The sequence below is a fragment of the Sciurus vulgaris genome, assembly GCF_902686455.1.
Source record: "Sciurus vulgaris genome assembly, chromosome: 11".
Lineage (NCBI taxonomy): Eukaryota > Metazoa > Chordata > Mammalia > Rodentia > Sciuridae > Sciurus > Sciurus vulgaris.
The window spans coordinates 25,887,161-25,959,249 of NC_136472.1; positions in this window are offsets into that span (position 1 = coordinate 25,887,161).

The following is a 72,089-nucleotide window of genomic DNA, read 5'->3' on the forward strand; positions in this document are numbered from 1 at the left end:
TAGTCTCGCTAAATTGCTGAAGCTGGCCTTGAACTTGCAATCCTCCTGCCTCAGCCTGCCAAGCCGCTAGATTACAGGCATGTGCCACCACACCCACCCACAGTACATTTTAGTTGCAGAAAACAAATGGTATAAGGTGAGCTGTACAAATCATCTATCAAGATTACTAAAGAGAAACATTAATCATCATCACAATGCATTACATCATCATCATCATCATCATCATCATCATCATTATCGAGTCAGGCAATAGGCTCCAGTCAGTACACTGCAGACACTGGTTCATTTAATTTTCTCAACCCAACTTTTAATCATTTTCTATCAAAAGTATGCATGCAGTTCCCCAGCGATACCATAATGTAAAATATGTTCAGGGTAGAAAAAAACAGATTTCAGGACGGGGGTTGTAACAGTGGTAGAGTGCTTGCCTAGCATGCGTGAGGCCCTGGGTTCAATCCTCAGCACCACATAATAATAAAATAAAGGTATTCTGTCCACCTACAACTAAAGATATGTATACATATATATTTTTTAAAATATCAATATCTTTAAAGAAAAAGACAGATTTCCACGTCGTTTCATGACTCGAAGTGGGGAAACACACGTGCAGTCTTTTTTCAAAGCACCATCACTCTGGGAAGAGCAGCAGGAAGTTGGAAAGGAGCAACTAAAATAAACACAGTGTCTTCTTGCAGACAAACTGGTCAGGTGGGAGAGGCAGGTGGCCTGAAGCCAACCACCTCAATTACCCAATAAACACTGGACAGGACCCCAGGTGAGGTCACTGCTGTCATCCTGAACTACAGGGTGAAGACAGAGCTTCAAGCCTGGGACCCAGGATGAATTTAACTGCCTCAGCTCCCTGAGAGCCCCATTAACCCTTCAGCAAGGTGCAGTGGTCCCCACCTCCAGAGGTCCTTCCTGCTCACGGGCCACCCTACTTCAGCATTAGCCTCACCTCTTCCCGGAAACCAGCTCTCACTGTTGCATTTCCCACAGATCCCTTCTGGAGGGTGAATGGTGCTAAGAGGTGGAGAAGGTTTCAGGAATCAAATATGAAAATGTCAGGGTTGGAGGAAAACCAATGCATTATCTTACCACACCAGCCCCAGGCCACTTGGGCCAATCTGTAAACACACAACACACCCAAGACACGCAGAGAGTACAACTCACCCAAACCTATAAAGCTAGAAATCAATCATTCAGACAGGCAGCTCCTGACATCGGAATGATGAACAATTACGAACCTGCTCGGTCACCTAGAAGAGACTCCTGAATGATCGACAAGATCACTTTGGTCCCTTTCACAGTCCACAAGGCTGTCTTGACCAGCACATCTTACACATTTTGGTTTCAGGGCCCCTTTATGCTTGTGAAATTTCAAGGACTCTGAAGATCTTCCATTTATATTAAACCTATCACTCATTAACATAAACAGCACTTTACGAAAAGTGATGATATTTCCCAATACAAACAAAAGTGAGAAGAGTGGAAATGTTATTTTAAATTTTTGCAAGTCTCTTTCATATTTGGCTGGAGAGACAGCCGGATCCTCATATCTGCCTCTACATTCAGTATGTTACAATTCGGTGTTTTAGGTGGTGAAGCGTATAAAGAAACCCTGGACTCACACCAGCATGCAGCTGGGAAAGGAGTAGACACTCACAGGCTTTTCGGTAAGTGTGGATATTTTCCTTGATGCTACACCAAAAGCGTACAAGTGGATGGCTGGCTGCAAAGTGGAATCTGAAACTGTCCATGAACTCTTCATGTGGGGTAAAAATCCACTGGTCTTTACATCCGTTATTACACTTTAGGGTTTTTTGATTATCATTCTCTTTTTAATTGACAAATAAAATTGTCCAGGCTTATAGGGTGTCCCCTGCACTCTGAATGGCTCTTTTTACCTGCATGGCTTTGTCATCAAGCATCGGTTACTTGAGAAAGATCCGTTCACAGAGATCAGCACATTAGAGAATAAGAGAGAGAAGGCAAGTAGCAGTTTACTATCATCGTGGAAACAGTTTGACCTTGCGGGCTCCCAAAGGGGTCTCGGGAACCCCCAAGTCACTCTTAGAGAAACACTCTTTCTGACTAAGGTCAAAAAATTTACCACCCACTGAATGTAAGTGCTCATTCATTCATTCATTCATTCATTCAGACAGACATCCCACAAATATTTACCAGGCACCCACTACAGGTCAGCAACTGCTACAGGAGATGGGAACTGAGAAGTCAGCAAAACGAAGCCCGGCCCCGTGCAGCTCACATTCTCTCAGGGAGGCGGACGACACACCAACAAGCCAATGCACACCCTAGCATTAGACAGCACAGAGTGCTGGTGGGAAGAGATGAAGCAGGGACTAGGGCTGTGGCTCAGCGGTAGCGTGCTCACCTAGCATTCCTGAAACCCTGGGTTCCATCCTCATCACATTAAAAATAAAGGTATTGTGTTCACCTTCAACTAAAATTAAAAAAAAAAAAAAAAAAAGAAACACTGTTTCACCAGACGTTTGCACATGGGGGATGTGGTTTGCCTGCAAAGCCTACTTCAACCAGCCTGAGATTTGCTATTTTAAGGGTTTCACAATAAAATATGGGTTTCTTTTTAATACCAAAATACTTGCAGACCTGGGGGTGGGGCAGGGCTGGGAGCCCATCCCTGAGGATTCCTTTCCAATTCCTAGGACGGGTGAACCTCAGAGGCTGCCGCCCTCGGGTGGGCTCAGCCGACCCCCTCTGCTCACATGCACCATCCCTCAGGCCTTTGCATGGCACAGTCACACACGCTGGCTGGCCTGAACTTCCAATGACTCCCAGACAGGGGAGGAGCAGGGTACTATTCATCTATTTACAGATCAGGAAACTGAGCCCAGGCGAAGTTAACAAGAAATACAGTTCAATCCACTACACGGATCTTTACTGTTTCCTTCACTGTGATATTCCTACGTGCAAAGAAGAGAAATTAAGAAGGGGCTGGGGGGCGGGGGCAAGGGGAGCAAGATGTTTAAAAAAACAATTTAAAAAGCGGCTGGGGACATGCTGCTCAGTGGTAGAGCACTTGCCTGCCACACACATGGCCCGCATTCCATCCCTAGCACTGCAAAACAAAAAGAGAGAGAGAGAGAGAGATTGAGAAAGAGAAATTAGATAAAACTAAAAGGTAAAAATCCCTCCTTCCAAAAATCCTGCTCCTCACAGTCCCTTCTCAAACAAGTCAAACCTATGAAGGCAAAAAAGGAGAGCAGCGGCCGGGCACAGTGGGGCACACCTGAAATCCCAGTGGCTTGGGAGGTTGAGGCAGGAGGATCGAGAGTTCAAAACCAGCCTCAGCAAAAGCAAGGCAGGTAGCAATTCAGTGAGACCCTGTCTCTCAATAAAATACACAAAAGGGCTGGGAATGTGGCTCAGTGGTCGAGTGCCCCTGAGTTCAATCCCTGGTACCCAAGAGAAAGAGAGAGAGAGCTGTGCTGGGGCGCACCGCTCAGGAGCACTAGTAGTCAGAACTCTGAGCTCTCTAGGTATTTATGGAGACCCAATACACAGGTCACAGCAGTGAGGACACAGAGATGAGTAGGAAAGACCAAGTCCCCATCCTCGTGGAGCTCGCGTCCACAGGACCTGCCATTCACACAGTACTGTGACACCATTCTCTGGGTGCTCCCTGAAAGGGTTAACTCTGAAGTGCAAGCTTCCTGAGACCTGTCAATAGCATGGGACCAACAACAGAGCCCTCTGTTCAATCTTGACACGGGCCTTGAAACATCCCTTTCAGGAGATGAAAGAAGCTTTATTGTTCTGCCCCTTTACCCCACCCATTTTACAGATGGAAAAGCAAGTGCAGGGCCCAGAATCCACGCCCTCTGAATCTTACAATGAGTCAGTACAGGGCAAAGCCTGCTCTCCTGCCTTCCTGTGAAGCCCTGGCCTCAGCCCTACCCAATTCTCTCCTTTCAACATCCCAGGAGGCCTCCCTGAACAACAGCCACACATTTGTGGTGACTGACCAACACGCAAGCCAGCCAGGGAAGTGACTATTTAGAGAGGAAAGAGGCATATATAGCAATGGCCTCGGTGGCCACCCAGAGTACAGCCAGCCCCATGCCTTCGGCCAGCCCCAAGCCCCACATCTAGCTTCCTCTCTTCCCTGTTTGCCTTGCCAACACGGTTCCCACCAAGGTTCAGAAAAGAAGTGGAAGTTCCCTTCTGCCTGACTGGCCGGCACATTCCACTGACTCAGACTGTTCTGGACACCACGGAGAAGACACTGTTCATTTTCCCTGGGCTGAAAACTGGCCCACATCCGGACCTGTCGCCAGCAGGAGGGGCCCTTGGCGGCTCAGCACAAGCACATGAATGGAGAGCTATTTTTAATGCTCAGTTCCTGTCTTTATTCCAGGAGGCTTGGCACCTGTACCAGGGTTGCTGCAAGTGTGGTTCACAGACCACCCGCATCAGAAACACCTGGGCAGCAATATGCAGCTTCTGGGGTCCAACTCAAAACCGGGCATCAGTCATGGTAGCAGGAATCAGGAGTCTGATTCTCCCCCAACCCACAGTACTGGCGATTGTACCCTGGGGCACTCTTATCACTGAGCTATATCCCCAGCCCTTTTTATTTTTTTTATTTCCAGACAGGTGCTAAATTGCCCAAGCTGGCCTTGAACTTGCAATCCTCCTGCCTCAGCCTCCTGAATAGATTATGTGCCACCAATTCCATCTCAATGAGTCTTTTGCCAAATATTTAAGGATCATGGGCTGTCCAAGTTTGTATGCGTTCACTCCTTCATTCATTTATCCAATGAATGATTTGCTAAGTATTCTCAATAGGCACCAAGATTATTAAGTAGAAATACAAAGATAAATGCACATACCCTCAGTTTCAGGGTCCAAAGGAGACTCAATGCAGCATGAAGTGCTAAAGAAAAAGCAGGAGGAGCTCAATTCTGTGAGAAGTCAATTCACCCAGAAGGTTAGGGCAGCTTTATGGAGGCAGGAACCTTGCAGCTGAGGCCAAGAATGGTCATTTCCTACTTCAGCGGGCCATTGGCATTCCCTTTGGCTTGGCTAAAGCCAAGCTGGTGTCCAGCCTGTCCCCACCTAAACCAGTGCCCTCCTAACTTCCCACAGGTATTCAGTCCACATTTGATGAACAAATAGAAAACCAGAATGGTCTGGGCATAGTGTGGGAACGGGAAGTCAGGAAGCCACTCCAGACTACTTTATCTGTACCTAGTGGTTAAGGACTTTGGCTCTGGTGGAAACTTAAAAAAAAAAAAAAAACCTGAAAGTAGAAAAGGGGGGACTACTGGGGAACTGGGAAGGAGGCCAAGATGGGGCATGAAGGAGAGGCTGGATGGACATGGTCAACACACAACATATGCATGTCGACGCACAACATATGCATATATGGAAATGTAGCAGCAAATCCCACTAATTTGCACAATTAACATGTTTAATAGTTATCACTTAAAACACATACACACACACACATGCACACAGGCTCTGAGGTCAGACTAGGGACCCATCACTATTTCCAGTTAGCCTTCCTCACCTGTGAAAGAGGAACAACAGCTACTTCCCAAGGTTGCAGTGAAAATTAACCCTGTGTGTAAAGTATCCAACACGCAGCCTGGCACACAATATGCACTTGAAAACGTTAAGGTTTTTTTTGTTTTGTTTTGTTTTTTTATCAGTAATAATAGTAAAAGGCTGAAAATTAAGTCCAAGTTCCAACATCAACTCGTTTTGATAAATCCATCTAACTTGGGCCTTGGGTTCCTCACCTACTAAACAAGAGGCTGAGGCCAGACCTGCTCCCAAATCTCTTCCAGCAATAAGACTCCATTTTTCTTGAGGAGTAAGAGTTGAATCCCCCAGGGTCTGTCCTGGACTAATGGGCACCGTCCCTGTGACTCACAGCATTGGTGACACCCACTCAGCACTCCTGACACTGGGAAAGTCATGCCTTTCCCCTCTGGGAACAGGCCTCAGGATGTTTCACTGTGGTCTTGGAACTCCCTTCTCACCCTGTGCTTCATCTCTGTACATTTCCACACTCAAAGAGCTTGGGGTGGCACTGACCCCCAGAAGCTGGCACATGACAATAGGGAAGTTGACCTCCCCGCCTCCTCCTCACTCAGGGCTAATGGATTCATTCCCAGAGGCAGGGAAGAAGTGTTACCCAGCCAGAAACAAAGACCTCCAACTCCTTAGGTCATGCAAACACACCCTGGAGGAGCCACAGCTGGATTGAAGCCTGCCTCGAAGAGCACCCCCTCAATCCCCTGACCCCTTCTCCTCTCTTCCTACCTTCTCTGAAGAACGCAGTGGCCCCCAAAGCCTCCATCAGTTGGGGGTGGACCTCCGGGCTTCACTTTCCATTCTCATCTCACTTTAGCAAACAGCAAGCTGCCCTTTGTCAATGCAGGAGACCAGCAGTGGACCTGGAGCCACCATGGCCGCCTCTTCCTCTAAACTGACCCTGATCCACACCACACACACACACACACACACCACACACACACCACACCCTACACCTACACACACCCCATACACCACATAACACACCACATACACACACCCCACACTGCACACACACACCCCACATCACATACACACACACACACACACACACACACAATCTCTTCCTCTCCCTTCACACTCTCACTCACCATGGCTGGTCTTCACCAGCATCAGCGACTGTTTTTGTACAAGACCAGAAGGGATATATTTTAGCTTTTGCAGGCCACTCGGTTGTGCTGCAACTGCTCAGCTGGCATGACGGTGTGAAAGCAGTCACAGCAACACGTAAACAAGGAGGACACCTGGCTGTGTTCCAACTCAATTTCACAGATGGACGCTGACATTGGAATTATATATAATGTTCACAGGTCACAACATATATTCGCATATTGATTTTTTCCAACCATTTAAAACATGTAAAAAGCCATTCTTAATCCACGGGCTATGCAGAAACAGGTGGCAAGCCACAGCATGCAGTCCCTGGTCTACCCATTACCTCCCTCCTAGATGGAGCAGCATCTCCTACCCAGCTTCCTCGACACCTCTCACACCCCCTTGAGTCCATCCTGCTCACTCAGGCAGATCTTCCTACAAATTCCACTTTAAACATCCTATTCCTTTTCTAAAAATGGCCAAATACCTTGGCTGGTATTTGAGGTCTCTATCTACAGGGCTACAGGACACCTTTCCACCCTTGTCTCCTGACAACCTGAACCGTCTAAGCTCATCCCTTTTAATTTTGTAAATAAACATATCCATCTGCATAGATATGACAAACCTTCCCTGACCGCTCAACCCCAACTAAGAATCAATTTATACAGCCCTTGCCAATGCCAATCATTTATCTACTGAAACTTCCAAGGGAAAAAAAGTAGAAACAGATAATTACAGTAGAATGAAATAATTCTAACATTGTTCACAGGTTACAAATATTCAGTTGCTATTTACAAAGCAACCAACTGAGGGAAAATTAGGGAAGGGATCCATCAAGGATTTAACTCTGCAACTGGAACTTGAATAAGGATTTGTCAATAAGAGGACAGGGTTTGGGAGTAAAGAAAGAAACATTCCAGGCCAGAAAGATTTGTGCAAGGGCATGGGATGAGGCAAAGGGTGTGTGCAGGGGCAGGTGGCAAGACATGAGCTCATGGGGCACACAGCAAGCTGGGTAAGGCTGGGGAGCAGAGGGGCCTGCCTGGGGCTGAGACTCGGTGCGATTTTGGGATTCAAACTGGGAGGGATCCACTTCTCATTCCTGATAGTCACTTACGCCAAGCCTCAAAAAAATCAACAAGCGAGCATCAAAGGGTCCCTGGAAAGAGACCACTGGTCTTTAATCTCCCACTCTTCTGTTCTATCCACACCCTCAGCTTGAAGAAGAGCGGCGAGAGGGCTCAGCAGGCCCAGCGCTCTTCCACTCAGTAACATGCAACCCCACGTGGCCATCTTGGGAAATGCTGCCCACAAGCTAGAGGTGACTCCACCCTGAGCTCCTGTAACTAGGGTAGAACAGCACAAGTAATTTTTTTAAGAAAATGACTTTTCTTTCCTACCAATTATAAAATCACTTTTTAATAAGGATATCTTAATTTTTTTTTTTTTGGAATTACACTGCCTTATATTTGATTTCTTTAAAGAAGCAGATGTTTCAGTCATCCCCCTCTCCCCTTCCCCATTAAAGGAATTATAAAAATAGAAGTTTGAAAAAACTCTTGAATGCAACCGCCACGGGGTCTTCCACTGGCGCCAACTCCTACAGGCTCCGCTGGCGAGTATTTCTGGGCCGAGGGGGCTTTGAAGTCAACTCTTTGAAGTGAGCCTGGTGCTCTCTCAGTATTAAAGGAAGTAAAAATGGAAGCTAAAAGATGAGGAGGAAGACAGAAGCAAGAATGAAAAAGGGGAAGAAGGCCCTTTTGAACACAAGCACTCTCTGATTTCATTCCTTTTCTAAAGTTAACTCCAGACCAACTTGATTCTATGGATCTCAGCAAAACACTTATTTATGTACAAAGCATTGTGCTAGACACTTCCGGAGAAACAAAGAAAAATCAGTGCCATCTTCCAGAAGATTATAATTTATTAAAAACAAAACAAAGACACAAACTCTAACAGCAGATATAACAAGTGTAAAAACCTCCATTAAGGAGATACCACGTTTAGAGAGGACCTGCTAAGGCCAGGCCCGGGTCAGGTCTCTAGCTGTGTCTTAGGAGTTAGGGATCCTCTGCCCCAGACTCTCAGAGCTGCCCCACCCATATCACTCCTCAGGTAAGCAAATGGGCAGGATTTGAACCCAAGTCAAGCTGCCTTATTCTCCCCACAGGGCAGCCCAATAAGAGAAAGGATAGCTGAAGAGGGGGAAGACCTTGAGAGGCTTCATGAATAAAGAGGCCTTTGAGCTGAAAAGTGGATGACCAGGACTTTAATAGCCATAGCTGGGAAGGGAAAATGTTCTGTGTGAAAGACTCAAACATCTGGCTTCAGAGAGAGGACAATGAGCAGGCCAGCTGAACTGGAGCCTGGGCAGTGTCTAGGGAAGGGAGGTCAGAAGAGGAGGCATGGCAGAGGGTGTAGAATACCAAGGCAGAAGGTGGCAGAAAGCAGCAGCCACCAAGGGCCTCGGAGCAGGTAAGGGACATGATCAGACATCAAAATATTCTTCTTGGGCATCTCTGGGAAGGATGCTAAGAGGTTAGAAGTTAGCAGCCAGTTGCAAACAAAGACCAAGAATCCTGGAGATTCAAGAGTTCTCAGCTACTCTTCATGTCTCATGTGACACACTCCCATCAGCCCCCCTTGTTTGCAAGGACTCCTAGACAAGGACTGACGGATATCACAGCTCCCCTCCCTGTGCCTCCCTGTGCTTAATGAACAAAATTTGCATAAAATATATAAAAAGTGAGACTCATGTGAGGAGCACCAACTCCTGGCCCTAATTTGGTGAAATCCCATATTCTCTTCAATTATTTTAGCAAGCACTTTGTGACTCTCAAAAATACCTAAAAACCATGACACACTGTACTTTAGAGAATATCAAGCAGAATGTTCAAAAATATCTTTGAAGCAGTGGCACAGGGCTAAGGTTCAAAGTCTTCATGACGGTCACATTGACACATGGTTTCACCCAAACTGCCCAGACATGAGAATTGACTTTTTTTTTTTTCCTGCACCTATTTTATTAACAACCCTCTCAGTTATAAGAAGAAAGAGTCAATTAATTTCAGACTAAGACTCAGAAAGGTAACATACCTTGCACAGGTTCACACAATTGGTGGGGAAGAACAATTTGCCACCACCTAATAATGGCAGTTTTTATAAAATACTATTGCATGGAATCTAAACAGTGTATATTAATTTGGGTCCCATCTGGGTGGTGACAAATTTGAGCATGATAAATGTGAGTTTTATCAAGCAAAATGCCCTAACTATACCCATGCACAAATAAGTCCACAACCAACATGCTAGCACTGAAAATGGCTGAAATCATTACCACTACAAAAATAAATTGGGAACCCAGACCCTATGAGGACACTTAAGGTCATCACATTTAAAGTGCCTTAAACACCTCTTTTTAAGTTTTTGAGATTTAGTTTTTCCCTCAATGGTTTGAAAAGGGCATAAACCATTTAATTTTGCCATGTAAAATATATATAAACTGCTATAAGCTATCTTAAATCTAACATCCTAAAGATTTACAAAGTGAATGGGTCAAATGACCACAAAGAAAATTTCAACACTTTCAGCTACATGGGTTCATTCTTACATCACATGTACATGAACTGCTTTTTAAATAATGACTAACCATCCCCCAGAAAAAAAGGAGAGGAGAGAACATGAACTTGAAAGTGAAAAGATATTAAATATCCCTTTTTTTTTTTTTTTGTCTTTTTCTAATTTGAAAGGAAAACTATTAAAGGGAATTGGGAAGAGGTTCTTTCACTGTGAAGACAGAAGTCCTAAATCTGGAAATTTTCAATTTACAGTTGATTCATTCATATTAAAGAAGTTATAATCAAAATCAATATGACTGGGCTGGGGTTGTGGCTCAGTGGTAGATTGCTTGCCTAGCATGTGTGAGGCACTGGGATCAGTTCTCAGCACCACATATAAATAAATAAATAAAGGTCCATCAACAACTAAAAAAAATATTTAAAAAAAAAACGATACGACCCATTAGGAGAGTGACTTGATAATAGCGATGATGGTCTGCGTACAGTAAACACCGCGCTTGCACTTCACGGAGTGTGTTCTCTCCAGAGTACGGATGAGGAAACTGAGGTGCTTGCTTCATAAGATCCAGCGGTAGACAACAGATGGGAGGCTGGACTGCCCCACAGTGACCATCAGCAGAGAGTAGCATTTCCAGAGATCCCAGAAGGGTCTGACTTCAGGTAGGAAAGAAGTAGGAAAGACCAAGGCCTGTGGGAACTGACAGAGATAGCTGGGGAGGTTTAACCTGGAGAGGAACACACCGAAAAGAACATGAGAAAGATGCAGGTTCCCTGCATGCAGCTCCAGAGGAGCCAAGCAGAACAAGTATGCAGAAGACGAAGGTGACCACCCCGTGGTAAGAACTCTGAGCGGGAGAGCCACCGTAACAATGGAGCAGTAACTGGAAACAAATGCCCCACTGAAGTTACTTCTGACGCTCAAGGACCACTATCATCATTTTACCATAGCCACAAACCATCTACACCATTATCTATTTTTTTTTAATTGACCCACCTGTTTTTTACTGAAATGAGTTTATCTTCCATTCTAAGCAGTACTACTCAAGAAGCCATGAGGTTCATTGCCTTAAGGTTTTTTCCTAAATACGTATTAAAATAGATGACTATTAAAATAAATATGCATCTAACATCTAAAATCATCTTCTACATCAATAGTGACATGATTAACACATTTAGAAACAGATCAGAAGAAGTCAAGAAAAACAGGTCACTGACTTTTGGATTAGACAGTTTTGTATTAAAACTATGCTGTGCATTTTCTCACCTGCAGATCAGTATGATATAGCGCTAACTCTATTAGGGTGGTTCTGAGATGGCTTAAAAAATACATCCTAGCATGCAGCACTGTAACAAGGACCTAGTAATTTGACACTTCTTACAACCCATCTCTTCAGGTGTTTAGACACTGTCAGAAGAGTTTCATCAATAGTCAATAGCTATTTCATCAGTTCAGAACCTCACAGAAAATTCCCTGCACTGGAAGGTGAAAGAAACAGGTGATGTCTACCCCTTTTTTAAACTTTTCTGCAGTTCTAGTGAATCCAGAGTTCACTAGATCCCAGAAAATCAAGTCCCTCCACTCCTTAAAACCCAGGTAACAACAAACTTCCTCAGTGACATTCAGACCAGCTAAAGTTCCCAGCATATAGCACTAAATTACCAGATTTCCCTCTACATTTGAAAACATCAAGGCCACTTCTTAACTGAAGAACACAAAACTAGTTCTGTCCTCCCAAACAATAATAATGAATGATATCTGCTGCTGTTGATAAACTGCCAAGGGATAAACAATAAAGTACACTTCAATAATGCCACTGAAGAAATTTTCCACACAGAACAAAAACTCTTAGCAATGGCATATTCATATTTAAAATCAGAGCATCGGCTATACCAAAAACAAAAAAGTACATGGTGGGGTCCTATCATGTAATCATATTTTTCAGGTGAATTAAACTATATCTGCTAAGGGGTGAAGGGTGTAAAAGAAAAACAACTTAGCCACAGCTGGTTGTTTCACCCACCCTCTTGAGTGAGCCTGAGTTGAGAGGTCTGAATCTGCCTTAGAGCCATCAAACTCCAATTCCCTGTGTCACTGTGCATCCACCTAATAGGATCTAACGTTTTAAGAATATGGATTTTCCATTCCACGTAGTCCTTAAGTGTAATAGTTTACCTGATGCTCAAACAATAAATGGCACCTTTTCCAACCTTGGAGAAATCACTGGCAGGAGTGGGGGCTTACTGAGAGATGGCACGTGTTCTCCAATATGGTGTATAAATCACTTTGCACACTCTATGGGGAGATGGTTCAGGGGATGATTTTTCACTTGTGATTTTGACTAAACCTCATTTGTGCCACCATTACGTAAAAATCTACTACAAATGAGACGCAATCTCACTACATTTGCTGTTTCCTTGAACACCAACTTGGCATCCTTCATGGCGACCTTGCTCCAAAAGCAAAGTATTATACAGTCAAGCTCCATTTGCCCACCACCATCAGGCAATAAGGCATTCCATGCCAAAACGAATAACTGCCAAAGCACTTTATCACAGTCAACGGGAATGGCCACGAGTTGAAAGTAGTGCACATCTCATTCTCAACTGGGGTTGCCTCCTTTGCACCTGCTACTGGTGACCACAGGGCTGGGTGCAAAGATTACTTCCTCTCCAAAGCTGACCTGGAATGCTCCCTGGGGCAGATGTAGAATGTGAAGGAGTATGAAAGTAAGAAAAGCAGCAGCTAACAAGACATGCCGCACTCTACAGGCTCTTTCCATGCATTTTCTTATTTAAGTTTTAGGAAAGATCTCAGAGGGTAAAACTTTCCTGATCTTTGATGCATACAGAAGCCAAGCGAGGATCAGAGCCAAGGGACTCAGCCAGCTCTTCTCGAGAAGGTGAACAGCAGGGCCAGGTTCAGGCAGGGCTGCTCCCTGCTCCGTGATCCTCTGCTCTGGCTCTCTCCCATCTCAGTGCAGATCACATGGATTCTCACTGAGCTGAAGTCCAAACTCCCTCAGGCAAGGTCTGTGTCTTTTCCTCTGCCTGTTCCCAGAACCTGAGCAGTTGCAGACCTACAGGTCCAGCAGATTAACAGCCCAGAGCAGATCATTCTTTCAATCAATAATCAATTAATCCAGCCACGGCTAACAGGCCCTTCTCAGTGCCACTAACTCTCCACATAAGGAGTTAAAAAAAAAAGATGGCTATCTGTATGTATCACACTGTCTTGTCTTCTTAAACAGACCACTCTGAGTTGAATACTATCACTCTGATCTTCAAGCAGACCACTCATATGAGCTGGATTAATATTTCCCAGGTCGACCAAGATATGGGCCTTCTGCACTCTCATTAGAAATGAAACGCCGCAAAGGTCCCCAGCGTGAAAGAGTTATTTGAGGGCTTGTGTCTCCTCTTTTCAGTTCCTCCTGTCCTATCTCCACCCAATCAATTCATTCGTATTCTGCAGACCTCTCCTACTCCTCCTGATTTCCTGCTGAACTGGACAGGAAACGGGAAGAACTACATTTGTTGGGCCCGTCTTTGAAGCATGAACGAAAAGACTCTCCCCGGAGGAAAACGTCACCTGTGCTTTGGGGGACTCTATCCTACCTGCCTGCTCAGGCCCTTTTCCCATGCAGTGGTTTGCATAATTGCTATTGCCTGGCCTGTGAGAGCAGCTTCCCAAGATAAGGTACCCTTCTCTTTCAGATTTCCCTATGAATTCGCAGACTTCAGGGCCCTTCCCGATGGTCTGAAACTTTCCTTCTTGGACAATAGGATGTGGAGAGTGAAAGCAAACCCCATCCGCACACACGTTGGCTGGGGGACTTGGCCAGTGGGGACTTTCAAAGCACAAGCCCAAAGCCTGCAATGAGGAAGTCATCGGCACCACGGGCCAACGCATTGCTTTCCCTTCCTTCCCCCCATTGTTTGTAGAATGGTGTCTCCTCCAAGCCAGTAAGGAAGGTTCCAGACTGAGGCTCTGTAACTGCTCTGGGCAGGGAAAGGGTCGGTTTTATCACAGGAAAGGGACTGCCTTCCAGGAGGCCTCCTAATCCCTTCTCTCTCCAGGAGAGAAAAAAGGGAGGAGAGGGAAAAAAAGACTAGTTCTACTTCCTTCTTTTCTATATCCCCACCACAAGTTTCAGATTTTTCTCAACTGAAACTGAAGATTTGCATTCTTCTGTCTTTGCCCAGAGTCAATTCCCTTTTTCACTGTGACCCTGGAAGGTGCCCACAACAACTCAAAGCCCCTCTGTCAACAACAAACGAGGGCATTCCCATAAAGAAGCACCTCCCCCACCACACACCCAGTTTCCCAGGAGGTAGTCAGGAGGCAGTGGAGAGGGGAAATCTGAATTCAAGTCCAGCCTCTCCCCCTGCACCTGTTCCTGGCCTCCGTCCCACCACCTGCAGGATGCCCATGGAGGCCTGCTAGTGTGGTCAGATGTTATGAAACTTAATGAATGAAACATGTAAGTACTCCAAATGGAGAGTCTGCCGGGGCATCCCCTGCGGTCCATCTCCGAGTAGTAGAGGAGGACTGAGGGCTTCTCACTTTCTGCTTTTATGCATCTAACCTTATCTAAGTATTTCTTGCAATGCATATTGTCTTTGAATTTTTTTTAAAAAAAGGTTTTCCTTTTTGAAAAATAAAGTAAGAGTGATAAGTCCTAATCCCACAAACATGAAGGCCAGGAAGGTGTAGCTGTTGAACACCAGGATTTTGGAGCTCAACCAACTGGGTACAACTCCCAGCCCTCCATTTGGCAAGTATGTGGTGTGGCCCAGGAGTGTCATTCAACCTCCCTCTACCTTAGTCCCACCTCTCCACATGGTGGGGACAAACAGCACTGTGTGGTTGTGAAGTTTAGTAAATTAGCAGGTATGAAGTTCTCTGAACAGAATCTGGCTCACAGCAATCCCTACACCCAAGCTCTGCTGTGGGTATTATTCAGAAGTCAGCTAGTACACAGAAATGCTCTGAAATCTATAATGTGCTATACAAATAACTCAAAGTCACACAGAAAGATACTAACTCTTTATGCTCTAAAATCTAACAGAAGATATACAGTTTACAAACAGGAAAAAGCTTCAGGTGTTTCCAGAACATGTAAGTGCAAATCTATGTGATAGGAGAAAGCTGATGGGTACACAGGGTGGGAGCAAGGACAAGAGGGACCTTGCTGGGGGGTAAGGGGAGTGGAGAGGACTAGATAACCAAGGCTGCCAGGGGAGGAAGGTCCAAGTTCCCCTTGAGGACTGGTGGCTCCTAGCAGAGTTGCTTCCTCACCCTGCTCCACAGGGACATTCTGAGGATCCTGGAGGAAGGGGGAAGGCTCAGGCAATGCCAGGAGACACCTGGGCAGGGGTGGCCAATTCTGCCCTCAACTGCCCAGGGCTGCTGCCCAGTTTGGGTCCAACCATTCGGCCTGACCACCCAAATGGATCCCACCCCTCTCACTTTCTGAACTAACCCAGACCTTGAGGGAAGAGAATTTCAGTTCCGCAGGGGAAGGGCCTGTGACCACGCCAGGGCACCCTGGGTCTCCACCGCCTCCCTGCAACCCCACAAAACTATCCCAGAGGAGAAAGAGCCTACAGGCCCCACAGTCACTAAAACCAGGGCTGGGATGGAGGAATGGACTTTGAGAGACCCTGTCCCACTTGCAAACTAAAAATACAAGGAAAAACAGTGGGAGGCAGCAAGTAGAGGGCCAAAGAAAATGGTTCCTAAGTCACCTCAAAAACTGAAACTGAATGTTGGGCACCCACTTACAAGCTGGCCTTCCAGGGAGCAGAAAATCAATGCACAGGCAGGGAAAAAAAAAAAAATCATCACTGGGAATCAAGACTAAAGCCAAAACATGAGCTCTTAACGCGTGCGCACGCACACACACACACACACACACACACACACACAAGCTGAGAACTTTCTCCAACAAATGCCAGATTTTCACTTGGGAGAAAAACAGAAGCCTTTGGGTAAAATAAACAGGAGGGGGGAGAGTTCCCCTCGCATAAACCAAGGGGAACCTCCTTCCTGCAGATCTGAGTTCTGACCTTTACGTGAACTTGAAATAACTAGCTCATGATTTCACAAAGCAAGAGGAATGGCAAGCATTTCGAATGATGCTAAAAAATCTTCATTTCTTCTCTGGGTTTTTGTTAGGCAGCCAAATGTATCAGTCAGAGCAAAAGTAGCTAAAAAATGTACACTTCCCTCGGTCAGGAAACTGGGAAGGTGATCAGTAACCAGCCACCCTCCTGGATACTGCCCCATAGGTGAAAACCAGAATTTTTAATGAGAACTGAAAACAGAGGCCAATTCCCTTTGTTCACTCCATCAACAAATACTTATTGACCACCTACTATGTATGTGCCAGTCACTATATTAGAGCAAAATAGTTAAAACCCCTCTGTTTGTGGGTCTTACTTTTTCAAGTTCTCATTTTACAACTAAATGGACATATAAAACATTCCCTGCCCTGTCCCCCATGCCCTTGTTGTATCCATATATCTGCTCTTACCTGGCCACTATTTCTACATAGCACACAGCCTGGAATAAATGCCAACTCCACTGCCCCTACATCCATCCAGGTATCAAGTGGAACAAGTCTCAGCCCCGGGCTGGAAGGAAACTCTCCAGAAATAAGCTGCTAGCAGTCATCAGGGAGCAGGTGATTACGTGGGAGAGTAGATGAGAAAGGGCTTCAGAAACAAAGCTGCCCAAGGGCACAACAGTCTATTATTCCAAGTCCATCCCTCTTCCAGGCTGCTCCTCTAGCACCATGCCAAGCCCTCAGGGGCTATTTGTGTCTCTGGGGGCATGGTACAGAGTAGGAGGTCAATAGTTGCTGCATCACCTGACCCTGTTGTTCATGGTGCTGCTGGGACAGTAACACCAGAGCAGTGCTTAGTTCTAAGGAACCAAGCCAGGATCCCGCTCTGCCACTCACTCCATGTGTGGTCCTGCATGGGTCCTTCACTCATTCTCAGCCTCGGCTTCCTCATCTTCCAATGGACCTATCCTACAGTAGGGTCACTATGAGCGTTGAACAAGTGAATAAAAGAGGCCCTGAAAAGGACATGCCACACGGATGCACCGTGTCCACTGGTATCGATTACCACCTGCTGTGGCAGGGCGCATCCAGCATGGCCTTCATGCTCCAGCCTTGCTGGAGTCTACCCCTGTGCAGTGCTTTCCCAGAAGCCTCACCCGAGATGACAACTTGCGACCACTTGCCAGGACAGGTCACATGGCCACCCCCATGTGTCAGTGACACACAGAAGCTTATGTCAGAAGGAGATGGGGAGACTAGGAATTGAGGAGGAAGCCTCAACAGTGGAGGCAGGAAGAAGACCCAGGCAGCTGACAGTACGCGTCTCCCAGAGGAGGGGTCCCAGGGGCAGACTGGGCAGTGAGCAGTCTCTGCCTCTGCTGAGGTGCCCTAAGAAGTCACTGGTCACACAGGACTCACAGGGTAGTTTTCCTCTCCGTCAAGGGGCTTTTCCATAATGTTGATATTTTTTCTAACAAATCTGTTGAGGTATTGGTTCTAACAAAAACATTAAACAGCCTCAGAGCTCATCCGGAGTTACTAAAATTAACAGGAGCCCTCCCCCCAAAAAAGAAAAAAACCTGGCATTACCTCACTGGCTTCCAACTTCTTGAATCCTGCATCTTTCCAAGTTTGTGGGTGGGTAAAGCAAATGTTTGTTCTTGGAACATACTGGTTTATTTTGTTGTTTGTGTGGCAACATGAGTTTAGATTTTTATTTTTAATTTAAAAAAAAGAAAACACAGCTTCTGCTTCTTTAAGTTATGCAAAAGTGGCAGCTCCCAGGAGCCGATCTTTGTTTACAGTACACCATACACACTCTGATGGAGAAGAGTCTTCCTGGAGCGTGCTTCCTGGCTTCAAAAAGAACGTCTCAAAATTGTCTTTCAAAAGATAAAACTGCATTCAAATATTTCGATAGCACACCTCTTGGATTCTCAGTTACCATAAGACTCAATCTTTTAAATTTTACAAATAGAAAAAATCTACTTCACAGACAGGAAAAAGACAGGTGTATCTTCCCAGGTGAAAACCTGATATATTGCACTTAACTCAAAAAGCAAGCTGAGAGGGCTGGTGCTGTGGCTCAGCGGTAGAGCACTTGCCTAGCACATGTGAGGCACTGGGTTCGATCCTTGGCATCACACAGAAAGAAGTAAAATAAAGGTCCATCAACAACTTTAAAAAAAAAAAAAAAAAAAAAAACAGCAAGTTGACTTGAGAGGTGATCATTCTGTTTACCAAGAGTCTTCCTTTAAAACAGCCCTTCCAGGGCAAGGTCTCCCAGCCCTCAGAGCACCCCCTTAACCACACACAAGGCTCATCAGTAGCCCCAACCAAAATGGGTTCTTCCAGTGAACTGGGTGTGGGTCAGTGGGGGCAGTAGGCATCGTGTAGACTCCTGGAGCTGGAGCTTGGTGGCATCAAACACCAGATGTGTAGACTGGGATTAATTAATTATCCTTTCTTTGCCTCACCTATAAAACGGAGGTGAAGAGAACGTCTACCTGTTGGGGCCTGGGAGGAAGCACTTGGTACCGTACCTGCCACAGTGCGAGCTATGCAAGTGTACGCTGTCCTCATCATCAGGGAGGCCACACCCTGCGAGGAGGGGACGATGTATGTACCTGGCCCCTGCGCTGCTCCTTCATGAGTACACTGAGCATAATCTCCAGTATCTGTCCAGGACCACATTCTCTACCAACTACCCGAGGGGCTGGAGATGTATCAACTGACAAAACAGATCAGCATCCCATGCATCTTCCCTGCTGACTTGGGGAGGGGGGGCACTATCATACACTAGAGATGGTAAGTGCTTTGAGTAATACACAGAGCAGGGTTAAGGGGAGAGAAGGAGTATGGGGGAGCTGCTGTAAGTGGGTGGCCAGGACTAAAGAAGTGAGGGAGGGCCCCACACACCACAGATGCTCCACAACTTAGGAAGGAGTTATGTCCAACACACCTATTGCAAGTTTAAAACAAGGTAAGTCGAAAATGCACTCACCACTCCTGACCCACCATGCCTCAGAGTTTGGCCTAGCCTACCCTGAACAAGCTCAGAACACAGTCAGGTGAAATCACCAAGCATAAGATGTATTTTATAATAAAGTGCTGCCTACCTTACCTCACATAGCTGACTGGGAGCTGTGGATCACTACTGCTGCCCAGCAATACAGGACAGTCTTGGACCGCATATTGCTAGCCCAGGGGGAAAGATCAAGATTCAAAGTTTCTACTCAATGTGTATCGCTTTTGCACTACCATATAAAATCATAAGTCAAACCACTTTAAGTCCTCCCTGCCCTCTACCCGCCCTGTGATTGGAGAGACTTCCACGCAGAAAAAACGAGGCTCTCTGAAGCCAGGCAGTATGAACCTGGTGTGGTCTAGGAACTGGTGGGGTTAATGGGGCCACGCACAAAGGACAGAACGCAGAAGAAAGAGAACAGGTCAGCAAGCTGAGGAGGAAGATCATTCTGGGCTCTGTGAGCACCTTGCCTTTTTCCCTGGGTGGGAATGGGGAACCAAGAACATGTTCCAACTTCAGTTTTCCAAGATCTTTCTGGCTACCTCACGGGATTTGACTGAATAGGGTCAAGAGCGATAGCGGGAGCCCAACAAGCAGACCCACACAACAGCCCAGGTGGGAGGCAACAGTGACTTGGACCGGCTGGGAGGTCGGAGACCTCGGATTCTGGCTCTGCTTTGAAGGTCAAACCCACAGACTGGCAGATGGACTGGCCAAGAGTTTACAAGAGAGGAGTCAAAGATGACTCAAAAGTTTGGGATGCATAGCACAAGAAATAAAAGCTAGAATCAACCACTGGGATAGATTCAAACTAAATAGCTTTCTCTCAGCAAAGGAAACTATCAGCAATGTGAAGAGAGAGCCTACAGAGTGGGAGAAAATCTTTGCCACTCATACTTCAGATAGAGCACTAATTTCCAGAATATATAAAGAACTCAAAAAACTCTACACCAAGAATACAAATGACCCAATCTACAAATAGGCTAAGGAAATGAGCAGACACTTCACAGAAGATCTACAAGCAATCAACAGATAAATGAAAAAATGTTCACCATCTTTAGTAATAAGAGAAATGCAAATCAAAACTACCCTAAGATTCCATCTCACCCCAATTAGAATGGTGATTATGAAGAATACATGCAACAATAGGTGTTGGTGAGGATGTGGGGAAAAAGGTACACTCATACATTGCTGGTGGGGCTGCAAATTAGTGCAGCCACTCTGGAAAGCAGTGTGGAGATTCCTTAGAAAACTTGGAATGGAACCACCATTTGACCCAGCTATCCCACTCCTTGGCCTATACCCAAAAGACTTAAAATCAGCATACTACAGAGATACGGCCACATCAATGTTCATAGCTGCTGAATTCACAATAGCCGGACTGTGGAATCAACTAGATGTCCTTCAATTGATGAATGGATAAAGAAACTGTGGTATATACATACAATGGAATATTACTCAGCTATAAAGAATATTAAAATTATGGCATTTGCAGGCAAATGGATGAAATTGGAGAATATCATGCTAAGTGAGATAAGCCAATCTCAAAAATCCAAAAGACGAATGATCTCACTGATAAGCGGATGATGACACATAATGGGGGGTGGGAGGGGGACAAGAATAGAGGAAGGAGGGACTGTATAGAGGGAAAAGAGGGGTAGGAGAGATGGGGGGGAAGGAAAAAATAACAGAATGAATCAAACATCATTACTCTATGTAAATTTATGAATATGCAAATGGCATGCTGTTACTCCATGTACAAACAGAAACAACATGTATCCCATTTGTTTACAATAAAAAAAAATTTTTTTAAATTACATAAATTAAAAAAAAAAAAAAAGTTTGGGATGTGAGCAACTGGAAGGACAAAGCAGCCATGAATGGGAGGGAAATGGCTGGAACCAATGGCGGAGTCACTTTGTTGCTTCTGGGCCATCACTGTGGCTATGTGTTTCTTCCCGACTTCTGGTTTCCAAAAAGGGCTTTTCACTCAATACTCCTGGCATCCATCCATCTGCCCCTCCACACAGCTCTCCCCCAGGAAGCAGAGTGATTTACCAATCCAGGTGGCCCACTCCTCCACCCACAAGCTGCACGCCATGGCCCCGTACCCAGGCAGGAAGGCACAGGGGGTCCAAGGCCGCCAGTGACAGTGACAGGTGGGAACATCCATCTAATTCAGGTTGCACCTGAGCCACACCCTCCAGCAAGCCTTTACCAGGAATAAAGGCGAGATTTCAACATTCTTTATGCTGTGCCTCTCATTAAGTGGTTCAGAAATGTGAAAAACAGGTGTGCTTTTTAAATCCTAACATTAAGCACCTTGGAGCATTTCAAATAATAACCAACTTTTACCTAGTTTCAATGGAAACTCATAATAACCCTTTCAGTTGGTTAATCAGCAAATGACTCCTAAGCACCTATTATTAAGCACTCCCACCTCAACACCATGTGAGGCAGTGAAGGGAAGGGTGGGCAGAAGGTCTATATCAGCAGTTCTACTTCACAGCAGAGAGGCAACTCAGAGTTAAGTGCGTTGCAGGAGGCCACATCCTGAGATGACAAGCAAGCATGCCATCCTGGTCTTCTGATTCTAAAGCCCAAGCTTTTTTTCACACTTATGAGCGGGATGATGATAGGCAAATTACTTGAACTCTCTGGACCTGCATTTCATCATCTGTAAGACAGACATCATGAGAGCATTTCCTTGGTTTACTGTGAAGATTAAGTAAGTTAACTGAGACAAAGTTCTTGGAGGAACAGCTGACACACAGTAAGTATGCAGTAAGTGTCATCCTCGTCATCATTAATTACCCTACTGAGACGCCTCTCTAATAGTTAGGATAAAAGCTACCATCACTAAATTGTTCTGTGGCAAAAAACTGTACACCATGTGCTTTACATGTAATAACTCACTGAAACCTTATAACAATCTGTGAGTTTTGTCTCCATTTTACACTCAGAAATCTGAAGCTCAGAGCAAAGTTGAATGTACTGGCTGGAGCTCACACAGCTAGCAAATGTTGAAGTCAGGAGCTGAACTCATGCCTTACAGATTATTTGGCAAAACTATATCTGCTGCATAAAATTAAGAAACATGTGAACCTCTAACTTGTATTCAAATGTTAAAAATACATTCAGAATTAAAGGCACCTCCCTGATACACAGAGCTCCTTTTGAGGAGCCTTAGCCCAAAAGTACAAAAGGAAAAAGAGGCTGCGAGGTCCCAGTTAACTTTATACACAGTGTGTAATACTAATTGCCCCAGACCACATCCTATACCCACCACAACCTGAAAACCCACTTCCTCCCCAGAACACATCCCAGAGAGTAAAAGTCAACATTCAGCTCTGGCTTCTCCGAGAACGCCTTGTGTGTTGACCTACACGTGCCAGCAAGTAACCAGGCTGGAAAAACACTCTCCCAGAGCCTGGAAAGGGATCAGAGTGCTTTGAATTGAAACACATCACATCTTCAACACTGCTTATTATTCCCAGTACCAGGAGGCTGAGCCGAGCAATCTTGCAGTGTCCTGCAAGACCTTGAGATCAGCATCTAAGATCAGCTGGGCCCAGTGGCCTGTTCTGGCCCTGACTTTAGGGATCTGTCTTCATCACCTGACCCTGATAACTTCAGATGGAATGGAACCCTCATGCCCCCAGGCCTGCATGTGAAATGGCAAAAGGGCATCTAGCAGCTTGCCTGAGAAGCTGGTCCACCCTGAAGCATGAAGCCTAGGGCCCTTCTAAGGATCTGGAGTAGTGGGTGGCACTGTTTTTGACATGTCAATCATGAGACCAGCTCTCAAGCCTCCCCAGACCAGAATTCATCAGAAACATTCTAGAGAGGAAGTGACTGTCACACTGGTGGAGGTGGAAAAAAACACTAAGAAAGAAGAGCAAAAGGCTGACCATGTGTTAACCTAGAGATGTGGCGGAAGATCTGGAGCCTCACAGATACCAAGAATTACTGTTGCATCAAAAGTTCCAAGCCTGTGGGCAATCGCCAGGAAGAAATGCAGTCTGTGCCACTGGAAGAAGGGATACACACAAATGTCAAGTCCTGAATACCTCAGAGAGGTGTCTTCTGAGCGCCCAGCATGTGCCAGCCCTGTGCTAGGGCTTCCCATTCCCTTCATTAGTCCTCCCCAAAACCCCGGGGAGACATGGGGACTGGCCCTATTTTATAGATGAGGAAACTCAACACTGAGAGGAGTTAGTTACTTGTGCTGATACAAAACAGACTCTATGGTAGTACAGAAATTAAACCTGCTCTGGCTCAGGGCTCAAGTTAACTTTTTCTCATAAAAAGGCATGATCTGGAGTGACGTCATGAGAGACCATGTAAACAGGGGCAGTGGGCAAGTCCAAAGAGAGGCAAAGGAGCAATCGCAAGAGACAACCCAGGAGTCAGAGGATGATGCATCTCTAGCTGAATTAACCACTTAACCTTTCCAGGTCTACCTCTCCACCTGAGATAAGGTGTCAACTTAAAATAAGGTGATACAGACAGAGCCTGTGGCACAGAAAACAGCCAAGATGTCATTTCTCTTCATGCAACTTCTTAGTGAAATAGCCAATGACCTCTCCTTCACAGGGTGAGAGTACAAGATGAGACAAAAGCCCTGCCCTCAGGCAGCTTCGACCCTTGGCCTTCATTCTTCACCATGGTCTTCATTACCATCTCCATCAAGGCTCAGACTCACTGAGTGCTCACAACCGGTCACACACTGCAAACTTCACTCCCAGTAGCACACTTAGGTACAACTGCTAGCTACCTACACAAGCCATTAAGAAAACAGAGGCCTGGCAAAGTTAAAGTGATTTGCTCAAGGTGCTGGAGAGAGTGAGGTTTCAAGACCAGGAAGCCTCACTCCAGAGACTATACTCAAGATGCCAAAGAAAAATGATTTCCCAATTTTCAGCCTCAAAAATTTTCTAAACTTTGTCCAAAATGATTAGACCAGAAAGAGGTCTCACGCCCTCCTGGCTGCCTCCCTAGAAGACAATGTTTTCTTCAAGTTCATCAATGCCAGCATTTTCTCCACCTCTGCACCACCAACATTCAGGCTACATAAGCTACTGTGGTGGGCCTTTTACCAGCATCCCTGGCCAGTAGCAACCTTAGAACTCCTTGCACCAAATCATAACAATTTGAAAGGTCTCCTGGCATTGCCAAATGTCCCATAGGGTGCAAAAGCATACCCAGTTGAGAACCACACAGTATGCCGAGAACACAGTTCAGAAACATATGGCAGAACAGGCATGAACTGACGGTGGGGCTCCTTGGACAAGAACCAGGCCTGAGTCCCAGCCCCACCCCATTGGGCACGTGACTCTGATCTTCCTCTGTACACAGGGAGGATCGTGGTATCTCCCTCACAGGGCTGATGTGAAGAAAGACTCGGATGGTTATGCAGAACACTTAGGTCAGTGGCTGCCTCTCCGCAAGCTATTGGTAGCATAATGATTCTGTCCAGCTGGTTGAGACCCACCCCACAGTGACCTCAAAAACCTCTCCGGAAAAACAGAGCAGGTTTTTCCACATTTACAAGTTAAGCAAGCATCAGGGGGAAAAAAATTTTTTTTTCCTTATGCCATGGGACGGGGGAGACCATGATCAAAAGACTTCCTCTAAATCAAAAAACAAAAAAACCACAAGCGGAGGTTTACATTGTGGAAGTCAAATCTTCCAGCTCTAGCCTGGATCGCAACAGCCTGTCACATAGTCTTGGTGCTGGGGGGGTCAGTGTGCACAAGCACATGCGTGTGCACACACGCACACGCACACACACACACACACACACACACATCCTGAGCAACTCCGCAGCCCTGCAGTCACAACCTTTTATGACAATCAAACAACAGAACAGCAAAATACCCACCATCGGAGCAGTTAAATACAATCACAACAAACTGCTGGAATACACACAGCTACTAAGAACAGAACTTTATAAGAATTACCAACATGAGAAAGCACACATCACAGTACACTAAATGAGGCAGACAAGAAACCAAAAAAAAATGATACTCGCAATCTGATCAATTTTGTAACATGCATTTTTGGCAGATCAAGTCATAAGGAAGCACAGTAAAATGTTAACAATGCTGATCTCTAGATAATTCATTCAGGGATTTTTTTTTTTCTTCAACTTCCTTCATTTTCCCACTTTTTTACCTCCAACAACCACCCTGAGGCAAGAGAGCCCTGTGAGTACGGTGGGCTGTGATTCTAGTTCTACCATCTACCTGCCAGTGACCCTGAGCCAGGTATTTACCTTCTCTGAGTTAATAACACTTCTAATAATAGCAAGGAAGGAATGGTAGCTATTATTATTACTTTTATAATGCAGAAGGGGGGGGTTAAGCCTTGGGAATAAAAATAATGGTATACTATAGGATAAAAAGATGTCATCAGTTAATTGGCTGCTGCCCCAAGGGAACCACGTTACACTGACAGGAGGACAGAAATATCCACCAGGCATTTCTGCAAAACTCCTGTTAGAGCTACCAAGAATGTCAAGTGAGCCATTTCCTGAAAACCATCCATGCTCGTGAAGTGGACTAAAGGTAAGATCACAAGGACCCTCCCCCAAACGGCTGCCAGCTACAGAAGGGAGCACAATACACCGGGGCTCTGACGTGTCCCAGGAAAGACGTGTGTAAACAGGAGCTGCAAACTGAACCCAATTTATGACATAACAAGCTCTGTTTCACAGAACACAAGAAACCATCAAAAAAAAAAAAAAAAAGTTCCCCCATTCCACTGTTCCATTTGAGGTTTTCATAGATTAGATTTTCTCAGTACAAGGCATCTCATCAAATTGCATGCTCTCATATTTAATTAACTCTCCAAACAAATGCTGGGAGGCTTCAAATGCAGCCCAGCACACAGTGGTACCTGAGCATTCTAACAACTGAATGTGTGAACAAACGAGGACCATCCACGGAACTGAAGGAATCACAACGCATGTTATTCCGCATCTGTCCAGGCATGCAGAACGCTCAACACCAGGAGTGAATCCTAATGCAAACTTGGACTTTGACAACAATGTGCAAGGTTAGATTCACCCACCGTTTAAAACAAATGTGTCATTCTAGTGGGGATGCAGATGAAAGGGGGAGGCCATACACAGGTACACACAGGGAGCACAGGAGAAACCTCTGTGCCTTCTACTTAATTTTACCAGGAACCTAAAATTACTGTAAAAAATAAACACCACTTTTTAAAAATCATGTTTGACAAAACATGGCAGGTTTACCAGCCAGTGGCTGTGCAAAAATCAAACTCTTACAGGGTTGTGTACACACACCACAAAAGAGATACTCAAATCATCTGACTGCAGAAGCTATGAAACCAGAAGAGCGGGTTCAGCAGGGGCACTGCAGAAAGCAAGAGAATGTTCTACACACTGCATATTCTCTAGGGATCAGGAAAGTTTGCAGAAAGCCCTTCCCGCTTTCACCTTGTTCTTTCAACAGAAAAGTGCTTTAATTTAAAAAAAAAAAAAAAAAAAAAGTGCTTTATCTGCAAAACTTAAATAAATCTAAGGCTATGATTTCTTTTTCTCCCACAAGTTTCAGTGCAGAAAGAAAATACTTTAAGGGGCTTCATCTATGAGACCCCCCAAGAGGCACATAGCACTGTAATTTTCATTATGAAAGGTTATCCCCAAATAAAGTCCACTGTCAATCTGTTTTCCCACACAGATGACTGTAGTTAAAGCAATGGAATGTTCCAAGTGTTCTAAAAAGACCGCCTGATGTAAAATGTTCTGTCTCCATCACCATACACTGTACATCCCAGCGCTGGGTTTGAAATGATCGCCATAACCCAATGGTTCTCACTGAGATGAAATTTGGGGATATTTTGCAATGTCTGGAGACATTCTGGTTGTCAGAGCTGGGTGGAGGGGGAAGATATTACTGGCATCCAGTGGGTAGAGGCCAAGGATGCTGCTAAAAATCCTACAATGCATAAAACAGCCCCCCCACCCCAAACATCACCAGGTTCCATATGTCAGTAGTGCCAAGGCTGAGAAGCCCCATGGTAAGTGAAAGCTGAGACAGCTATAAAATAAAACTCTTTCCACAGAACTTCAACACTGCCTATGAGAGCTTGGATAATGACTGACTCCCTCCAAGCATCTGTCTCTTCAGCTATAAAATGGGGACAACAGAAATACAAGCCACCAAGAGGCTTGTGAAAATGACAAGAGCATTCTGTCCATAAAACACTCTGTGACTGACTTCCCAACCACAGAACACCAGAGCATGGGTAGGTCTTCCAGGTGGGCACAGCTCTGCCTGCGGGGCAAGAGGGCCCAGGACACACAAGGCAGGGACAGGCGGCTTCCCGCAGCGAGTCAGAGCCACTGAGGAGACCCAGAGATCTGGGGCAGATCAGGGTTCTCTGAGAAGAGACAAATAAGAACTGAGTAGAGTGTTGTGGGGTTACCTGACCCTCCAAAGATATCTTAGAAGGGAGCAATGAATTCTCAAGCGAAAGCAAGGAGAAAGCAGAGTCCAAATTCCAGGCAGCTCTTGGGTCTCCTCTTGGGAGGAGGCAAACTCTAAGACAACTGTCAATCAGGGCTCCCCTGAAGACCCCCAGGAATGACGGGTGGACCAACCCATACCCCACCTTCCACATGTCTGTTGATCAGTGTGCACAAAAACTGGGAATGCAGTTTTCGGGGGCCTCAAGTAGGTCCTCCCAAATTGCCACCAACTACCTACAATGCAATCCCCAAGAAAGCCATTCATGACCAGAACCCAACGGAGTTGGTCACAACCAGTCTGAGAGGTTCCCAGGCCCCACAAAAGCCCCACAAGAGGTGGTGTCACAGTGGAAATTCTGTTTCCAAAGAGACGCCACAGCGTCCTCCCCCATCCCACGTCACACTCATGCTCACGTGCGGGGACGGGAGGAATTTCCAGACTTCCGTTTTCTAAAACCTTAAGCAGAGTTTTAAAACTAAGAAAGGTTAATGTTGGCAACAAATGTGAGAAGTTTATTTTAAAAAGCTTTTAAACCCCAGTCCCAACTGGAGCACATGTTAGACCATAGCCAGGTTCACCTCTTAGACAGAGACCCTTCCTCAGGCCTTCAGACCACAGACAACCCACACTCCTCAGAGTCCAAACTACAAGAAGGGATCTAGACCTCCACCCATATTTGGTAGCAACTTTGAACTTCCTTCAGAACGTGTTTCAAGAGTTCACCAAAAAGATTAACCGATTATTGATTGTTCCTTTTTAAAATTATTTTCATGTAAACACATTATTCACAAATAGGCAGTAAAGGATGATACAACTCAACTGGATTTTTGTTTGAATTCCAGGCCATCCACTGTGCAGCCTTGGATAAGTTACCCAGCCCCTCTCAGCCTAGGTTTACACATATGTAAACAGTGCTACTGTTAATTCACATGGGAGATGGGCTAGGGAAGGGGTCACAGGGAGAAGGTTGGTAACATGGTACATTACAAAGCCACAGGTAAAATGGGCTAAAATCCTAAGTTGTTTCCTTGCCCCAGTCCCTAATCACCTCCTCTCCCAGGAATAGCACCACAGAGCCCTTGACAGGGGATCCTCCTCCCCATACTCTTGGCTCTTTGAGAATTGAGAACCTACCATTCTTGGTCCACTGAGACCAAGATGAAGTCAGGGTTCAGCACACAGCAGATGCTCATTCAGGTGAATAAAGAAATGAATGAACGTGACCCTTAGCAAAGAGCTCCCCCTCTCCTCCTCTGTAAGACATAGTGACCTACTGTTTTACTGTGAAGACTGACAGCTGCTGGGTGGGATGTGACAGCCCAGGGCCTCCACACAGGTGTTCCTAAGTAGCTCAGTGAAGATCGTGAACAGAAGCCAGCTCTGGAACGGTTGCACATCGCCTTTTCACTTTCCCCTCCACATGAGGGAACACACACCAAACGGAATCCGTGGCAGGTGGCCTCCAGCAAGCAGCAGGGCAGGGCCGTGGCCTGTAGCAGTCAGCCACAAGGCCAACCAACAGGACCACAGCCACCTGCCTCTACCCAGAGACTTCTACGGAAGTGGGCCCCACGCCCCCAGAGCACAGGTCCCCACTCAAAACTCCACCAGTTCCCCTCTGCCCATCGCTGCCCAGGCAGCCAGGAGGGGCGCAACAACACAGGATGGGTAGAGAAAATCAAAGTAGAAGGAAAGGAACCTAAAACAAACCCTCAAAAGAAATATCCAAGCACTGCAAGGGTCTTGTGCAAATAATCCCAAGTTTTCATCTGGACAGGGAGACACCAAAGAGAAATTCTTTCTCCCATCTCTGTGGCAGGAACCAGAGATGCACATCTCCAAGGAGGTGCCTGGTCACTTCACAATCCATGTTCATAGTCCAAGGCCACCCCTGGGATTTGGGCAGAGAAACACTGCAGTGAAGCAGCAGGTTCGAGGCTGGGGTGTGGCTCAGTGGAGGAGTGCCTGCCCAGCACATGTGAGGCCCAGAGTTCAATCCCCAGCACCACAAAAACAAAAGAGGAGAAGGATGCTCTAGTCCAGCTCTGCTGCAGAGTACTGGGGCATCTCCCAAAGGCTTTGTGGAACCTACTCTCTCCTGGAAAAACAAAAGGTCTAAGAGCTCCCTCCCAGATCCAAAGCAGTCACCTGCACCAGAAGCAAGTTTGAAATCCAGAACAAACACACCAAGACCAAAAAAAAAAAAAAAAAATGTCTCTCAAAGGACAATCCCAAGCCCCATGACTTGTGGGGGAAAAGAACTGAATGCACAGGGGAAGGGAGCTGATCCCACCCTGGGATAAGAGGCGCGACCCAGGGAAGAAAGAGGAGGAGGTCACATGGGGAAGGGAAAAGTCCAGAAGGTGCTGAGCAAGTAGATCAGCTCATCCCCAACACCTAAGAGATTCTTTCAAGTCCTCAGCAAACACTTACTGAGGACCTACTGTGTCCAGTGCTGTTGGAGACCAGGCACATGAGCACTGAACAGAACGAATGCCAACCATGAAGGCTTTGACCTTGTCTGTGATCACTGCTAAGTCCAGCAGGCCCTCCCCTGTCCCTGCAGCTTTGGTCACTAAAGGCACGACTTGGCAGGTTATCTTCACCAGGATTTTTGACGTCATAGAAGGAATTACCAGACTTGGAAGAGTTCCAACACTTGATGTTACACAAGTCTACATTATCTCACATACATAATGAGGAGAGCACCTGAGCTGACCTTTACAGGTTTCTTCTGAAATCCAAAACCCAGTGGGTACATGCAAGAGCATTACACAAGTTATTCCCTTGTGTAATGTCACCAGCAAGCCAGCTAACGCTTACCATCCTGCTGAGAATCGCACACAACCATCCAAGTTCCAGCCCAGATCCTGGGAGCTCCGATTGTTCCCAGGTCCTCACCACACCCACTGGGCTTGACCTCAGAGCAGCTGTGAATCTGCCCAACTGTACAGTGTCCCTCACTGGAGGACATGCCTCCTACCCCTCAACCCCCACTGAGGCAGTCAACCCTGCGTCCAGCTGGGCAAAGAACTAGTTTGACCCCAAAAGAAACACAGGTGGAAAGCCAAGGGTGGAACTCACCATCCCAGAGAGGGTGTGAGGGCTGAGGCCAAAGGGCCCCAGCCCAATGCACCCGACATTCCTCATGCCCAGTCCCTCTGCAGGAGGAAATGCACTCAAGGCGGCAGGAGCCCTCTGAGCAAACTGAAACCTGGATGTGGAATCTTCCGGAGTGTCAAAGCATCTGTGACGGAGCTCACCTCCCTTCAGAAGGAGGGAGAGGGCTGCATGACTGCCCTTCTACAGGTGTCAAGGACGCCGCCAGCCAGCGGGTCGGTGTGCTGTGAGAGCCACTAAGAAGGTGTGAGATCCTGGCAACGTGCAACGTGGCTCACCCTCCCTAAGCCATGAGGGTTAAGCTGAGGCCAGCACACAGCCAACATCTGGCAATCAGCAGCCATTAGCCAACTGTGGCTGAGCTGCTTCATGAACCCACCACCACCACCCCCAGGCATCCCACATCCCGCAATCTATCTCATTAGACACTGACAAGCTAGAAATGTCCCTCTTGATGGAGGGGTAAAGGAAAATCATTCAAGGAAGGAAGAAAAAAGAATTAGCCAACCATTTCCTTCCCTATTCTGCTTTGACCGCCCACCGTCTCATACAGGTGGCACTTGTTCTGGTTAACTAAACACTGAACTTTTTCTAAAGACAAAAACTGCAGCTTTTTTCTATACTGACTGATTCTTAGCTCTCACTGCCCTCTAGCCAAGAAGCGCTGGCCTCTCCAGCCTCTGCCTGGGTCTTCCTGGTCTGAGGGGTGTGGTTCTGTTCTCCTGGAAAAGAAAAAGTTCTGATTAAATGTGACCTCGTTTATGAATGTGGGGCTAAAAGAGAAAGTTCTGCCTAAAAGAAAGCCTGTCAAAGGCTCTGAAGGCCATTGTCTGTGCAGGGACTAGGTTCCGGACGTCACAAGTCAAAGCCCTTCAGAGGAGGACGTTCTTCTTCTAAGGTGGTCCACCAGCTGCACTGCTATACTTTTACAAGGTTTCTCATACCAGCAGAATCCCAAGTCATAAGAAAATCTTTTATCAAACCACAAGCCTGACTCCAGGGCTGGAAAACAGGGTCATCTATGATGTCTCTTTGGTTCTCACGTTTTAGGAAGCCTGTTCCACTCTAATCAATCGCTCTCTCTCTCTCCCTCTCCCCCCGCCCCCCTCTCTCTCTCTCACACACACACACACACACACACACACACACACACACACTCAGAATCGGAGCCCAGGGACACAGATTCACCATGCAAACGTCTCAAGTGTTCTGAACTGCTGTCCCCCTGTACTGAAGAGCCATCCAGCTCTAGGATATAGCACACTTTTGGTCTGGGCGAGTGGAAAAGTGAAAGGAATTCCTGATCCTTGGCAGCACAATTCCAGTGAATTTGCTAAAATTAGTCTTCTAATTCAAAATACACCTTCTCAAACTCAGACATAGAAGAGCATGAAAGAAGAGTCTCCTTGCCACACAGGAGGACCAGAAAACCTTTACCTGGATTGCCCCAAATAGAAAAAGCCCCTTGGTTCAAATGTCAGGGAAACACACCACGTGCTGTCCCCATGGGGCAAACACTCAGGACACAGAGTGCTCTATTCATGAACAGAACATAAGAGAGATGTTTGCTTTGACTATTCAGAGCCTCGGTCATGTCCTACTGGGCAAATAAAACTCATATGACCAAGAAGACACTGAAGAGACCCTTACAACATAACTCCCCATTGCCACAAAGCCCGATCCAGCAGCCCTTTAGCCTCACAAATGGTGGACACAGTCTAGCAAGAATATCAAATCTGAAGTATTCAAAGAGACAGTTTCTTTACTGATTCAATAAACAAGTCCATTTTGGTCTTTACATAAATGCAAAGTATTTGAAAAAGGAAACACCCACCAACCCCATCCCCCTTGCACTCAAGAGTTGGGCAGCTGGCAACCTCCCAGGACCCAAGCACATGAAATTCTATTTAAAATACTGCCACAATATTCCTCTGGGTCTCTGGGGTGAGGCTTTCCAGCTTTAAAAGGAGAAGGTGTCTTGAAATGCTCAGAAGTTATGGTTTATTCTGGAACAAAGACTTTAAGAAATAAAGAGAAGTCAGTCATGAAGAAGAATGAAATTATGGCATCTGCCGGTAAATGGATGGAACTGGGGACAATCATGCTAAGTGAAACAAGCCAGTCCCCAAAATCCAACGGCAGAATGTTCTCTCTGATATGTGGATGCTAACTCACAGTAAGGGAGAGGGAGGGAAGAATTGAAGTTCCCTGAATTAGACAAAGGGGAATGAAGGGATAGGGGAGGCAAACAGGAAAGACAGTAGGATGAATTGGACAGAACTTTCCCCATGTTCATATATGAATACACCACAGTAAACTCCCATCATGTACAACCATAAAAATGGGATCGTAATTAGAATAAGTTATACTCCATGTATGTATAACATGTCAAAAAAACACTCTACTGTCATATGTCTCTAAAAAGAACAAATAAAAGGAAAGAAAGAAAGAGAAGTCAGGTGTGGTGGCCCATGTCTGTACTACCAGCATCTCAGAAGGCTAAAGCAGGAGGATTACAAGTTCAAAGTCAGCCTCAGCAACCTAGTGAGGTCCTAAGCAACTTAGTAAGACCCTGTTTAAAAAAAAAAAAAAAAAGAGGGCTGGGGATATAGCTCAGTTGGTAGAGTGCTTGCCTTGCAAGCATAAGGCCCTGGGTTCGATCCCCAGCACCACCAAAAAAAAAAAAAAAAGATTCTTCTAAGGGCCAGGAATGTGGCTCAGTGGCTAAGTGCCTTTGAATTCAATCCCCAGTACCAAAAAAAAAAAAAAGAAGAAGAAAGAGAGAGAGAGAGAGACAGAAGGAGGAGGAAGAGAAGAAGAAAGAGAGAGAGAGAGAGAGAGAGAGAGAGAGAGAGAGAGAAAGCTCTCCAGACTCTTGTCTTTGTGATGAAGCTGGTAATGACATCACATATCTGGACATACTAGAGGATTAACAATAAACTGCATAACACACATGAATGCACAAGTAGGCATTCAATTAATGGTTCCCACACACACCTGGGAATGCTCAAGGACCACAAAATGCTGTTTCCAACTCTGTTTTCACACTAATCCTTCATTCAGTGCACAATTCTGAGCTCCTACACGTGCCAGGCATTGGGTTGGGAGGCCCAGAAATGAAGGCACCTTGCCTGCCCGTGGGAGGGAACATCTGGCTGGGAGAGAAACAGGGTAACAGACATAGCACAGGAGGCTGAAGAGGCACCAGAAGGACAGACTCGACTGGCATGAATTTCCAGAAGGACCAAGAGGAACTAGCCATGTGGAGGAGGGGAGGAAGACCTGGACAGAGGGTGCAACCAGCCCAAGAGGCCTAAAGAAAGCGAAGCACACACAGGGAGCAACCACGTGCAGCTGGGATGAACCAGGAGAAAACCCAAGAACCTAAGAAAGAAACAGAGAGAAGTGAGCAGTCAACTGGCCCCACACCCTGAGGGCAACAGGGCCAACGAGGACGTGTGGCAGAGGGACAGCACCATCAGATTGGAAACACCTCTCTGGTTGGTGGGTGGCAAATTTGTGGAAGCTGCAGACAAGCAAAGCTATGGAATCGTGGTCAAAGCTGGGTACGTAAGGAGGCTATTCAAATTTTGATTCTAGAGAAAAAATTTCTTGTACTCCCCACAAACTTCTGAACCTCACCGGGCACACATGCACGTGTACACACCCACACCCAACACCACAAGGGTCTCCTGATGAAGTCCCTGATGGTCTGGTATTGAGCAACGTCTGTGCTATCTGGGAACTCTGGGAAGAAGTAACACCTGTCTGGAGTTTGCTCTAAAGAAAACAAGTCAGAGACTCAGAACTTGGCAGACGGGAGGGGACGGCTCAACCCTTACTGTCTTACTCAATGGTGGGAGCCCTTTACTCACATCAGTTTCTCAGTAAAGTTTCAAAAACAAGAGGAGTGAGGAGAACACAAGATTAAGAAAATCTGTAAAGTGGGTAAATTAGCCACATTTAAATCCACAGACACCATGTCAAATTAGAAAAAGAAATAGTGCTATTCAGAAAGGGAAAGGGAACAGGAAGGCAGGAGGGTAGATTCCAAGAGCAATTCAATAAATCAGGAAAGACCACATGCACACACAGACAACGTAGGGTTGCACTAGGTAAGTCATGTGGTGTGATGACTCCAGAGTCAGACAGACCTGAGTCTAAATCCCAGCACTGCCTTTTATGATATAACCTTGATTGAGCCAGATGTTTAACCTCTCACGGGTCTGTCACTGCCTGAATGACAAAACCTAACTCACTGGGTAGATGTCAGGATTAAAGAGACATGCCTAGAGCACTTAGCATATAGTAAGTGCTCAAGGAAAAAAAAAAAAAAAAAAAAGCTCTTGCCAATAGTTTTATAAATGAAACCATCATTTAACTGATCAGAAGAAAACTAGAAGGCTATCCTCCCCAGAGAGCTGAAGGAAGGGAAAGGCAGAATCTGTGTCTCAGGCAGTAACCCACTTAGGTCAGCATCAAAACTGCCAGAACATCTGCACTGCCAACACTACTGCCAGGCCCTCCCTCCACTGGAAGGCAACTGGCACTACGAGCACGTGCTCCGCAAGCATTCAGGTTCACCGTGGCAGACACAGAGGGCAAAGGCAAGGGCACAGGAGGCCAAGAGGAAAACTCTTCAGAGGATGCATAAAGAAAAGGCAAAGAAGGATGATCCAAACGGAGCCCTGGAAAACAGGTCAAGCTGAGCCACGTGGAGGGAAGCAGGAGGGCGCCAAGCAGAGAGGCCGGCAAGCTCAGACCCCGAGGCCAGGAAGAACAGGAAGTGGGAAGGGGACGGACCGCAGGGATGGGGGCCATATGGAGGGCTTCAAAGCCAGGAGTGTGGACTTCCATCCTCAGCTCAGCAATACCCCACATGCTGCATGGGATACACGGGCCTCTGTGAGACCAGACAGGCTCCCTGGCTCCCTGACTGCAGTGCCTCTCTGAGCCATCAAGCGTTTCCAGAGACTCCTCATCCCAGAGCTCTCCCCAGTTCATCTGACCAAAGGGCCATCGATCGTATTATCTCCTCGATCGTATTATCTCCCATTCTGAGAGAAAATCTGAGGAAGACTACGGTGTCAGTCGGGGCTCTGCCTCAGGAAGTCAACTTTATACGTTACAGGTGGAGAAAACACGTTACCATGCTGACCCAAACTGACAGCGGCATTTCCAAAAGGGAGCTCTGAGGGCGCTACGAGAGTGCTGATTTGTACAGATTAACGACCATTCCTTTGATCTGATGTGATCTTCAAACTATAATTGGGGGGGGGGGGGCAGGGATTGAACACAGGGGCACCTGACCACCGAGCCACATCCCCAGTCCTATTTTGTATTTTATTTAGAGATAGGTCTCACTGAGTTGCTTAGCACCTCACTTTTGCTGAGGCTGGCTTTAAACTTGCCAACCTCCTGCCTCAGCCTCCCAAGCCTCTGGGATTACTATTACTATACTTTACTCTAAAATGTAATTTTTTTAAAACAGTGTGATAGTCTTGAACATTTGACAGTTGCATGTGCTACACAGGAAAGCCTGTGCTTCCCTCAGGATCAAGGAGTTAGTTTATCCAGAGATACTCCTGAGAACAGTTAGCCACTGTCAAATTTTACCAAGAAAACCAGGCACAGTGGCACATGCCTATAATCCCAGCAATTAGGGAGGCTGAGGCACAGGAGAATCACTAGTTCAAGGCCAGCCTCAGCAACTTAGTGAAGGTCTAAGCAACTCAGCAAGACACTATCTTAAAAAATAAAAAGGGCTAGGGATGTGGCTCAGTGGTCAAGCACCCCTGGGTTCCATCCTTGGTATAAAAAAAAAAATATGTAATCTTTTTAATGGAGGAGGAAAAGAAATCCAGAGCAACTCACCCTAGACCTCCCATGTGAGAAGCAGCTCATTCATGAGAAGCAGTATGTACCTGGTTCCTCTAGGAAGGTCCTAGAATTCTAATAGGTAAAAAAAAAAAAAAAAAAAAGTCAGGAGGACTAATATCTATAGAAACAGCACTGGATTTGAAGGCAGGCAGAGCTGGGTTTAAACCTAACTTTTTCTTTGGTTTTTGGTGTTGTTTTGTTTTGGTTTTGCTTTTGTTTTGTTGCAGGAGGGTAGTGGGGCTTAAACCCAGGAGTCCTTACTATTGAGCTACATCCCAGCCCTTTTTATTTTAAAACAAAATCTCCCTAAGTTGCTAAGGATCTTGCTGAGGCTGGCCTCAAACTTATGATCCTCCTGCTGCAGCCTCCTGAGTCGCTGGGATGACAGGTGTGCACCACTGCATCCAGTTACTTTCTCTTTTAAGTTCAGATTCTCAGTAAACTCATTGCTAGGAATCTGTCCTGGGCTAATTGCCAATATAATGTGCCTTACAATAGCAAAAGACAGGGGGTGGGAGGAACAGGATCCAAACTAAACTTCCAAAAATGGTGACATGATTAAGCAGTGACATGCATACATGATAAACTCTGAGGTCACCACTAAAAAACACTTTTCAAAGATTTTTTTGGAGTATTAATTATATTCAAAATCCAAGTAATACTACAGGGGAGAAAACACTGCATGGCTTTAGATCTGCTACTAGGAACATGAAATGTAGAGACAAAAGAAAATGAGAGGAAGGAATGCCAGAAGTTTACGACTGGGAAAGACTCAAAAAGAGGGAAACTCTGCAATTAAAACAAGGCAGAGAAGTCAGTGGCATGAAACCCAAGAGGACCTGCTCGGACAGACTCCCTTGGAGGTTGCTTGGGAAATGCCAAGAAGGGGCAGAACAGAGATAGACTCTTCTATCTGTTCCAGACAAGATGTAGGTCAGTGTGTCATTTCTTCAAAGAGGTGAGTCGGGATCAGAGGAGCCGATAATTCAAAGGCAAAAGAGACAAGAGCTAAATTAAAGAAGGCCCCTCCAGAGAGCCCAGCACTCCCCAAAGACTTCAATCTCCGTGCTATTTTTTACCGAGCTATTGACTGAGAAGAATGCACTATTAAGTAGACCATGTCTCCCCCTCTCCAACTGTCCTATAAATTGGCCCTGTGTTTCCCAGCACCAGAGAGCAAAATGCCAGTGGTACAAATTTAGAAGATGGGTTAAAAAATATTCTGATCAAACCCCCAGCAACAGCCCCGAAGAGACAGGGGTGGGGGAGCAATAGGCTTGCTCTCCCTACAACTTAATTCCATGCTCTAATTCAGAGCAGTATAATTAACCCCGAGTTTCACTGCTAACACTGAAGTTTTTCAGCCTGATGAGAATATCATTTAGTATCCTGCAATCGCCAATAATAGCAATATGGCACAATGGCGCCTATTGAGGATCTAATCAGGGCACAGAGTCATTTACATAGAACATTTTCTGTGACTCTCTGTAATACAACGCCACAAAGACTCAATTGAGACACAAGTCTCCCTTTCCCATAAACTGAAAAAGAGAGAGAGAGAGGAAGAAAGAGAGAAAGAAGAAGAAAAGAAAGAAACCACAATTTCCTTTACGGGAGAGCACAGATGGTCCCCACCCTTGCAAAGGGCTCCCCAGGGCCAGGCACTTCACGGGAAACTGCTCATCCTGATGCTGACCAGAGACTAGATACTCATGCATTACCCAGTGCGGACATCTGCCCAATCACTTCGTGCAGGAAAAGGACATCTGCAACACCTTAGGGAAACCTTAGGAGAAAAATGGAGCAAGGGATGTACAGGGTGTTGGGTGGATTACGAGCTTTCAAAGTCAAGCTCTGGCTTTGCTGGTTTCCCTGGGATGGCTCATGTCAGGCCTGAAAAATGTGAGCCACTATCCCACAGTGGCCCATCCAGGAGCCATGGGCCACAAAGTGAATGTGAAGAGGAAGTAACCAGGCATGTGGAGTCACTAGGAAGGAGAGTGGGATAGCTTCGAGGATGGCCCCTGTGCTCAGAACACAGCAGAACTCAAGATGCCAGACAGACCCAAGTGTGAATCCCACGTCCAACCCTTAGCCCCAGACTAACGACTCTGAGTCTTCGATTCCTCCTCTGTAAAATGGGCTTCTAATACCTTGCAAGGATGAAGATTCTTAATCATGCATCTGAAATACACAACACAAAGCACACCATATAAAAAGCAGCAATTAGCACAGACATTTAGCAAAGGTTTGTGGGAAAACTGACAGGGTTTGGAGTATAATGATGAAAAAAAAGTCTGGACTCCAGAGCCAGAATCTTCTGGTTCAAATCCTACCTCCGCCACTTGCTAGCCGGGTGACTTCATTCGATCTTCCTAGGCCTGTTTCCTCATCCGTAAAACAGGTGAACAACCAAACAGTGCTGACCTCCTGGGGCTACTGTGAACATTAAATGAGCTAATACATACAAAGCGTTTATACAGTAGATTTGTATATGCACACGTGCACACATGATGCCAGGCACTTTTATTGCGGGAGGGGGTACTAGAGAGTTTATCACTGGGCATTTTACTGATTTTACCACTGAGCTACAGTCCCAATCTTTTTTTTTTTTTTTTTTTTTTTGAGACAGGGTTTCACTAAGTCACTGAAGCTGGCTTTGAACTTGTCCTCCTTCCCCAGTCTCCTGTGTCACTGGGATTACAGGAATGTACCACCATGCCTGGCTCATGCTGAGCACTATTCTAATGATCTGCTTCACTAATAAAAAAAAAAAGATGAATCAGTAAGGGAAACAGGGATGCGCTTTAATGCATAGAACAATCATAGAACAATTACTAATACCTACATTATGCTTTCATTAGCCACTAGGGTCATTTAATCTTTGAATTGAAACCCAAGAAAAACAGAATCCCATGATGCGAAATGGAGGCCTAAATTCTAAAGAAGGCCTGACAACAGTCCTTTCTTACAGGTTTCCTTATGGTTGATGCAAGTGATGAATGAATAACCATTTGTTCTTTTTCTAGCTCAAGTCTTTCCTAGACAGCCAAGTTTATCTGCACAGAACACACCCTTCTCCCAGGTCATCTTGAAAGGATGGCCAGCAAAAAGGCCAGAGCCAACATCCACAGCAGGATGGAATGGCCTGAAGGACAGGAAAAGGGAGAGTTGGGCCAAGTTTGCAGGTTACTCTTCAACCAGACGAGAAGGGCCCCACTGAACAACTGTCAACAGCGCCAGCACCCTGGAGTCTGCAGTCCTCACAAGTCCCTGCTCCTCACATGACCTAGTCTGCTTTGAAGAGAAGCCTTCCAGTGAGTAAAGCATTTGCTGAACACTCAGCTGGCTACTATGGGTCAAATATTTTGTTATCTGCTATTAGCCCCCAAAAAGTCACAGAGATGTAGGACAGGTGTCTTTTTCTGTTCCCCGCTGCTGATCTAAACCATTGCTCCTCCTTCTCCTTCTCTAAAACCTCTGAGGAGCCACCAGCAGTGGTACCGCCCATCACACAACCACAGCGCCCAATCTCGAGGACTCACCCAACAGTGACGATGGTCCTCACACTGCCCTCGTCTCACCGCAAGGCATTTCTACACCTAAGTAGTTAATCCATTCCACAGCCATGCTGGAGAGCTCAAGGACTGGTCCTTGGCCACTTCACCTAGATTAGATCGCCATGCAATCACAGTTTGCTGCCCAAATCCACGATATCCACTCTCTGCCTCCATAAAAGGACCCTTGATTTTAATTATGTACGCTGCGCCTGACACTAAAGGCTACATTTCTCGGCCTGCCTTGCAGCTAGGTATGTGCATGTGACTAAATTAGGACCAGTGAGACATAAGCAGAAGTGCTGCGTGGAACTTACAGGAAAGTTGCTCAGGAGGAGCTGGTGCAGCAGGAAAGCCTCCTTTTTGTCCTATGCCTTTCCTCCTTTTGCCAACATATGGCTCAGACATGAGAGATGGGGTTCCAGGAGCCAGTCCCAACTGACAGTGACCTACAGGACAGAAGCCATGACAGTCTGGAGCCTCTAAGTGTCCTCAACTACTACCTGCAACTTATTGCTATGAGAGATAGAACTAAAACTCTACATTAGTTAAGTCTCTATCAAATTACTGTTATTCCATTGTTGTTAATTGCAATTAAAGTTAATCCTAAATAACATTAACCCAAAGCAAAAACAAAGCATCACTAAAACCCTGCCCCCACCTCTCACTTCCAACCAACTCCATTACAAGTAAAACATCTGTCCAGATAAAAATCCAACACTCCTCCCAAGTAATCCGTTTTACATTTGAATTTCCTGAGCTTCATATACTATCATCTCTACCACCGGCTCCAAAGAACATGCAACCAAGATTCGATGTCCTTTTCTAATTAAGAGAAAAACATTCCCCAGTCTTACTAGGAGGCGCTGTACTCCTCAGGAGCCTTTGTGAATCTGGGAGTGGGAGGGTGCAGAAAGCAATCTTAAGTTCCAAATGGAAGGGAAAGAAGAACAGGACTTCATGTTGAAAACCGTGCTGTCCATCTTTGCTGTCTTCTGTTCTTTCTCTTATGCAGCTAAGGATATGTTCACCTAACAGTTTGTGTGCTGGATCACTACAGCATTCAGTCCTAAAAATCCCGTGGTGCTTCTGCAGTAATTACAAAGGGGATCACTAATAGAAATCCTGACCACACAGAAAAGGTCCATGAACACCCTTGATGTGTGCATAGGATGTCAGGAATTTCTTGTCAACTCACTAACAGATATTACAAATAATAATGATCGTAATAAGGGTCAGGTTCTACCATGATCCTGTAACACAAATGGAAACTTGGGTTTGGAAAGGTCAAAGGATTGGTCTGAGGTCACACAGCTAGTCAGACATCCTTCTTGTTAAAAGAATTGAGAGGAAGAGGGGATAGAAGAAAGAGTACTTTTTCCCTTTTCCTTCTATCTTTCTGCATAATCTGAATTTTATAGAACTGTGCACATGCATTCATTTGATTTTTTTCTCTTTAAAAAGCTAACAGTTATCCCCATTTAGAATAAGTTATATTCCATGTATGTGTGTTTAAATACACTCTACTGGCATGTATGTCTAAAAAGATCAAGTAAAAAATATTAAGGAAACAAATCATGATCAAAGTTAAAAAAATAAATAAATTAAAAAAAAAAGGTTAGTTGCTTTCCACGGCTCTCAGAAGGAACTGGAGCAACAGGCAATGAGGTCACAACACACAGGTGCAAGAGGCTTACCTGGCCCGAGAAGATGAGCCCCGGCACGTTCTCCAGGCATCCGTGGGAATGCCTCATGACGCTGGACAGGCAAGACCATGTCCACTGGACTCCCTACACACACACAGCCCTGGGCCAAGGGCCTGGCTCCAAAACCAACACTGTGCTCAAAGTCACCATATAACACAGGGACAACCCATGTCATGCAGCGCGTGCTACCAGAAAAGGCTATGAAATCATAAAATGTCTGCTTTAGATTCACTTCCTCGCTTGTAGCTTTAAGTTCTATCTCCAACAAGAGTTGGTGGCCCACAGGTCAAACCAGGCTTGCTCATGAGTTTGATTCATCCACACAATGTTTCAAAACAAACCTAACACTTTAACAAGAGGTTTTGCATTAAAAGTTCAGATTTCCAGTTTTTCATGATGATTTGAATAATGGGCTGACACTGGTCCACATTCTCAGGTGGAACCTACAGGAACTGACAATGAATAAATGAAGGAGGGATGGAGGGCCACCAAGCCACACCTGGCACCACTGCTATGGAGGCCATCAGCACTCTTTGGCCTCCATTTCTCAACAAAACAGAAACGTCAGGCTGGAAAGATAGCTCAGTCAGTAGAGTGCTTGCCTTCCAAGCACAAAGCCCTGGGTTCGATACCCAGCACGGCAAAAAAAAGAAAAAGAAAAAGAAAGAAAAAGAAACGGCTCTCAGCATCCATGTTCTGTTGAAAGCACAAAATGAAAAGGTAAACCAAGAGGAACCTGTTTCAAAAAAAGTGACATAAAATAAGACTCAGTAGAAGTGAAGAGTTTTCCTTTGTGTCTTATATGCAAACCCCGTGCACCTGTACAGAAATACCATCAACCCTGGAAGCCTTTACTTCCTCCAGGGGAGCCTCCTTCATGCCCATTCACAGCCTGGACTCTGGATGCAGGCCATCTTGAGACCTAGAGCTCTCCAAACAGTGTTGGTGGGGAAGGCAAGCACTCGACCACTGAGTCACATCTCCAGCCCAGGAACCGCCACTTCTTAAGCACCTACCTTGCTCAGGCAAAATGCCAGGTGCTTTACATGTGATCACATTTCATTCTCACCACCTCAGTGCTCACTCGGGTCTCACCCACCCCATGTTTACACACTGTTAGGGTTTGGATGTGAGGTGTCCCCCAAAGCTCGCTTGTGAGAAAACGCAAGAGGGTTCACAGCAGAAATGATTGGGGTGTGAGAGTCTTAACACAATCAGTGATTTAGTCCCCTGATAGGGACTAACTGGTAACTGAAGTGGTAGGGTGTGGCTGTAGGAGGTGGGAATTGGGTGTGGCTTTGGGTCTATATTTGTATCTGGATAGTGGAGTCTCTCTCTCTGCTTCCTGATCTCATGTGAGCTGCTTTCCTCTGCCACACTCTTCTGCCCTGATGTTCAGCTTCACCTCAAGCCCTGAGGAAAGGAGTCAGACTTCTACGGACTAAGACCTCTGAAACCATGAGCCCTCAACTAAACCTTTCCTCCTCTATAAACGTGCTGGCCAGATCCTTTAAGTCACAGCAGCGAAAAAGCTGCCTAATACACATACGAAAAATCCAAGGTGGGGAAGCTAACTTGCTGAAGGTCACTGCCAGTAAATAGGAGAACAACAAAAGGCTGGATTTGGAACTAGGGGACAATTTAAGTCTTTTTTCCTTCCAAAGTAAGACCCTGGGATACCATCTTCCTCGTGGACCACAGGTCTTCTCTATGGTGATGCTTCTGTCTTTATCTCTGGGACCCAACCCCAGCCACATGTTGACCATCCATGTATCCTGCTGAACAACTAAGAAACAATATCTTTGATTTGATCTTTTTACTACTCTTAACGGTGTGATCTGGTAACAGAGCACCTAAAGCCCCTACAACCGTCTTTGTTTACAGGCAGAAACTGGGCCACGATCTGCAGATTTTACAACCTAAGCACAGAATTTCAAATAGGTCTGAAAAAGTCAAAATACTACCTACAACATTTGTTCTCTTACTGAAGGCCCCCAGGCAAAACCCATCAGAAAAAGAAAGGAAGGAAAAAAATCTTCTTTATTCTTCCAACAGAACCTCAAAGCCTATGTCCCAAATTTCTCAACAACTTCCCTGTTTTGGTTTGGTTTGGTTTGGCTTCTTTGGTGGGGATTTAATTCCACATTATTAGTAACAATATGGAAATACTAACCTAAGCTGCATCAGAACCAAGCTGTACATTCTGACTGGTGGCCCTTCCTTTCATGGACAGACTCTGTGTCCTGGGCTCTTGTTCATTCTGGCCATGATATCTCAAGGAGTTTCCAAGGCTTGCCCAAACCTGGTCCCTCTAAACCACCCCATGGAAATGCTTGCACTGGTCTGTGCATACTTCGTGGGTGGTGGGGAACAGGGAATGATAAATATGTTCACAAGCCTACATCATGACTACCTGAGTAGTAGTACCCAAAAGGACCCTGGCAACCACATAAACCAGGTAAGGAAATAATCTGTGAAGCTACCAAGAGCCTCACCCAAAGTCGCCCGGCTGGGAGTAGCAGACCTGGCCCTGCGATCCAGTTCTCCAGGCTCCAGAACCAGGGTTCTCTTGACAACACACCACCTCATCGTGCTCTCCTGGAAGGTGGGCTTCTGTGGGCTGATAACCCTCAGCTGTCCTCACAGCCACAGAAGACCTGTCCTGGTAAGCAGGGGGAATACATGCGGGAGGAAGTCACCCTAGCTGGGCAAAGGTGGACTTGGGTTTCTTTGAATGCATCCCTGCCTTCGGCATCTTGCAGGTGTCAAGGAGAGACCTCAAATCCCAGCACTCAGGTCGGCCCACACCAGGCTCACTGCCACAGCAAAGAGGACAGGCGGGGCACTGCCCTCCCAAGTAGGGAGGCATTATCGGTGTCACCCCAGGTGGAGGAGAGTTAGATTCAGCTTTACCTGCCCCTCCCAGTCTCTGTTCCAGCCACCGCCCCCTTCCCTGTGCTCACCAGACATAACACCGCTGCCTCTTGACAACAGGTTCTCCATAGCCCAACACAAGCGTCTGACTTCATCAACTCTTACCCCAAGACAAACACCGAGAGGACGCAGTGGTGAACGAGATGTGAACCTTCCACGAGGACCTCATCACCTCTTAAGAACTGTGACACAAAGGCTGTGGTGGAGATGACAGGCAGGCGCTGCAGAAGCTGAGAGAAAGATGTGATTGATTCCAAATTTACAGGGTGAGGAGGGCAGCCGACATCAGGGAGAATGTGTCTTTTGTGCAGAGCCTTTTGAAGACAAGAGTGGGAAGTAGGATTTCCATAAATTGGGGGACCAGCATTCCGGGATGATGGGACAGCATGAACAAAATCTGAGAAGAAACCGCGGGTATGTCTCGCAACACCCACCAGTCTGGGGCAGCTACAGCCTGGGGTGTCTGGGAGGAAACCCTGGAGTGACCAGTTGAGGTCATGGAGTGAAGCCAGGCCACCACTCCTACTATATCCCACATACAGGTCACGGGAGGCCAGGAATGCCAGATCATGAAATTTGGATTTATGCCATCAGGAGCAGGGGGAAGCTCCTGGAGGCACGGGGAGGGAAGCAGACAAGGAACTGGTGACAAAGGACTGGTCTTTGTCATCAACACCTCTCTGACACCAACTCAGCCTGCTTGGCATGTCATGTCCATTTCTATGGTGATCCTGGTTCTGACCATGTGGATGGCAACCAACACCCAACAAAACTGACCATATGGTGCACATGGGGGAGGGGTCCCAGGTGGCTCTGACATTCACCTGCCCACCCCCCACCTCCTCAGGGGCCAGGAGGTATGATTTTGTCAAAATGATTACCAAATTTTATAAATTAGGGGGCATCACATTTTAAAAACTTGGATTTTCTGGATCATAATTTTACATGATAAAAAAGAAGGTGACTGGCAGCTGCCTCATTACAGAGCAAACAACTTCCAGTGTCCCACACCATCACCTCTTTAATCTCCAAGGCTGAGAATAAATGTCCACTAGTCATTTATCACCATTCAGCAAATACCTACCGCACACCAACCAAAAGGCCTCTGGGTTTGCAAAACCCAACCATGTTTAACTTAGATTTATGGGTCCACTAGATTCCTGATCCTTCCAGTTCCAGGCACTACCCCTTACTCAGATCCCTCCGCCCACCTACAAGGTCCAGCACCAACAACCCAGCACCTCACTCATTCCCACATACCTTTGGGCCCTACCAGATGGCACTGCTGAAAGAAATCAGAAGGCCCCTGCAGGAAACGGGCAGCAAGCCTAGAAGAAATCAAATATACCCTTACTTTCCCTTCTAGCACCAGAGGACTCAATGAACTCAGCTCTTCCTGTTACCTACTGTGTGTCAGGCCTTCTAAGCAGGGCTCAAGAACGCTAGCTGAATGAGGCAGGAACCCTGCCCCTACCAGGTCTGCTGGACCTGGAGAAACTCCAGGCAGCCCTGGCTTAGATGCCACACAGAATTCAGGAAATGACAGCACAGCTCACGCGTGAAACTCAGCAATCCACACACACTGCACAACCCAATGTTCAACACTTTCCAGCCCATAAATAAGGCAGGAGACATGGCATTTCAGAAGATGGGAGATGGACAGTACAGTCACTCCCGTCAGCATCAGCCATTGGTGACTCCACTACTTTGATCACAGAGGAAAGACTGGTCAGGGTAGTAAAGTAGAAAAGAAACATAATGTGGTTGGCATCTTGGGTGAGCCAGCTGGGGAACACAACACAGAACTCTGCAGCTGAAAGAAGCTACTGACTGACTGTAGATGTGGGAGGGGTGTGAACGGGAGCAGGCCCAGGTGGGAGGCCTGCTGGAGGGACTGCTAGACCAGAGAGTTGAGAATTCTGGATAAGCGAGGTGGCCTCCTAGGATACGAATCATCAAAACTTCTTGTTGTGTCTAAAAAAATACGTGACTGGGCACAGTGGTGCACACCTGTAATCCCAGCAGCTCAGAAGTTTGAGGCAAAAGGATCGCAAGTTCAGAGCCAGCCTCAGCAACTTGTTGAGGCCCTAAGCAACTCAGCAAGACCCTGTCTCTACATAAAATATAAAAAGGGCAGGGGCTGTGGCTCAGTGGTTAAGCACCCCTCCCTGGGTTCAATCCCTGGTACCAAAAAAAAAAAAAAAAAAAAAAAAAATGGGGATTAAATAAAACTACAATTGAAAAAATAGCAAAAGACATTAAGTTCCATTTTAGAAAGGGCAAAGTTCTAAAAAGCCAAGGAAAACTCTGAATCGGAAAGCCACGGATTTTGCCCATGAATACTTTTTCCACTTGGCAAGTCAGTTTCTCATCTGAGCAGCAAAGCAGACGAATGAATGGGCACTGGTATCAGGGAAATTCCTAGTGATTATCCAAATGGAAAGGAAAGGAAGGGAGAGATGGAGGAGGAAGCCAGAGAATTTACTCCTGACAGGCACCCTCTGGTTTAAGTTCTGGCACAGGCAGCAGCCCTTCTGTTCAAACAGGAGACTTCCTGCAAACTGAATTTCTACACTCATTTTTTTCCCTGTCTTCTTACTATAAATTCCTCCTCCAAACCCCAGTCACCATATCCAAAGGAGGAACCTGACACCTTGTAATACACATTGTCTATCTCCCCATTATAAATCTGCTCTAACCACTCAGACACAGCCATTCACAGCATTTCCCCACTGATCTATCCCACATGACATTTAGCTGTGCCCCATACCCTGTGATCACCGGTCTTCAAACCCTCTCCCCAGGCCCATGACACGAGGGAACTCGGGTCATATCGTTCAGTCACTTCCACACCCTTCTCTATCACCTGCACACACGAGAGAAACTTTTCTTCCCGAAACCAAAATCCACAAATGAAATGAACCCAAGCTGCTCTATCTGGCTAAAGTGGGCACAGAGGTCAACCCACTTCTGTGACTCGGTCCTGGGGCTGCACCCTACCTCTACTCCTTACTAGAGTCTAAGCACTGTTCAAATCAAAGCTCTTCATTTTACAGGTTTGAAATCAGAACCTGAGATAAGGAAAGTGCCTGGCCCCAGGACACACAGCTTGTTAGGAACAGGACGCAGTCAGATTCTAGACTCACCTCTCTCCACGGCCTCACGCTGCATCTTAATTTCCTCACGCACATTGCTATAGCCTGGCACTGCTCCCAATCCTGCAAGGTCACCTGTTTAGTTCCCAAAGTGTTATGACATATGTTCTATTATTCTCCCCAATTTACAGAGTAGGAAACTGAGGCACAGGAAGATTAGGTAACTTGGCCGGTGCCACCCAGGGGTAGCAGCAGAGCAGGTGTCTGAACCCAGGCAGTCTGGCTCTGTGCCCAGGACTCTTGAGCAGTTTGACAGAAGAATCACTTGCCACCTTCAGGCAGAAAAAGGAATGCTATGTCATTAACCATTTGATAAATTATTAAATAGAGTTTCCCTGGAAAAGCAGCACCAAGTCTCGTAAAAATGAGAAAACAATGACACTGGAGATGGCAATGAAAGGCTGAGCGTACTCAGCCCACAGGAAAGTATCAGCTTTCTTCTTCAGGTATCGTGTGCTCAGGGTGCAGTGGGTGCAGTGTGTTCAGCCACAGGGTGGCCTAAATTTTGCACGTATTCTTGATGCATCTGTCCTTTGGATACACCCACTTCTTGTTTCAGTTCCACCCCAGGTGTCCCAAACCCTCAGGATTCCACCACAGCTGCTAAAAATGGCTTAGGTACAAAAACTTAACCTTTTGTTAATAGTTCTGGGCTGTGGTCAGCCTCCCCTCCCATCACAGAATAGAGCTCCCTGCCCTTTCTTTAAAAAAAAAAAAAAAAAAAAAAAAGGGAAAAATCAAGCCAGGCAGTATAGCACACACCTGTAATCCAGCTACTCAGGAGGCTGAGGCAAGAGAATCACAAGTTCCAGGTCAGTTTCAGCAAACTAGCAAGACCCTGTCTCAAAATGGAAAAATAAAAAGCGCTGGGGATGCAACTCAATGGCAAAGCACTCACCTAGCATTTGCAAGGTCCTGGACTCAAATCCCAGTACAACAGCAAAAAAAAAAAAAAAAATCACCAGTCGCCAGGCTGCTCCTTTGGCAATCTGTCTGTACGCATCTTTCTCTACCTAACTTTGGCATGTGCTCCCAAAATAAAGTCAGATAATCTGAGATGAACCAGTCAAATCCCCTGCTTCTTCATGGTCTCATTCACTTGCCCACAGGCTGTTCTCAGTTCATACACATGTCCACACCAGTGTAGGGCAGAAAGCAGATAGGGGTGTACAGCTCTGAGACCCACTGCAGTTGGTGGTACTTCCAGAAGCTCCAAGCTAGAAGCTGGGGACAGCAGAACAGACACACAGTGTGGTTTTCAGAGGGTTTTTTTAGCCAGTGCCTGCTCAGCTGCTGCCCACCTCAGGGAGCTGAGCTGTGACCAACGCCTGGGCACTTGCTCTGCACTCGGACTGCACCCCGTTTCAGACACAGGATGAGGGAGACAGGTGCGCAAATGTTCTCACAAGCCCAGGGAACTCCAAATGCCTTCAGAAGGAAAGAGGCCTCACCAAATGAGGTGACAGAGAGACAAGGGATGTCCCATCAGAGCCAAGAACAAAAAGCATCCCCACTCTCCACACCACACCCTCCACCACCACCACCACCACCACCACCACCACCACCACAAACCACGGTATTTCATGCCACAAGCTGAGGCAACTGACTCAAATCTGTCTGCTTTCACATTTGCATAATGGGCTCAGACATTTGGCTACCGGTTAACTGTCACTAAGTAAGACACAGGGTGGAGATCTCCTCACAAAGCAACATTTATTGTCTTTGGATCACCACTGACTAAAAGCTCCTGAAACTTCACCAAAAGGAGCTCTGTAAAACAAAGGAAAAAGAACACCATTATAAATTACAATCTCACCAGGAACTCAGGACATGCCCATACTTTGTATTTTCTAATTTTTGTATAAATATTGGAACAGTACAGAAACAGAGTCATCTCAGAAATAATGCCACTTTGATAGCCACATGACAAAATCCAACTATTTATTTCACTTTATTTTACTTCTTATCTCAAATACACAGTTCCTTTTCCTTTAACAAAAAAAAAAAAAAAAAAAAAAATGCCTCTTTTAAACAATGTGTAATGCAAGGCAAATATAACAGGGTACCAAAACAAATCTTTCTGCAAAATTTATGGTTCCTCTTCTGTCCCCGGTTGCACATAACCACCACCCAGGTCTATCGCTATGCACACAACACAGGCCACTCATTCTAAAGCGCTGCATTAATCTCTCAAGCATGTGCAGCGTGACAGGGCATGCTTAGATGCTGATTTCTAAAAACAATCAACTTTCCTCAAATTATTAAGAAAAATTACCAAGAGAAAGCAGGTAGCATGAAGTACAACAAGAGGAGAGGGAAAAAACCCTAAATATTCCTAAATCTCAGGGCAATGCCTTGGAACAGGTAACACAATGCTGGCACCCCAGCAAAATGCTCATCATGACCTTTTTCACCCCTAACCTGGGTCAATATTTTACTTTCTCACCTTGGGAAAATGAGGGCTAAGAAGTCACCACAGCGACTAGGGCCCTTCCTGGCCAGGAGAGCCTGTCCCTAGGCATCTGACCACCAGCCAGCTGGAAGGAGAACCAGGCAGGCAGGACAGGACACTTCCTGTCCACTGAGAATCCTTCTCTGTTGCTCTCATAATGGCCAAGTGCCCTCCTAGCTCCTGCCACCTCTGCATTCCTAACCAGAGGATGTCCTAAAGGAAGGGAAAGAAGATGAACACTGGGAGCCATTCAAATTCCCGGCAGCCTGCGAGAGCAGGACCGTGGCCTTACTCCACTGACCCCAGCTTTGCCACCCCAACTCTCCTCTCTCTCTCTTGCACACATACACAGTGTGCCCAGAAAGCCTGGAGGTGAGGATCAAGGGTAATCTGACTCCCCTGTCCCTCGGTGTGGCCTAGAGAAGCAGAGGGAAGGAAGCAAGGTCTCCTCCGCTCTGTACTCTCAGGTATCTAACCCTGCCCAGAGCGGCTGCCTGCCACCAACCACATGGAAGAAGACTGTGGTCAACTTGTACCTGGAAGAGAACAAAGCAGCAAATAAAAGGGGCTGTCACTCAGTGAAATCCAAAGCTCATCAAGTATAAGTAAAAGGAGCCAGGTCCCCGCCCAGTTCAGAAGGAGGGGTGTGCTCAGAGCCCCTCCCCCAAAGCCTTACAAAGGCTGCTGTTCTCACTTAACCTGCTTCTAGTCTCCAAGGGCACTGACGGCACTTATATTTTTAATTAGCTGCTTTTTAGGTTGATTTTTTTTTTTTAAGTATCACTATTACTGAGGGCAGGAGATGTAACTCAGTGGTAGAGCACTTGTCTAGTATATTTAGGACCCTGAGTTCAATCCCCAGCATTGAGGGAAAAAAAATCTAAGCAAACAATAAAAATCTTGCAAAATCTCCCACCCACCTCAGACCCCCGGAATCCCAGTCTCTCACAGCAGGAACTTCATTTTTAAGACTTGCCCCAGCTCTCCCACAGGTGAGCCCAGGCAGGGCTCGGTGCCTCCCACAGTCACACCCAGGCTCCAACCTCAGCCGAGCTTGCACATCCTAACACTCACCAGGCGACCTCCCTGGGTGTGTGACTTGCACTTGGCACTGTACTAGGACTTAGCAAAATGAACTCTCAACAAATTGGCTGGGGCAAAAAAATATGTGGAACAACTTCCAGAACATAAAGGGTTACAAACCCTTTGCCTAGGTCAAAGCCTATCTTTTCCTACTTAAGTAATATCTTGAAATTCAAACTTTTAAGCTAAAACAACCAGCATTTCTGCAGGTAGTCCAGCATGTCAAACTTTGCAATCAATCAACTACCTACTTTATCTTCAAAAGGAGTCCTAGATTACCAAACCATCACATCACCTACCTTGACCATATATACTCTTTGTCAATTAAAATTTTTAAGTCTAAAAAAATTAAACCCTCTGCATTAAAAGACAAGAAAGATATATACTAATACATTAAATGATATGGCTACTTGGTGGGATCATGGATGATTTTTATGTTCAATTTCATGCTTTTCTCTATTTTCCAAGTTTCACATAGGTAAGCATGAACTTTTTATAATCAGAAATGAGTCACATTCACACATACATTCTCATTCATCTCCCTACCCTGCCTGGCAGATCCATCAATTTTTGTGTATTTTGTTTTTGTTCCATGTCAATGAAGGGACAAATTTACATTTCTAAAGTGTTTTACAGTTCATAAAGTACATTTAAAACCACAAAGCTCCCCAGGAGTGGACAATGTCCTATAACCTTCTGCTTCCTGACAGCACCCCTACTCCCACGCTTGGGCTAAGCCTGGTGTCACTGAGCAGAGTTGTATTGAAAATTGTTACACATGGGCTGGGGTTGTGACTCAGTGGTAGAGCACTAGCCTAGCATGTGTGGTGCACTGGCTTTGATTCTCAGCACCACATAAGAAAATAAATAAAATAAATATACTGTGTCCAACTATAGCTAAAATTATTAAAAAAAAAAAAAAAAAATACTGTGACACACCGAAATGTCCTCACCCTGTGCTTTGTCCACAGCCCCACCAGGCAGCCTACAGCTGGTGGGCCCTTGGCAGCTCTCTGCAAAATGCTTTCTGAATCCAAAGAGCGTGTCTGCAGACGCAGCACACACAGGTAAGGACGGCAGGCGGCACTCCCCTGGCAGGTGAGAAGGCCGAGGCTCAGCAAGCGTCTGGCTCTTCAGTGGGGCTACGACTCAGATGCCTGTCCCAGCAGGCAGTGACCCGTGCTGTACACTGAAGGTGAGTGGTCATTCCAACTCACTTATATCCATTTCACTCCATGTCCCTGGAGTGTCACAGGCACCACAGACATTTTCACAGCCACGCACTAGTGTCCACGTGGCCACCCTTTCATCTTACCCGATGAGACATATTACTACCTCGCCATCTCACAAGTGCAGTCTCCCAGAGCTATTACCTAGCCACGTCCCAGCTTCTACTCCACCACCAGGGCCAGCTGACACCCACACTCAACTTCCTTCCCCTGGTTGTCCCTGCTATCCCTACCAGACTGATGTGCAGAGATGTCAACACTCAAGAGTCCCAAGCTCTTCCCTACGTGATCAGAGTGGTATCCCAGTGGGGTCAGCCGCCTGGGGTCAAGTCTTGTCTCTACCTCCTAAACTCTCTGTGACCCTGAGCTAATTACTTAACCTTTTTTTTTTAAGCCTCTATTTCCACCATTAAAGAAGAAAGAAATAGACCATCTCCACTCGTCTGCTTGTTTTATGCATTAAAATCACATACATAAAATCGACCATGGTGTCCTGCACAGAGGTCAATGTTCTTCAGATGTTCAGCACATTATCACTATTAATAATTCCATGGGTGGTGGCGGCAGCACAACACAGGCAGAGCACAAGTGCTTAACACCAGACCAGAGGCTTCCGGGTTCATCATCTCGTTCAATTTCTCGCAGGCTGATGGGGCAGGAATTAAGGACCACATTTTAAGGAGGAGGCTACTGAGGCTCAAAAAGGAACTTTTCCATATGCAAAAAGCTGGGGTCTCAACTACCAAGTCCTGAGCTTGGCCCCTTTCCCATGCCACCTCCTAGCCCACAGAGGATTCGGCGAACCCTCTCTGGCGCCCTGAGGTTTTATGTTGGGGTGCAGGCTCGGCCATCACCTAGTGGGAAAAGTCACTGAACCTCTGCAGGCCTCAGTTTCCCCATCCATACCGCCTGCTCCTCTCCCCTTATCAACCCAGCACCACTACAAGGAGAGTCAGCCAAAAGCAGCAGTAGCCGGGAGGAGCATTCAGGGCTCATCTTGACCAGTCCCTGCCTGAAACCCTAGAACAAAAGTTAGAGGCCTGGTTTCTCTCCTGGACGACGAGGCTGAGCAGCCCTCACCAAGAAGGGATCCACCACGTAGAGTCTTCCTCAAGCCAAGGGTGTGACACTCAGGTCAATTTACCACTCAAGGCCTTCCGTCCAGCCAGATCTGCTTCCTCTGGAACCCACAAGTTGATGGCTGCAAAAGGCCCCCACAGCAGATCTGGCCCCCACAGCAAAGGAAGCTGGTGGATCCTAATCCAGAAAGGTACACGGCACATGGTGGAAAAGGGTGGAATCCAGAGCCTGCGGGCCTGGAACCTGGCTCCCCACCAACTACCTGAGGAACCCCATACAAACCATCTGATCATGATTTTTAAATTGTAGTTATACCCAGCTCCATTCCACCAAGTATCTACAGTGGCTTAGAATAATACAAACAACACAAAGGAATAAACAGTCATGGGAACCAGGCCAAGAAAAAATGAGTGGTGAGAACATAGAAAGCCAGGGGTAAGATTAGCACCTGGAAACGCACACCATATGGCCTCTTCCTGCAGAGGTGTCAAGATAGGCCACAAATCTAGCTCTCAGGTGCTTAGTAACCAAAGCCAAAGAGAAACACGATCTGCCACGAGGTTCTCTGTGCCCATAACATGAAAACAAACCAGCAGTTCTGGAGAAACACATCTTTCCCTACTTGATTCAGAGCTTCGGGGAAATTTCTCCACTAGACTTTCACAAAGGCCACTGGGTTAACAGCGAGGCCTGTAGCAATTCCACCGCAGACCCTAATGTCTCCACCAAGTATTCCTCCTTTTCAGTTCCTTTGTAAGCAGTTCCTCTTGCAAGACAAAGGATAATCCAAAAAGGACAATTTAGCCAAAGTGGGCAAGTTACTCTGCCCTGACAGCTTCAGTTACCTAATCTTTGAATGGTCCATCTACCTCACCAGGCTATTATAAAAACTAACCAGGATAACATGAAACTCACAAGCCTAACACACAGTAGGTACACCAACACTTTTGCTGGAATGTAAGTTCCCCAGAGCTAGGATCTTGGTGTGCATTGATCACTGTTGTATCCCAAGCATCTAAAACACTCACTTATAGTAGGAGCTCAATAAACGTTTGTTGAATAAATAAATCTCCTAAGCAAGTTCCTGAAAACACTGGTCGCAAGAGCTATGCCTAAAGAGACAAGACTGATATGGAGTAAAACAAAAATCTAGGGAAGGGGCTGGGGTTGTGGCTCAGTCCTAGCATGTGTGAAGCACTGGATTCAATTCTTAGTACTACATATAAATAAATGAACAAAATAAAGGCCTATCAACATCTACAAAAAAAATTTTTTTTTTAAATCCAGGGAAAATAAAGGTTTAACAAGTCCCCTCCTCTTAAAGAATCACAAGCACACTGAAGGTTCTTATGAGTCCTACAAGAAAGACATCCCTTTGGCTATGTTTGGCCCAGATTCTTCAAACCCACTTGAACACAAGGTCCCTTCTTTTTTCTCCAAAGAATGGGAGATAGACCCATAAGTGTTCTCATGACCTCCAGGGGACTCTAAATGATCCTAAGAGGGAAAGGGAGCCACTAGCCCACAGACAAGAGCTGTCCCATAACAGTAAAAGTACAAAGGCCATCCCCACTCTCCCTGCCAACCCTCCACCACCACCACCTATAACTTTGGAAAACCAAATAGATCCTTCAGACCTAAACAGTTCCCTTCATTGGGACAGATGGACACACAAACTGCCCTGCAAGTTCCAGAATCCACCTGCTCAGCCCAACTTCAGCAAAGCCGGCTCCCAACCCCCTGGCTCAGGGCCACCTGGATGCACCAAAGTCAAAGCCAAGATCACAGAGACTGGGGCCAGGGGAGGGTCTTCACCACCCCAGGGAGGGCAGCACTTTTGGTGAAGCAAATAGAGAAGGGATCTGGGTCCTGTCCTGGAGTCCCCGAGTGGCCGCCCACAGGGTGTATCACAGGGTTGTGTTTAGCTCACTAAGCCCAGAGGTGCTCCTCGCTATGTCCTCTGCTTATTTACCCACACAGACACTCTCCCTGTCCACATAAATCTGCAGTTGGTACCACTACTTGAGTTTCCAGAGACCCAGCAGGCGGGCAGAAGGTGCGCGCGCACGCACACACACACGCACGGAGCAGGGCTCTCCTGGGCACACTGCAGACCTTCACCAGGAAGGAAATGATTAACGAATGTTTACCAAACACTTCCGGGCAGCTGGCCTCATCTCAGCTGCCTGCCGGTCCTGAGCTGACTCCCTCATCTGTCTACCTGGTACCCTGCCCTGGCTCCCGCAGGAACACAGGTTCTAGACAGCAGGTCTGCAGACCACACCCAATGGGGATCCTACAGGTCCACCAGATTGATGGTCCTCTAGTTCTGGGTGCCATTTCATGTACTGGAAAAAAAGGAAGGCAGCCTGTGGGTGAATGTGGGCCCAGGCGGAGTTCAGTGTCACTGGCCTCTTACCTTCTGCCCCGCAGGGCCTGGCAGCTTCTGTCAGCCTTGAAACCCATTCTCAGCAGACCCTGTGTGCAGGCCCTGAGTAAGGTCAGGACACAAAGATGGGTGAGGACCAAAAGCCCTCCCTCGAAGGGGTTAACCTGGGAGGGTTCTTCTCCCAAGGTCCCCTCCAGAGGTGTCTCTACTGTCCCACCTCCACCTGTCTGCCCAAAGCCTTCCTGCAACCTGCAACATCCTTCCTCAGAGGCTACCCTGCCGTGTCTCAGGCAGAGACACTATCCCGAGTATCTCTATGCCATGACTTCTATGGGGACACTGCCTTCCACCTTCACGCCCCTGGCGCTACTCAGCTTGGCACAGAGTAGGCGCGCAGGGAAATCCTGCTGAATCAACAGGCAGTCAGCAGTTTGGCTGCAGAGAATGCACTACAAGACCTGACACAGCCTCCCGGATGCCAACCTTGAAAGCACAACCTTGGACTGTGGCTCAATTCAATTAGCACCACTTAGAGAGAGGGTGTGGGTGCAAATGAGCTGATCTGCACGGCTGCTCCCAGCCAAGCACTGACAAAGGAAAATGAGAGCAAGCGGGGCTGCGGCTAGCAGGCTGCATCACAGCCTCCCCAGGGACCCCCACTTCAAAGTTCCCCCAAACCATGCCCCCACCTGCAAAGTCGCGTGACACCCCCACCACCACGCCAAGAAGCGACCCAACATATGCATGAAGGGAAACAAATTAATTCGGTCACTTCCACAGGGCTGCCCCGAAATCCTCCTGGCTGCATTTCTCAGGTCTGCCTCTGTGCTCAGGTACTTCCAAACACCAAAAACCAGTTATTACCTTCCCATGTGGCAGACAGAACATCATGGGTTTGGCAGTGTCTCAGGGTTCAAATCCTAGTAACTTTGTGCCTCCTTCCTAGCAAGTCACTAGACTTCTCTGAGACTCAGTTTCCACATCTGTAAAATCAGAAGCCCACCATGGCCTCAGGACAGTCATGAGAGTTCCATGAAGTGCAGAGTGGTGTCTTAATGAGGGTCTTTGTTTCCCCTTCCCTGGGAACTCTACAGAGTTGGGTACAATCTAAAGCAACAAGCACAGTGGATACAACCCTACCCAGGAGCCCAGAAAGCAGGATTTGAGGAGACAGCAGTGACACACGCATGTACAACTCTGAAAATGTACTTAATGAGACTGAATTTGAAGCTGGTGAAAATGGTACATTATGCTATGTATATTTTACTACCATTTTTTTTAAAGGTACCTGAAACTTGGTGAACATTATACAAATTCATTAAAAAGGAGAATGAGAAGAGGCATTGTCCTTCCAACAGGGCCCTTCCTAGGGCCTTCTTTCTGAATTCTGCTAAGGTCTCTACCACTCTACTGTCTCAACACCAACCATGTACCTATGGCCCTTTCCACTCTGACCTGACCCTGCCAAAAGAAAACACCGCTAATAAAAACACTTGGAACCCGCTGGGCCCTGATAGGCATTACTTTCCTTCCCTAAGTCACTCTGCTCTAAGTTTACCAATTGAGTAAACTGTAAGGCCAGAGGCAGAGCCCAGGCTCCCTGTGCCTGCAGGTCCAGCTCTCACCTCAACCATCAGCACAACCTGGGAAGTCAAATCTCTCTCTCTCTCTCTCTCTCTCTCTCTCTCTCTCTCTCTCTTGCGCACGCACGCGCGCACACACGCACACACACACATCACAACTACACAGGCTTCACTTGATGGAGCGCCCACAGAAACAAGCACACACAGCCCCAAGCTACAAAAGGTAGCAAAACCCACCAAGCCTCATAGAGTCAATGTCTTAAGGTAACTTCCACGTGACAGTGAATGCTGAAACATAAGTGGCTCCAAAGTTGATCTCTGCCTGTGCCCAGTTGGCCTGGTCCCTGAACAGGCAGCAGCAGCCACCACTGCCCTCTGTCCTGCCCATCTCCTCAAAGAGGGCCCCTGCTCTGCTCACCAAACCCTTTGTTTATTTAAAGGTCCAACTCAAAATCCCCCTCTCTGATTCATTCCACATTTACTGAGCACCTACTGAGTGGTCAGGCCCCATAACACGGTACCCTGGGGAACCCAGTTTATTCAGGGTGACAGAGGAAAAAAGGGCTATGGCAGCATGTGCAAGGGATTGGGGACAAAAATGGACACTGGAAGAACTGCAAGAAATGTGGTAGAGTGAGCCCCCAGAGGATTTATGAGTGTCCAGAAGATACCAGGAGACTTGCTGGGCTAGAAGCAGTAGATACCTTGTTTTTATCTGAACAAAGTAACGGTGCAAGGATTCAACTGGGGAGGTCCGAGAGTAGAGGCACCCCTTTCTCTGAAACATCAGACATCTCATTACTTCTCACTACAACCCAAAGAGAGAAGGAACCATTCTCATTTTGCACATGAGAAGCCTGAGCTCAGGAACATCCAGTGACCTGCCCAAGGCCACACACACAACACTTACACGGCAGAACCTGGTTCCAGTCAGGCTGCCTAACTTGCTTTTAAGAGCCACATTAGAGGGCACCCATGCATGATTGCACAGTGTCAAGTTTCAGGTCTATTTGACTGTCTTGCCCAATTAGGTTTAACTTTATTTTGTAGCCTACATCTTTAAATTTCTTATATGAATATCTTCCCATATCATTCGACATTCTTTCAAAGCATATCATGACAACAGAGTAGTCAACGATCCTCTATTACTTAACATTTAGGTTGTTTCCTAACATTTAGGCTGCTTTTTTTTTTTTTTTTTTTTTAATGTTTATCCATTTTGTTTTTTGTGATGCTGGGTATCATGTGTCTCACGCTTGCCAGGCAAGTGCTCTACCACTGAGCTACAGCCCCAGCCTGGCTTGTCTTTAACAGACAAACCCATACACAGTTCATCCAGCTGTGTCCTCACAGAAGGAAACTCTGCACCCCTGATACCACCATTGCATGACTTATCTCAGATGAGGGTGAGTAAGACAATGACTTTCAAAGTTATATCAGCAAGTTTTATTATAGAAGGAACAATTTTTTCTCCCCAACCCACCTCCCAAACTCAACCTCCCATTTTTGTCAATAGAAAGTACATCTGCTTATTGGGCTGGCTTCTCTACTGAATGCAAGTGCAGTGAGTCAGGCAGGATCTGGCAGCCAATGCCCCCAGAGTCCAGGCATGGTCAGCCTCCCCTCAGATGGCAGGAAAGAGCAGAGATTCCAGAATCCATCAGACCCTTTCAACTCTTCGCTGAAAGGAATGGCAAGTGTCAGAATTCAACAGGTCAAAGACAGGAATGTTCCTTGAAAATGCTATGGAACTTTAATGTCGGAAAGAATAAAGGCTCAAGTCAGGACACTGGGCTCACGCTGTGATGAGCGTGTCATCTTGGACAAGTCACTTCCCCTCTCTGAGCCCTGGTTTCAACATCTGTAAAATGAGCAGTTTGAATTAGATGGTCACCAAGTTTCCCTTCTTGATTGGAATGAGGCCCTTGGGCCTGATGGGTTTTATAAATGTACCTTGAGGATATTCACAATGCAAACTCTATAGCTCCAACAGCTGTTGCCTAGAGGGAAGAGACATGCAGAAGGAAGGGGGTCTCCTCTGCCCCATGTTCCCTTATGGGGGCACTGGTCAGGATAAAGGGGAACACAAAGGAATGACTGCTCTCTGATTTGAGTGTAGGAGGAGAAGTCTGGCTTCATATTTTTAAAAAAATCATCTAATTTGCATCACCTAGGTCTAGCTTTTCAAATTAAAACAAGTGTATTCATCACACTGAAAAAAATTAAATGACTGATTCATGACAACCCAGCAAAACAGTGGAGTCAGAACAAGAGCAAGTCATCACGGCACCAGCTCCAAAGGAGAGGTTTCTGTCTCTATTTTCTAACCGGCAATGACAAGCTTTTCACAAAACCCAGGCCAGCTGCAAGCCAGTGATAAAGGGCACAGTGAGCCCTGCCACTGGAACAGAGGCAAGCCCAAATGGGCGAGGCCACTGGCGACCTCCACAACCAAGGGGAGGCTCCCTGGTGTCAAGGTAACACCCAGCAGGAACGGGAGGGGGTGTGCCTGACAGGCGGGGGGAGGCTGCTGACACTGTGGTTGGTTCAACACCAGACTTTTCCCAGAAATGAAGGCTCAAATTCAAATACTAGGAAAAATCGATAGTCTCTGGATTACAACCAGCTCATTAGCCTCAGGGTGGAAGCTTTGGCAGCATCCAGAACTCCCCTAAGCGGGCAGGGATGTCCTTCCAGACGGGCAGGCCACCTCCTCCCACATGTGCCTGCACCTGTAGAGAGTCCCTTCCTGCCTGGCCCCCTAACCCTCAGCGGGGCTCTGCAGGTTCCAGCTGTTCTTCCGTCTCCACCCTACCTCCCCTTCCCCATTCCAGCTTCTTTCCCCATCCCTCCCCCAACCCTCTTCCTCCCTCTTTCCCTCATTCACACCAGCCTCAGGGCAGGGAAGAGGCAAGGACAAGAGCTCCAGGTTCCAGATGAAGAAGGTGATGCTCAAAGAAGACAAGATCGACCCCAGGTCACAAAGGTCACCCCAAGAATCAAGCCCTCTCTGCTCCCCAAATCAGTGTACTTTCTCCCACCACATCCACACAGCAGGCCCTGCTGACGTGTTCCCTAAAACCTGACCCTCGCCCCACGCCTCACAACCACTCACAGGGGTACACATACACAACACCCTGCCCAGCCTGCTGCCTCTATGACACCACTAGCCACTGGGCCCTCACCTGGCTACTGGGGACAGGTGGCCACAGGCTGGCCTTGAGCTGACAGGGCTGGAAGCTGCCACTTTCCAGCAGCCAACTGGAAAACGGGATGAGGACAGACACTGCTCAGAGGGTCGCTTACAAGAAACAAAGCACACAAAGCTTGCCCTGGATCTGGCCTGGTCAGGACAGACATACACAAGGGATCCTCGCAGAACCCCCTACCCCAGGGGCCCAGATGCCTTTAAACCACTCCCAAGGTCAACACGCTCCCGTGTTGAAGACCCATATCTATAAAAATGTGTGTACACAAAGGTTCACAGCAGCATCGCTCATAATAGCCAGAAGTGGAAAGAACCAAATGTCCACCAACTCACGAAAGAGTGATCAAACCAGAGCACATCCCTGTGACCTATGACGAGGGCCATAAAAAGGGACAAGGTCCCAAAGCAGACCCCAAGGCAGACAGACCTTGAGAACATGAGGTTAGGTGAAATTAGCCAGGAACGAAGGAGATGTTTTCTATGATTCTACTTGTATGAAATACACCAAAAAGGTAAATTCATAGAAACAGAAAGCAAACGAGGGGCTCAGGAGCTGTGGGGAGGAGGGAGCCGGGCATGGCTGCTAACGGGCATGGTGCTTCCTTTGGAGATAATGAAACTACACTGGAACTTGATGGTGATGATGGTTATATAACTGATATGCTAAAAAACAACTAAATTGTACATTTTTAAAGGGTGCTTTTTGTTGTATGTGAATAACATCTGAATAAAGGTTTTTTTTTAATATTTTTTACTTGTTGATGGACCTTATTTTCTTTATTCACTTACATGTGGTGCTGAGAATTGAACCCAGTGCAACACACAAGCTCAGTAAGCACTCTACCACTGAGCTACAACTGGCCCTAAAGTTTTTTTGGTTGTTGTTGTTTTGTTTGTTTTTTGGTGGTGCTAGGGACTAAACCCAAGGCCTTGTGCATGTGAGGCAAGTACTCTGCCAACGGAGCTATATCCCCAGCCCTTAAGCTTATTTTTAATTGCCATAAAAACACAAGACAAGAAAATGTTTAATTTTTACAACATGAAAAGAAAATTCTGCCACGATGCCTCATTCTCTAGAAAATCCAGGCTAAGTCACACAGGCATCTGAGACCTCCAAGTCCCAACCCAGTGGGACAGCCTGGGTGCCTAATATCCACCCCAAGTTGCAGCAGTGGTGACCCACTTGGCCTTGCTCCTCTCTCAGCTCCAGCTGTCACCTTGAAGCCTGCACTGTCCATGATTCCAAGCTATCTCCTGCCAGACCAGCTTATCTCCCCGACTAAGTGGAACTGCCTACAGGAAGAGAAGGAGACCAGCCCATTTTCCTCTTTTCCCCCTGCCACTCAGGCCACGGTTAGGTCAATACCAACACCAGCCATCCTCTTGGCTTCCCCTGTGCTAAATCCTTGAGAGCATGATGTCCTTAATCCTGACATTATAGATGAGGAAACTAAGGCTAGTGGTGGAGGAGGGGGAGGGAGGAAGAGCAGAAGAGCTTGATCAAGGCCATGATGCAAGGCGACAGGCCGGGATCTGACCTTAGCATTTCCCGCCACTGGCCACAGGCTGGCCTAGGCATGCAGTAGATGCACAGCCGGATTTCATTCTGCAAGTGTTCATCCAACAGTCACATGGCTTGGGTTTAAAGCTAGATATTGGAGAGGAGGCACCCCTCAAATCAGCTCTAAAAATCAAACAGTCATGCCTGATGATCTTTGCAGGTAATATACAACTAGGCCTACCTAATTTCTGGCTTGTTGCCATTTTTCACCACCAGACTATAGGCTGTAGTATAAAACACAGTGTGACTTAGCATTTTCTCTGAACATTAAAAAATATTTAATTTTTTCAGAGGATTACACAAAACAGGTCCTGCAGGAGTCATGACACAAGGTCATAAAATGATGCGAAGCAGTCACCTCACAGGCCAGTTGGCATGTCTGCAAATGCAAATATTAAACATAAAACTCTGTTTTTTAAAAAATGATAACACTCAGTGCTAGAGTGGGCGTATTGAAAAAGGCAGTCTCCTACATTTTAATGGCCATGTAAACAAAGAATCTCTTTTGGAAGCTGTTTGGCAAGTGGTGTCAAATATTAGAAAGATGTCTGGAAATCAATCCTGAATCATCTCTACTTCATAGAAAGAGCTCAGAGCGTGAAGATGTGTATCCCTGCACTACTAGCAATGGTGAGAAATTGGTTGCTGCCTAAAGCTCTAAATAAGAAAAAAGTTAAGTGAATTACAATGATCCACTTGGCAAAGCACTTCAGCTATAATAACAACTGTGGTTCTATCATCCACAGAGCACCAGGGAAAAAAATGTTCTGTTCATTTAGCCTTTTGGCATTAAAGAATCTGAAACTGTCCCCCCTCTGTGAATACAACTATTTGGAGTAAGAAGCCACCTGGAATAAATCGTAGCCTAACTACTTCAAAATGATAAAGATAAATGACTTTCTTTTCTTTCCCTAATTCTAAATGTCTTTTAATGTTGTTACATGTCATTCTTACATAATTAGGAAAGAATTAATTTTAAAACCAATGACCAAACTCTATATTTTATAGAGGCTGTTTGAGTCAGGGCTGCCTGCTCCAAAATAAAGCAGCCACCTTTAACAGGCTGGCTGCCCACTCTTCCGTTTATCAAAGCAAGGCAGAGCTTCCCAGAAACCACACTTCAGCAAGGTGACACCCACCTCAGGTCCAACACAGTCACAAATCCGCATCACCAATAAATCTACTCACAACCAAGAAAAGCATCCAGGTAACAGGTCATGGACAAACAAAGAACTGAAGAATTGGGGTGACAGAACAGAGATTCATTGTTTGAAAACGCTGTCTTGGTTACAGTAACGATAACTCGCACAAAGTAGACACTCAATAAATATCTGAGGCAGAAATTTTTTTTTTTTTTTTTTTTGTTGTTGTTTGATTCATTCTGTTATTTTTTTCCCTTCCCCCCACCCCTCCCACCCCTCTTTACCCTCTATACAGTAGTTCCTTCCTCCATACTTGCCCCCCTCCCTAACCCTAACTCTAACCCTTCCCTCCCCCCCATTATGTGTCAACCTCCACTTATTAGCGATATCATTCGTCCTTTGGCTTTTTGAGATTGGCTTATCTCACTTAGCATGATATTCTCCAATTTCATCCATTTGCCTGCAAATGTCATAATTTTATCATTCTTTATGGCTGAGTAATATTCCATAGTATACATATACCACAGTTTCTTTATCCACTCATCAATTGAAGGGCATCTAGGTTGGTTCCACAGTCTGGCTATTGTGAATTGAGCAGCTATGAACATTGATGTGGCTGTATTTCTGTAGTATGCAGATTTTAAGTCCTTTGGGTATAGGCCAAGGAGTGGGATAGCTGGGTCAAATGGAGGGTCCATTCCAAGTTTTCTAAGGAATCTCCACACTGCTTTCCATAGCGGCTGCACTAATTTGCAGCCCCACCAGCAGTGTATGAGTGTACCTTTTGAGGCAGAAATTTTTTGAAAGGGAAAATGTACTCATTCGCCCACAGTCCCCAAGCACCAAAGCCCAAGTCCCCGGGAGTGGCCCCTGCAGTCGGAGGGTGGTCCCCTGAGGTCTGATCAACTGAAGCTGAGTCTAGAAGTGAGCACCTCCAACTGACAGGAAACTGATAATTTTGTGACCAACTTGGGAAGAAAACAAGTAAGAAAACTTAAATGTCACACCATGAGGGTAAATGTCAAAGGGGGAAGGGTAATGGTAACTAACAACATTTACTGAGCCTCCGTAACACTACCTGCAAATTCATAGAAATGGAGAGTAAATTAATGGTTGCCAGGAGCTGGGGAGAGGAGGGAATCAGGAACCACAGCAGCCAGTAACTATAGTCAGAAACCAGTTGGGCTTACTGGTATATTACCTGCCGGCAAAGGGCTGTCTGGACATGACTTCATAAATTCCTAACACTGACTAGAGAAACAAGTGGGCTCGGCTTCAACCCTGGCTCCTGAATTGATTAGCTGTGTGATCTCAGGCAGGTTGCTTCAGTTCTCTGTATCTCATTTCCTCTCCCAGCAGACATCAACCTCTTTAGGTTACCATGAGGATCCACTCATTAACATGCAGAAAGTACTTGGTACAGTGCCTGGCACATAGAAAGCATTCAGCCAATGTCAGTTAATTATTGTGGCCATTTTTTTTTTTTGCAGACAAGAAAAACTGAGGCTCAGAGATTCAGTAATACTCCAATATCACACAGCTAATAAAAAGGCAGTGCTATGATTCAAACCTAAATCAAAGGGACTCTGAAATTGTAGCTCTTTTAATAAAAGCAAGCTAAAATCCACTCACAAGGATACCCTACTCACACACACACAATACAGGGCCTGTCACTGCAAAAGTAAGAGAATTGTGAGCTGATTCAAAGTGATACGGAACTGAAGGTGGTTTAGTCCCACAGCAACTGGGGATAATACCGGCTCATGTCACTCTTCTTCAATTTATCCATTCAACAAGTATCTTTCTAAGGCAGGCTCTGTTCTAGACATAAGGGAACCAGACAGACAGGGTCCCTACCCTCCTAAAGGTCACCAGACAGAAAAGAGTAGGTCAGAATGGGAGGAAATGAGGCAGGATAAAGAGACAGAGGAACCAGGTTGAGAAGGCGTCAGGGGATCTATGTAAGAACACTGCAGCAAACCAGGACCAAGGGAGAGGAGCCATACCTCTGCTGTAACACAGCCAGGTGACGGAGTCATGAAGAAGGCACCAGTGGTTGGGATAAGGTGGGAAGGAGGGCTGGGGAGATAGCTCAGTTGGTAGAGTGCTTGCCTTGCAAGCACAAGGCCCTGGGTTGGATCCCCAGCACTGCAAAAAAGAAGGGAAAAAAAAAAAAAAGGTGGGAAGGGAGGACGACTCTGGTCATCCAGATAGAAGGTCTGAGGCCTTGCAGGCCACAGTCTAGATCTCTATGAAGAGCAATATGAGGTCAGTGGAACACGACACCATTTGTGAGATAAGAAACATTTCAGAAAGTGCAAAAGCCTAGCATATGGAGCTCAGGATGTGGCTCAGGGGCAGAGCACTTGCCTCGTATGTGCGAGGACCCAGGTTCAATCACCAGTTCTGCAAAGACAAGAGAGAGAGAGGGAGGGCCTAGCGCATGGCTGAGAAGTGATGAAGGTTCGGGTCCTATTATTCCTAGTTTTCCTTCTCTTGTGTCATTAATCCTGCATTAACCCTGAACAGCCACGACCCCTCTGCCTCTATTTTCAAAAGAGATTTGGCTTATGTGGTTCTCAATCTTGGCTGCAAATTAGTATCTCATGAGGAGTTTATAAAACAGAAAACCTGGGGATGGCATGTGCCCTCCCACCCTGATAAGGGATTTGCTGGGTCTGGAGTGGGGGCTCCAGGTGGTACTTTATACCAAGAGCTCCCCACGTGCAGCCACAGCTGAGGAGAGCCTACCAAAGGGGGTTTCTTAGGCCTTTCCCCTCAACGGTGTAAGTTTGAACTTGGGGAGCTGCCTGAACACAGAATGTGCTGCCTTAAGGGGTAGCAGGGACTGAAGTGGAGCAAATTATATTCCATGCTTGTATGATGATGTCAAAATGAACCCCAATATTACATATAACTCTAATATGCAATAAAAAGAGAAAAGAAGTAGTGGGATCCCTCCATGCTGAAGACAGTCAAGCAAAAAGTACTCTTGTCTTTTTCAAAGATGAAATTCAAGCATCAGACATTCTTCAGAGAATCCCTTCCAAAGAGATTTTTGTGGTTTTACGACTTGCCGGGTGACCCTTCAGAGGGTAAGTCTTAGGCTACAGAGTCCTGAACTGGAACCAAAGTCAGCAAATAAACAGCATGTGTGCCTTTCCCAAGGCCACAGCAGACATCACTAATTGATCCCAGCATGCTCTCCTGCTGAGCCAGGACATCCCAAGAGGTCTGAGCATCCCTTCTTTGCAGGGCCCAAGCAGCCACTATCAATCACTTGAAGAGGGACACAAACTAGGACTCGTTTGTCTTTCCTAGCCTAATGTCCCTAAGGTTTTTTTCAATTCTGACATTCTTTGAAGCAATGATCCTTTTTATCGTCTTAGTAACAATCATTAACTACCAAGTTGCCTGGCAATGAGCTTAGCCCATTTAAGGCTGGTCAGACCATGAGATCACATGGTCCAACCCCGAGGGCGGGTTTTGCTTTTTTGCCTGAATCTCACCCTCTCTGTCTTTTCCAGGTAACCATCCCCCTGGTAATACCACCCCTGCCCCTGACAGTTACACCTCCAGCATGTACTAACCAGGGCCTGATACAGACGGCAAGATTAGAGTAAAGTAAAGCAGTCCATATTCCTTGAAAAGTCCAGCAAAGCAGTTGCTCTCTGCTGTCTCCGGCAGTTGAAATAATAATAACAGTAGCAGCTGGCATCTACAGAGCACTTCTGTATGCCAGGCACCACACTGGGGCTCACATACATTTTCTCAAGGAATCCTAATCACAATCCTCTGAGGTGTTTATGATCCCTATTTGGCACCAAGAAACTTCAGGCACTGAAAGCTATGAAGTTGCTGTTGATCAAAAAGCAAAAGTGAGCTTACAAGATAATCACATACCCCTGGCTCTGAGCAAGGGCCCTCACCTCTCTGGGCCTCATCTCTAGAATGGACATGATTAACTCTAAGGAAGAAATGAGAGCCCAGTACACCATATATGAGTTCAGTGGACATTCTGGAATAACCTGCTGGAGTGTGGCTGATGCTCTGACCAGGCCTGTCCAACACTGAGCTGGGAGCTCTCCTGGTTCCTAATAAGTTGTGTGAACACTGAGTTTCCAGAAAGCCAACAGAGCTTCCCTGGCCCCTGACTGGCATAAGACTTTAAGTGGGTTTTCCTTCTGACTGAGCTCACTATCGCTGGCTCTGAAGGCATTCTCTCTCATTTTAAGCCCGGAGGCCTCTGAACACTCTAAAAGTTGAAAATTGCTCCAGGGAGCTGGTGGGCAGGGAATTTGGCAGTGAACCTCTTTGTAATGGAATCTCCCTTTGACCGGCGGCCTATCTCCTATGTGGAACTTGGCACGCCTGGTCTCACAGCTCCCAGTGCTGCTGAGCCTCCCTCTCAACTCCACATGCCCTGCAGCAGAGCTTAGCACCACCCGTATCACATTAACACTGGCTTCCTCTCCCACCCCAGGCAAGATGCGGAAAGTTACCCTTGTTCCCATTTTACAAAGGAGGAAACTGAGGCTGGGGACACAGGGAGAAATGTGGCTGAGGAATGGACACAGGAACTGAGACTCCTGGTACTGTACCTACTCTACCCTCCCATCCCTAAAGAGTACTCACTGGAGGGCAGGGGGATCGGAGGCAAATCCTCTTTTGAGACAGAGCAACCTCGTATCTGTCCCATGCGCTATTCTCTCGTTAGGTTAGGCGTACTGTCTCACTGGCAAGACGTGGAAGGACAGTCCGTCCCACCACCGCGTACAGACTGTCAGGGCATGGGCCATCCTCCCCAGGACTGCCAAACAGGGGTTTCCAGAGCATGGTTCTCACCGAGGCAGCACCCCTACCCCCAACCATGGGACATGGGGCAACACCTAGAGACTGCTGGTTGTCACAGGGAGGAAGGGGGTGCTAGGAATGCTGCTAAACCTCTTACAGCACAGGACAGTCCCAAATCAACAAATGACGCAGTCCAAAATGGCAACACGGCTAAAGTCTAGAAACTCTGTGCTAAAGAAGAAGCTGCTCCCATTCGCCCCAACCACACTGCTGGAAGGCAGCAAAGTCTAAATGCCAGGTCCCATAGGAGAGCCAAGGTTAAAAAGCACTCCATGCACATCTTCCCAAAGACATCAAAAGCTGGTCACAAACCCTGAGGTCAGGCCCAGGCTGAGGGTCAGTTTTAACCCGCCCCCCACAATACATCCTCTGAAATAAGAGCTGCCACCTCACCATGCCCAACAATTTCCCTCCACACAGTTGGATTCAGTGACCGCTCTAGACAGCACACCCTGGCATGGAGGAGGCGGAAGCTGTCGGAACACTCCCTGGGTGCGTGGTAACCCTAGCCAGTCCTCCACAGCACTGTGCAGCCCAACACCAGGAGGGGTTGTGTTTATAAGGGAACAGAAAGGGACCTGCCACAGTCTGGATCAAGTGCCTCTCACACCTCCCCCCATGTAAACCTAGTAATTCTGGAGCCTGCAATTATTACCAATTCCAGATGAGGTGACAGGTTCTGAGGCTGAAGTGCCTGGGCAGGTGGCAGGTCACAGGGTGCAGGTGAAGAGCACACACTTGGGTCCACATTTCTGCTGACACCAACACCCAGTCTCTTCCCATGTTCCCCATCATTTCACCTGTGCCTAATTTCTATTTTTTTAATAAAGTATTTTAGAAGGGAAAGTAAATTTTTTATTTATTTCTATTTTATGTGGCGCTGAGGATCGAACCCAGTGCCTCATACGTGAGAGGCAAATGCTCTACCACTTAGCTACAGTCCCAGCCCCTGTGCCTAATTTCATGCACTATGAAATCCAAATTCACTCACAAAGGAAGGCCAAGACCCCTAAACAATGACACTGTCATTCGTTTATTGGAACTGGAAAGCCTACATCACACCATACGGCTCCAGAATCTACGTTTCATGGCAAAGACACTTGTGTCTCGTGGCTATAGAAAGCATGTCTCTGCAGCCACATCGTGACTGAGCAACAAGTGTCAACATGTCAGCTGTCCCACAAGAAGGCAACCACCTCCTCCAGGAGAATGGACCCTGAGCCCCGATGTCCTTCCCAACTCAGACATGCTCTGGACCATGCAGACTCTCCCATCCAGATTCCCCATGGCCCAAAGAAGACCCCAGTTACCTGGTGGAGGTTCTGAGGCCTAGTTCCCATACCATGCCACAGGATTAAATGAGTTAATATGTTCAGAATGCTGGCAACAGTTTGGAATAAACATTCAGGGTACGGTAGCTGTTTTTATTATCTTAATTTTTCCTAAGACCAAAGAAGTACCAGAGATATGTTCAGAGATTTATTCACAAAGTCATCTAAATAATGTTCATGGCAAGAAATTTTAGAAAATAAACTGAAGACTAATCCTGGGACTAATTAAGTCAGTTAAGGCACCTACATATAACAGATTGGGAGGAATCAGAGAAGAAGAACTACTCGCAAGGTGAAATGCCTTGTCAGCACTTCACCAACCAGCTCCCACTGCCCCTGAGAACAGAAGAGGGGGCACTCATGCCCCACAAGGGTCCATGGAGTAGATATTTCTTTATTGTCTTCTGTACCAGCTGAAAAAAATTCTGATGTGAATTTGGTGTCTATTCTACAATATATCCATGTTTGTTTGTCTTCAAAAACCCTTTTAAAATACTTTCCACTGAGTAACAGTGACCCTTCAGGAAGAAGCCTTGTGTTTATCTTGTGGCTTCCTGGGGTACCCCTAGGGAGACATCTACCCCCATTGTTTAAAAAAAAAAAAATTAAGTGAAAAATCTAAGTCATAAAGCATATGTGGGAGGGTATCCTATATTAGTATTAACAGAACGTGCATTAAAAAAGATAAAGATAGGGCTGAGGTTGTGGTTCAGGGGTAGAGCATGTGGGTTTGAACCTCAGCACCACATAAATACAAATAAGTAAAATACAGGTATTGTGTCCTTCTACAACTTAAAATATTGTTTTAAAAAAGACAGATCACCCATCGAAAGCTACTTGGTGTTAACTTGGGAAGAGTGAAGATTACAGGTGATTTCACTTTCTTCTTTTTTATATACATATACGTATATTTTTTAGTTGCAGATGGACATAATACATTTATTTTATTTATTTGTATTTATGTGGTGCTGCGGGTCAAACCCAGTACCTCACATGTGCTAGGCAAGCTCTTACCACTGAGCTACAACCCCAGTCCCACTTTCTTCTTTTATTTACTATTTATATTAAAAATAAATAAAAATAAAAAATAAAAAACCAGCCAGACACAGTGGCATACACCTGTAATTCCAGCTACTCAGGAGGCTGAGGCAGGAGGATCGCAAGTTTGAGGCCAGCCTGGGCAACTTAGCAAGACCCTGTCTCAAAATGAAAAATAAAAAGAGCTGGGAATGTGGAGCGGTGGTACAGCACTCCTAGGTTCAATCCCAAGTATCCAAAAAAAAAAAAAAAAAAAAAAAAGACCCATATGGGAGGGGAATCAACCTCAGCTTAGGATCCTCCAGCCCTCTGGGTTATCAGCTCCAAATACCCAGAAGGGGGTCACTCGGACGCACAGGGACGAGGGCAGCACTGCCTAGAGGGTGAAGTCTGCACTCTGAGGTCAGGCAGGCAGTTTGTGCCTCTTGTGCTCACCCAGGAGATGGTAGCAACTTCCCAGGCCTCAGGTCCCTGTGCTGGTCACAAGTTCTCAATAAAAGCACAGGACGCAGCAGGCAGTGAGCGCTGTGTTTACCAAACCCACCGGCCAGAACACCAAGCACCGACCAACAGTCTGTTCTGCCGGGGGTGGCACCCAGAAGTTTCCAGAAGGGCAGCTGCTAAAGGGTCTCAGCTCTCAGCTGGCCACTGCTGCCTAAAGCTCTGCTCCAGAACTTGGTCCTCCAGGGCCAGCTTCTGCATGGTGGTCCCCTGCTACCGCAAGCACCGGCAGTTCACCGTCTCTGGAAACAGAATCCACTTCCATCCCTCCCGCCCCCCCCGCACCTTCTACCACCTCATTCCCCTTCACGGCGATGTCCAGTTGCTTTTTGTTTTGGGTTTCTTGCGGGGTTGGGGCAACAGATGAACCTACGATAAGAAATTCATTTTATACGCCGTTCGGTTCCCGCTCGCACAGCCCACACACCCAACC